This window comes from Pecten maximus, chromosome 2 (assembly GCF_902652985.1).
Source record: "Pecten maximus chromosome 2, xPecMax1.1, whole genome shotgun sequence".
In the NCBI taxonomy this organism is placed as follows: domain Eukaryota; kingdom Metazoa; phylum Mollusca; class Bivalvia; order Pectinida; family Pectinidae; genus Pecten; species Pecten maximus.
The window spans coordinates 33,673,114-33,726,481 of NC_047016.1; the positions used below are offsets into that span (position 1 = coordinate 33,673,114).

The window sequence follows — 53,368 nt, forward strand, 5'->3', positions numbered from 1 at the left end:
ATTTTTATATTTTGTTTCGCTTAGCTACAGAGCGATGATTATCGTTGTTTTTCCCAGTAGAGCGGCATATTTTGGATTATCGTTATTTCGCCCAATAAAGCGACAGAACGAGGATCATCGGGGCGAATGTGTCAGGCCATTAAACGGCGACTTTGCTTTCCAGGTTATATTTCATTATTTCCATTTGTGTCTATGTTCAGCAGAGTAAAAAGACGATAAAAATATTTCCTGATCGATAGTTGTAAGGTACAATGTTTTTGAAATGTCACGCAGAATTTCTTTTATCTGCACCGAAATATTTGCGACACCAGACCAGTTTCGGGAGATTTTCACATTTTTATAAAGTAGTACACTATATTTCCTCTCCCGAATTTGATCGTCATATAGTCTAACAGCTGGTGTAGGAGCAAGAGGAAACTCTGACTAGACACTTTCCTTGAAAAGGAATGTCAACTTTTTTCATAATGCTGATATAAAATGGCATATTCATACACAGACTGCAATGTGAACCTTTCTCATCGGTGTCTAGTTCACGGAGACATTAGATCTAATGGACGACAAGTCAACAGCAGTGACATCATGATCGGGCTGATAATTCCCGCGGAAAGTCGAGTCAGTCTCGATTTTGCGAGATGATGTAATTTTAGGAATGAGTGCGCATTCATATAGAACATCAAAGTATTCCATTTTGATAATTTTTATTGATATCACAAGCGTTTTTGACGAATTTCTAGTTGATTCTTATACTTTCTGAAAGCCGGTGATTTCGGAGGCCATACAATCAGATAAATCGTCAGGAATAGAAAACTTTTCAAACAAAAACTTTTATAATAGGAGCGGTTATCGATGAAATGTATCAAAATAAACAAGTTTGATAAATAAGCGTTGCCCAGTTTGTAAACAAATTGATACATTATATCACATACTTTTCTGGCCGTTGATTTGACCATGTAATTTTTGGCTTAAAAAAATTCAGGTGAGTGCATTTTAATAGATTTACTCAACATGGGAATGCCTTTGTTTTATCGGTCGGGTCATAATCAACCTATACCATTTTGATCACAGTATGAGACAAAAGAATTATTAAAATGACATATTTTTGCAGGATTTAAAGCATTTAAAACAAACATAAAAAGAACTGATCGCTCAAATCACATACCTGTCCATAGACCTGCACAACAGCATACCATTACAACGACAGGGAAACAGGGGTACATCGTTCCTGGTCTCCGGGTGTACTGTCCGCTAGGCTGTGTTACATGTACAGGTATGTGCATTTACGTAACACATCTGTGGTAGGATGCACGTGACATACACCAGCACGTGTATATAGCTCGGTTAGGAATGTGACGTCACTAATGTATTGTGAAAAGCCACACGTATGACCGGTTTGGATAAAATTCAAGACAAGCACATGTCCATCGGAAATTGATCTCTTGTGCTCTGTTTCTCTCTCATGAAATTCCACAAATCGATTCTCCGATAAAATTCCTAATCTCGGAACACTTGCCTGTCCTTTGTTAAACTTAACTAGTTAGTAAATCCGAGCTGTGAGCGCCTTTCAAGGGTTCTAAGCCCAAATATAGTAATATACCCCCAAAACCAACACTCCTCCTGTTTGGTATCCTCGTTTTGTACGTTTTGTAGTTACATTGCAGCTATTTCATTTTTTAATATTATTTTTACCCAAATTTTACACTGTGACTATACATTACAAAAAAACCTAACAGTTTTTGAACGAGAATTTCAAGTATTTTATTACACTTTCTGCATCCATATTTGGTATACTCTATTAGAAATCTACAAGGGTACTAATCTACACATGAACATTAACTCAACAACCGTTTATTGTGCACTGCATGTTTTTTTGTTTTTTTTTGGGGGGGGGGGGGGGGGGGGGGGGGGGGGAGGGCTGGTTGGGTGGTTGGGGGTGGGGGTGGGGGGTGGTTGGACGCAACAATTTTGTACTCATATGTCGCGATGTTGGAAAGACGGACCTCACGGGACCCAGACAAAACAAGACTGTTATTCTCCATTTTCTTTAACACAACGATTGGTTTGAGTAGAAGGATAACACAACCAAATGTGTTCTTTGATTTATAATGAAGTACTGGTTACACTACTTATTCATGCATACTGATACTGCATCTATATTGACGAAAAATCTATATACGCGAATAATAGAACCACAATACGAAAGACGAATACCTGTGTTAATAGTTTGACAATGATTTCCATAACAAAAATATTTCAGGATGTATATCGTTAGTTCTTTCACTACCTGTATCTTCATTGAATTTCTTCAAAATACATTCAATGCATGATCATACAAGAATTGAATGCGTCTTGATAAAGAGATATTGTTTGCAGGTATGTTCAAATACATATGTATGTGAATATGGAATTACACGGATTTTGGAGCTATAACAACCAACAATACCTACTCCGCGTCGATACATTTTGCCCAGTTCTGTATCAAAACTATGAACAGAACGTGAAAATATCTGGGGTTTTTTTAACTTTAAAAATCGTCATATACAGACTTATACATAAATTATAAGCGATAGATTTCAGTGTTTATAGATAATGCTTTCACTCTAGTGAACCATCTCGTAATAGTGACGGGTCGATATCACCCTATTAACTTTATTGTACGATAATCTATCCTCACGATCATGTGCATTATTCACAGTGTCAATTAAACGCTTGCTTTAACACAGGGAAACTAAACGGAATGATGACATAGAATGTAATATGTTTGCGTCCTTAGTGATAGTACATGTACTGGTTTACCCCTCTGTTCACGGTTTAAGTTAATGTCCAAACTGTTTTCTTACCCTACCCGTATCATTTTTCTTAACAATGTCAGTAAATATTGTCCCAGATTTTAAATTACAGTATTCCCATTGGAAAGTATATACGACTTAGTAACGAATGATCATGAAAATTGGCTTTACTTCTGTATCCTATGGTATCCCGAATCTGTTAGATAGTCTATTCAGCCTATATACAGAAGTACACATACAGGGTAAATTACTTATTATGATCTCCGCTGTTTACAATGATATATACCTGATATATACCAATCCAAGACCGAATATCTATTTCTATATTTTCCTTGTTTTTATAGCCTCTAACCTCTTGAGTTACAGACAGATAATTTGATATTAATTGTTTTAGATTATATATTTTGAATAGATATATAATGTCAATCAATTATACTCAATTTAAGTTAGTAATAGGTACAATTAAACACACATTTCCTGTAGCAATGTCGATCTTAACTTAGAGGTAGAAACAGTTTGTTTTGATTCATAACTACATACAGGTATGTCATTGGTAAGTCTTGGTTAAGTATGGTTTGATACCAACACGCTAAGAAGTTTACACACCAGGGTCTTGGTTGTATGGAAAACGAATATACACGTACATTGTATATGTCTACTGATACAGTTATGTAATTTGTGATATTCAGCATTTAATTTTGACTGACTGTGAAAGGTTAACCTTTGACCTTTGGACAAGACTGTTAACAATCAAGATGCAGAACGTTATGGTGTGATATTATGGTGTGAGTAACGAATCAATCAATATAGCGGTTTTTGTGACATCTTATACATATTTTTGTTTTATTTTTTAAGTGATCAAGCGCCACTTTTATCTTTAACACTATGTGAGAATGGACTGATCAGTCACTTTATGTCTGACTTACTGATTGATCATCGGACTTCAAAACATTTACGTCATGTAGACATCCTAGTATTTCTACCAGTTACAAAACATTTACTACATGTAGAAATCCTATTATAGATCTCTACCATTTACAAAACATTTACTACATGTAGAGATCCTAGTATTTCTACCAGTTACAAAACATTTACTACATGTAGAAATCCTATTATAGATCTCTACCATTTACAAAACATTTACTACATGTAGAGATCCTAGTATTTCTACCAGTTACAATCATTTACTTCATGTAGAGATCCTAGTATGTTAACCAGTTACAAAACATTAACTACATGTAGAGGTTCTAGTATGTTAACCAGTTACAAAACATTTACGTCATGTATATATTCTAGTATTTTAACCAGTTACAAATCATTTACGTCATGTAGAGATTCTAGTATGTTAACCAGTTACAAAACATTTACGTTATGTATATATTCTAGTATTTTAACCAGTTACAAATCATTTACGTCATGTAGAGATTCTAGTATGTTAACCAGTTACAAAACATTTACTACATGTAGAGATCCTAGTATGTTAACCAGTTACAAAACATTTACTACACGTAGAGATCCTAGTATGTTACCCAGTTACAAAACATTTACTACATGTAGAGGTTCTAGTATCTCTACCAGTTACAAAACAATAGACATTCGGTGTGTTTAAGAATGCGACCATCAACTTTGTTGATTCTACCTCTTTGTCTGTGATAAATCAATTTGATCACTCATCCATGATAAAATATCAGGAAATCTCGCGTGGTTTAGCATGACTTTGTAATAATGAATTAGTGACGCCAACAAAACAAACAAACTGGATTCCAGACCAATTAATACATACTGCTGTATTTTGTCTCTAACCAATCAAATTTAAGGACGCACAACCACATATAGAACAGATACGCCTGCGTGCCATAGAAGGAAAGTCATCCTCTCCGTGTACACATCTCACACCTATCCAGCTGGAATATTGAAGATTTATTGTGATTATTTGTTTACTTATTGACATTGGTATATGAGATATATGGACACAGTACGTCTAAGACAATCCTACTGTTAAAAGTAACGTTAACAAAATCATATTGTTTATCAGTTCACAAAGTGTCGCAAAAGAGAAATTTTGAAAGGAAGATCGCCACTTGCTGTAGCAGCAATTTTTACTTTAATATTTCCATGGATTCCATTGTTGCCATCAGAATGAGCCAGTGGATAACACTCGGATGTTTTATTGTAATTACAATGTTCCAATCTGCATCATGTTCCGTCTTCAACAACACTCGTTTAATAGCAGACCTCCTAAGGGATTACCAAAGGCTTTCTCGCCCTGGTAACAACTACTCCGATCCGGTAAAAGTCAATGTCGAATTCGATCTCCTAGCAATTCGGGATTTTGTTCAGTTAACAAACGAATTTGCAATCACTGGTGTTTTTGAACTGTCGTGGATGGATGAAAGAATGTCTTGGAATCCAACTGATTATGGCGGAATAGAGAAAATAAACATACCTCAAAACATGGTTTGGAAACCGGAACTCATTAATACAAAACCATTCACAGCCGTGCAGCCCATTGGTATACCTACATTTGGTATCACATACTATTACAACGGCCTGGCGTTTTGGACACCGGGCGACAACTATGATACCCCCTGCGAAGCGGACGTCACATACTACCCGTTTGACTCTCAAATTTGTACGTTTAGATTCTCGGACTGGTCTCAAATACCAGGAACTATCGAGCTAGTGTCAACCTCGTCTGAGCTAGGACTGGGACTTTATGTCATTAATCCTATGTGGGACATCACAAACACTGTTCTGCGAATAAGTCACGACGAATTTGGACATTTCGTTTATTTTGGTATTAATTTTAAACGTCTATACGGATTTTATGTATTAAACATAATTTTGCCTATTTGTTTGATTAGCGTCGTGAACATATTTGTTTTCTTTTTACCTCCCGAATCGGGAGAACGGATCGGATTTTCAATCACAGTGTTTTTGGCACTGTCTGTTCTCCTGACCATCCTGTCTGAACATTTACCGAAAGCCTCACGCCCACGTATTTCCTTTATTTGCTACCTTATATTCTTCCAAACAACCGTTAGCATATTTGTTCTGCTTGCAACCATCCTAAGTCTGCGCGTCTATTTTACTTCGGACTCTGAGAATGTTCCAAGTCACTGGCAAAGATTTCTACAAATAGCGAATCGATTTGGGAATTGGTCCTGTAGAAGAGGAAAGAAACGACAGATTTCTAGTGCAAAAACAGTAGCAAAATCGACAGCTTTGAGCAGAAAACTAGGCGTCGTGGACGTGGAGGACACTTTAAAATCCAACAGCAAGACAGATATTAAACAAGAAACCGAACAATCGACAGAAAGCCAAACCGTGACTATGTCGCATACAATCACATGGACACAGGTTGGAATTACATTCGATAAAGTATGTGCAGTTTTGTTTTTAGTATTGAACATTTTCAGTATCACAATCTATTTTCTCATTATGCAAGCGAATGATAAAATGTAGAGGATATTCATTTTAAAGGCAAGTATATTTGTAACCATTTCATATCTTGAGCTAATGTAAGTCTTATTTCATTGTTTACTTATAATGAATACATAAATCTCCAGTTATATGTTATCAGTGTTTATATAATATGTTGGTAAATATGGCTGTCTTGTCATTTCTTGTATCCAGCTTAACAGTGATTTTCAGGTATTTCGAAGTATATCCGTTTTTTTTAAAGTGTTTCGAAGACGTTTGTTTTTATGACGTTTTGCATATTTAGATATTTCTGAGATACTAGAAAATGCATTCGCCCTTATATATTAAAGGATGATTTACTATCATTGTAACGGATTCCTTAATATGACAGCTAATATCCTGAGAGGGAAAAACTGTAGAAAATAAAAGGTTTATATGCCAACCAGAAAAAAACCCAACAGACAAAGTAAAATAAGCCAATAATCTTAAACAAAAATACTTCCTAAAAGGAAAATTTATAATAGGTATATCATTTATCTGGTTAGTTGTTTAACGTCTCATTTTATTGCCACCGGCGAGGGGATTACTGGTTTGCCCTTTGGTTAGGCAGATGTACTATCCGTCAGGTACATTTAATTAGCTCACAGGGAATGGCAGCTCCCTAGACCGGGTATTGGCGCAGCGCGATATTCCTGTCAAGTATCCAATAAGGTTTATCAATATGTGTAATGTGCTGTAAACATAAAATTCTCGGTGTAATAAATATCCTCCGCGGTTAATTGTCTAAACGTGAACATGTTTATTCCGTGTGATACCTTTATCACTCCAAAGAGTGTTATCTCGCCACCCTTTATATTTTTGTAAATTGACTCCTTTTCCTGTCACATCTCAGTAATTGAACATAAAAGCATGAAATACCTACACGTAACTCGCTTAATACATGCAAAGAGTGTAGAATGGTTACTCAATCACTATTCCATACCAGCTGCGTATTGATATACTTTATGCGTTTATATTTATAGGTGATTCATAAATTAGTGCTATCCTTTTAAAAAAATGGTGATAGGTAAATTAAAGCTTAATTACGATATCATGTTTTTCTTTTTGGTTTTTAAACTGCTCATTTAAATAATGATCAATAACTGCATATTAATCACTACAGATATATATCCGTGTAATTCTGACGTATAAAGCAACTTAGTTACACGTGCTTGTGGATGATTGGCTTTTGTTTATCATGTATTATGATTTGTCTTTTCCCTAGACATATTAGACTGTACACGAGGCGGGGGCCGCAGTGGCCGTGTGGTTAAGGTGTCCCGACACTTTATCACTAGCCCTTCACCTCTGGGTTGCGAGTTCGAAACCTATGTGGGGCAGTTACCAGGTACTGACCGTAGACCGGTGGTTTTTCTCCGGGTACTCCGGCTTTCCTCCACCTCCAAAACCTGGCACGTCCTTAAATGGTCCTGGCCGTTAATAGGACGTTAAACAAATAAACGCTAAAATTCGATCTCCGCTAATTAATCTTTTGTTACAGTGTTTCATGTGGAATACACAATAGTTAATACATGCTATTGTTTGTGTTACATTCAGTAATTTTTGTTAGCGATGGCGATATTGATATTGCCCGCATGCATCTTTTCTAGCTTCCAACTAAGGCTGGTCCTAGCCATTGTTTAGTAAATATGTTAAACAGGACGATGTAAAAGCGTGTTATGCTGTTGAATAAAAGTATTTTTGGAAACTGTTTTATTCACATTTAGAATATTCGTTTATAAACCAATCTCTATACAGCCTGTTACTGTACACGGACTTGTTCTGGAAGACAAAAATATTAACACATAAACGAATTTGAACAGACTAGCACAATGATGAATTAGCGCTATGGTGAAGTAGCGCTATGTTGAGTTAGCGAACAAAAGATGCTTGACGAAGAAATATATATATGTGTCATCAGTACTGTCATAAATCAGTGGAAAAGCACTAGAATATGTCAACCACTATAATACGTACGTTTAATGGTTTGGTTTATTTTGTTTAACGTCCTTTTAACAGCTAAGGTCATTTAAGGACGGCCTCCCGTGCGTGCGACATGCATGCGTGTGGTGAGTGCGTATGTGTGTGTTTTGGGAGGCTGCGGTATGAACGTTTAAAGTATTCAATATAGTTTTATTGGGTGCTTTTAAAAACACTGTAATACGTTTCTATGTACATGACTTCCCTTGTGATGGTTAGCATAAAATGTCATTTTTGAAAGAGGATAAAAACATATTGTATGTTTTTAAAAATGTAGCATCATGTAGAAATTTAAAGGTAGCTTTCCTGAGTAGCTATATATAGATATGCGTTTATTTGTTTCATGTTATACATTGACGTCATTAATTTGTTTGTTGACGAGTCCTTGGTGGACGAAATGTTCATTTGGTACATTAAACGTTTACGTGGTCAATCTGCATTAATCTGTTATTCTTGATTTGTACTGCTTTAGCTCAAACGGTATTCATTCGCCGTTCATTGTTCCTATTTACGATCTTCGGAGGCTACTTAGGATTTCGTCCTCCTTTAACTTATCTTCCTTTCAGCCTCCTTGGCATCTCAGCATTTGTTCATGCCCATTTCTCTACAAAAATTTTGCTATGGATCACTTATATTTGGAAAACAAAGACTTATTCGAATGTTTGTAAGTGTATTATCGTTTCTTGGTTGGCGTTTAAACCTGTGTCAGTAAATGTAATTTATGTCATCTGTGTCAAGAGACAGCAGCTGTGTTTGCTGTTAGAAATACACAAATGATAATTGAGACCGATATGTGTTGGTAATGACATTTATTAATGACGTATCAAATTTCAACTTGAATATCAATTACATAATAAAGCTAATGGTATACGTCAACAAATTATAAGATAGGAGGAATAAACATTTTCAATCTATAACAGCAAAGATGGGGTAACAAATTGGCATTGATGACCCTGTTCAAAATTTGAACAAGGTCATCGCCCCATCCAAGGTATCGAGGCTCATTTACAGTTTTGAAAAGATCGTAAAGTAGAGGAAGGAAGTAGAAACGTTTTTGAGATTACCCAAACGGCAGTTACGTTAAAATTCCTAATTTATACCCTTGAAGTATGGAGCTTCACTATTCGATTCTCACTCAGAGTAACCTAAATTCCATACAAATATAGTTCAAATGCATGGACGATGGCGAAGTACTTATCTCTCCTGAAATCTACGTGTACCTATACATTTAAGGTACTTTAGAAGGTGCTCTTCTTCCAATTGAGAAAATTATAAACTTGTAATAATACAAGAGTGTACCAAAATGGGATCCTACATAAACATAGCGCAAGATCAAACATTGATGAACACCTAGCTGACTAGTGGTAGTGGCTGCTCCAATTATGAAAGAATGACCTTTATAATCTTTGGTGTCAAGTTGCAAACATTTCAAAACTGACTTCAGAGATTTGAAGAAAAAAGAATATGTCACTGGGGAACTATCTACGAATTGAATCAAAGGACCAGTGGTGTTTTTACTAGTTTGTAAGTAACTCAATAAAGCTAACACAGGACAGTAGTTCTTATCAGCCTTGACTGGAATTTCGAGCCTAATTGGGCGATTTTCAGTGTTTGAAATTCGCTATTCTCATTGTCATAGCTCTAACAGAGGAGTTAGTGTTGTTTCCCAAGAATGTTATATCAGACGTCTATAAAATCTTCGAGACAGAGTTGTTGTAATTCAGAGTAATTTCACCAATACGTAAAAATGCATGAAAAACAGGAGAAACATTGCTCTACATAGACATACTTAATAAAATGGGGTTGAATTACACTACTTGTTGCATCGATGATATTTTTCAATATATCGAGTGTAATCTGCAATCAGATGTGTTTCTACTGTTTTGGACACCCTTGAGCAACTTCGTTGTGAGATTGTAATTATGCTTACGGGATTTCAAGTTTAATCATGATATTGCTTGTCACTAGGTGTATCATGATTTTTGCTTTTCGATTATTAGTTCCATAGGAGATATAATCAATGTGAGATCAATAAGTTACTCGACCACACAGAGATGTACAATTGGATAGGTAAACATCACAGTCTCAGAGGTCAACGTTTCAACAATTTATTTAATTGATGATATGACAATGTCTACAGCTAAGCCGGAAGTAATTTATTTAATTGTGGTGTGAATACGGGATTATCAGGGGACAGGTAAACATACATTGTTTGAGTTTAGACGCATTATTTAAACCAGGGTTAAAATAAGGTTGTGATATCGATTTTGATACCAGTAGAGCGTTAAGTAAAATTATCATTGTTTTGTTGTGTACAGAAATCTGTTAGAGGTGGGGTTTCAAAATGGCCTTAGAAACAAATACGATAACTTGTATGTGATACTGGAAGCCTCCTTAGTCCTACGTTTATAAATAGACACTTAAGTCCAAACATGTACATGCACAAGAACTTAACGCCCTTTTTGTGCCAAAATGAAGAAAATATGGTTTTCGGGGAAAAGTTACAATATAAATTCTTTAATTTTTTTTTTATTTGAGAAAAGTAAACATGAAAATAACAAGATAGGTACATACATGTAAAGCAAGAAGAATACGTTAGGAACAGGAGATAAAAATGTGATGGGTTTTAAGTAAGAACATGCTCATTTAACATAAAGTGAAATGTTCTGATGGTCAAAAATACAACATCCAATAGCAGTCCATTCGTAATTATTTGCTTAAAACATCTCCAAGCAATACAAAATAAATTGCCCAAAAACAGTATTAAGGAGTTTTGTGCGAAGTAATTAAAATTGTTGGACACTATTGCTTTATTTAAAAAAACGAGTGTTTGACATTGAATATTGTAAAGTGAACTGAAATAAAATGTTTATACTTGGTTTTATTAGTACAAAAGGACTGACAACTACAATAATAACCAACTATAGGGAAATTTCCACTTTCACTGCTGAATCAGTTTTTGGACAAGTACGCTACATGATAGATTTGTGGTGGTTTTCACATTTAACCACATAATCTGGAATCCACTATGGCGTCCTCGTCCTGGAATCTGATTGCCATGTCAGTGTTGGTCTACATCGTAGTTCTAAATGTCCAAGTCGACCATACCTACTATAAGGAAGATGACGGTTGGTAGCGAAATAAACATTACTTGAGGTTTGAATGCGAAGGCTTACTGGTTTCTAAACGCATGAAGTATCCGAATTAGTATAGGATACTGGCTACGAGGGCACATATCCCCATGGTTCTCTGTTCAGTAGGACACTGGCAATAACAATTCTTTATGGGATTGATAGTGTCGAAGGTGTCATGCTTAATCCAAACATTGTACCTTGCACTGCTCATATGAACCCAGGTGGATCTGCCATCGCCCATGTCCGGTGAGTGCCGATAGATCTAGATCTCGTAGTCACCATCACCACTAAATTGCTCACTGATGTAGCCTGCTGCCAGTGATATTTTGCACAAAACGCTTAAAAATCTATATTATCGGCGGTGTACTTACCGTTTTAATAGGTTTCGTGATATCTAGTTTTTGATTCAAACTTTCCAATTTCGTTAAAATTCGTTCTTGTTTAGTGATTAAGTTACGTAATTAGTTAATTGGACAAGTGCATGATCGATTAATTTGGGTTAAATGAACCAACTTTGATAGCAGAAAGCAATGTATCGGTAAGTGGTCTCTAAGTGTAAAAAAATCATTAGGCCGACCCCTATGGTAAGTGAAACCCCACCTTTCTGAATGTAAGACCTCCAGTGTTCGGATGTGGTTGGTTCTCTTTTCTTTACACAAAAATGTTGAAATACTTGCATGGTTTCGAGACATATCTATTTAACAGTCTTATTCTGCATCGTTAGTGTCAAACATTTGAAGTAAAACATCGGATGGGTATTTGAAAAAGGGATCTTTGTTTACAACGAATATTTTGGTCCTTTATCGCCGGCCTGACTACAGCTGGAGCATGAATCGGAGCCCTTATAAAGTTTGTATTCCCATCTTTTAGGTTAGTTAAATGTCTCACAAAGTGGGAATTTCATACTACTTACTAAAAACACCCTCGAAAAACAATAAATAAATAGCAATTTTAATTAAAACAGACGATTTGTGAGAAAATAAATGCAAATAGATAATAAATAAATTATTAAACAATATATAGATACAGACAATTCTATCAGTAGCGTGATGTTTTTATTACAAATCTGGTGAATCACAATATTACAAAGTTAATGTATAGTTATGAAAATACTAATTTATGATCACCTCCCTATATTCGGGAAGGATATGGATATGTATGATAAACAACAATTTGATAAAACAAATACAACATATAATATACATGTATATCTTTATCCAACGTCCCAGGTTGCACTCGTTCATACCACAAAAGGAACTTCATCCGAAGTTAAAACTGCCGCCAGGAGGTTAAATGAGCATGTAGGAACCATAGCAAGGCACTGGTATTTATCAATTTCCCTCCCGTTTTAAAATGGTTTTGGTTTGGTTTTATTTGTTTAACGTCCTATCAAAAGATAAAGGTCATTAACGATTGATTTCATTCGAGAGAACTACGTTGGGAATACAATAAATAACCTCATGACTTATTGATTCAGTAAAAAGTAAAATATGCGTCGCACAAATGTGATATTGAACACGCATTCATATATGTACAAATATCATATACTTGATACAGAGACAGAAGATGTATACATTTGAGTTTACGACGTGCGTGTCACGTTTAAAGTCTTGTGAATATTGGCATCGGTTTAGAATATACCAGGTAATTCATCTTTGTTTGCCATTTGCATAATAATAAAAAAAATCATTAAATAAATCAATAATGTGGCTTTACCCTCCCCCTGTTGTATAAACGCACTTGGCCTAGTCCGATTAGATTCGTCAGACTTGCCTTCAAGATCTCCACACGTGTTGACTCTAGCACCACTGACTAATTGAAACGTGTTGATAATCTGTTACATAAGTATTTTTGGTACATATTAGGAACATTCTAATTGAATATTGAGCACGATGCTTTCATAATGGAAAACTACTTAGTTATGCCACGATGTTTTTTTGATCAAGGAATATTTAGAAGAAACAGTTTGTTCAATTTACGAGTAAAATATAAGCTGGGCTGACATTTATATAAAAAAAACCAAACAATTGTTTAATAATGCCAACGTACTTATTTTAACACAATTTTAGCGCATCTGAATTTAGATAAATTAGCGTCATGATAAAATGGGCGCACGGACAATATTATCAGCGAAGAAAATACTGAACTAAGATAACCGCTAAAATATCTATTTACAATATACTGGAATGTAAGAAAAAATCACAACTGTTTCTGCATGCTGTTCCTTACCGACCACACACACACTTTGTACCATATCTTTATAATAGAGGAGATACAATATTCTCCCATTGTTCACAGATTTATCTCCCATTTGACATGTTCTGCATTATCCCATAGGATGGGATATTTCTGTTCGCACGTGTCTGCAACAGTAAAATCACGTCTCGGTAGCAATACAATGACGTCATGGCGACAATGCAACCTCATCACGTCAACATGGTGTAGGATTGCGATATTTATATTTAAACACATGGGAGAAAAATAATCATCCGCTACATTTGGATGTGACAAGGAAATCCCCGTTCATGGGATGATTTTCTTCATTGTCTTACCCTCGACAGAGTCTCGGGCCAAATAACTTTGAATGTCATCACCTCGGGTTGGAGATTTTTTCTATCACACACTCAAGGTAAGGGAAGGTTCTATCAGTCGAAAATAAATATGATTAAAATTTGGATTAAATATTCAATGAAGTATTAAGTGTATTTCTATTGCTTGGCAAGTTTTTCGTCTACAAATAATATGCTCGGTTTCAATTATGTTTGTGTATCGGTGTCAAATAATCTGAATCCTCTTTCATCACGGAGACGGTCGACGTATCCGATCTCGCTGAAGGACCATGACGGATTATTGGTTCCTCGTATGGGGGAGCAGGGTCGTCAAGATTGATGGTATCGTAAGTGTGATCTGACCTAACTGAGTACGCTGGGGTACGGATATCTGAAGTGGGTAGAATTTTTCCAGGAAGTGGGGCAGCTAGATCACTCGTGCTATTGTTAACCACTTCAACAGCGATAATTCCTTCCTGGTTAGGATGGTTGGCTGTATAGTATACGTTTGGAACACTCCTTGTTGCCGAGCGACCCTGTGAATCTTGTCTGTAAGTAAAGACTTATTTAATTAAATGAAGAATTATATTTGTTGTATCTTTTATCTTGTATTTAAAGGGTAGTGTATGTGTGTGTTAGGGTTTGTGTCAATGTGTGTGTTTTACAGTTTATTAAGTTCGAAATATTCACGAAAAACATATACATTGATACCCCATGCATGATATTATGTCTGCCAACTGTAGAAACCCTTTTGTTGCCCACCAGTACGCACGCACAAAATGTCCAATATATAGGAAACAAAGTCGGTATCAATAGCAGACATATGATTATATAAATAATAAGATTTAGAGGTTCGTATTTAGTGTAACATGTCATTTTATATTTTGACATTTGTATTTAAATTTCATAAATCTGCATCAAATGTTTTTAAAAAAGTTTGTTGTCTCGAAGACTTTTTCCTCATGTATATATTTATATGATGATATTAGATAGCTTAATACTCTTACCTCCTTCTCGCTACGACACATACTATCGCTACTATTGTGACCGATATGATTACCAGTCCAGCAAGTCCTGCTCCTATGTATATCATTATCTGGTGACTGTCAGGACTTTCCATGGGGTTATTTTCAACTACAATAAATACAAGTTATCGGGATATAAATTTTCACTCAACTTACATAGAACAAGAGGCACAGAGGGCCTGTATCGCTCACCTGGATTTCATGATATATGAAACAAGAATGATGATTAAGTATATTTGTCACTGGTATTGCTATGTCAATATATCATAGGCATTTTATATGGGTACGTGAGGTATGCTAAAAAATGCATTAATTCATGAAATGAAATCGACTTTTGGCGCAACCCCTTAGCCTTAGGGATGATACCACACAATTGTGAGTGATATCCATTGCTTAGTTTCAGAGAAGAAGTTGTTTAAACCAACTGACCCCTTTTGACCCCGCCCTCTGCACCCGGGAGGTCAGTTCCTTCCTTTATAAAATTTTGAATCCTTACCCAACAGAATGCAACCAGTCAAATATGAGCTGTTTCAGAGAAGAAGTTGTTCATATCAATTTAGCCAAATAGACCCCTTTTGGCCCCACCCCTTCAGCCCCTTGGTGGGGTCAACCCTAAAATTTGTACAATTTTGAATTCCAACCCCATGACCATGCTACCATACAAATGTGAGTGATATCCATTGATTAGTTTCAGAGAAGTTGTTTATATCAATTTAACTAAATTGACCCCTTTTGGCCCCGCCTCTCAGCCCCGAGGGAGGTCGGCCCCACTATTTGTACAATTTTGAATCCCGACTCCAAAGGGATGCTCACAGTCAAATATGAGCAATATCAATTGATGGTTTCAGAAGAGAAGTTGTTCATATCAATTTAGCCAAATTGACCCCTCTTGGCCCCACCCCTCAGGCCCCCTTGGGGTCAGCCTCACCATTTGTACAATTTTGAATCCCCACCCTATAGTGATGCTACCAGGCAAATATGAGCAATATCCATTGCTCGGTTTCAGTGAAGAAGTCGTTTATATCAATATAGCCCAATTGACCACATTTGGCCCCGCCCATCAGGCCCCAAGGGGGTCAGCCCCATCATTTGTACAATTTTGAATCCCCACCCCATAGTGATGCTACCAGGCAAATAGGAGCGATATCCATTGCTTGGTTTCAGAGAAGAAGTCGTTAATATCAATATAGGTATATTGACCCATTTTGGCCCCGCCCCTCAGGCCCCCAGGGGGTCAGCCCCACCATTTGTACAATTTTGAATCCTCACCCCATAGTGATGCTACCAGGCAAATAGGAGCGATATCCTTTGCTTGGTTTCAGAGAAGAGGTCGTTTATATTAATAGAGCCAAATTGACCCCTTTTGGCCTCGCCCCTCAGACCCCTGGGGGATCAGCCCCACTATTTGTACAATTTTGAGTCCACACCCCTTAGGGATACTTCTGACAAAATTTGGTCAAATTCTGATCAGTGGTTATGAAGAAGAAGTCAATTGTTGACGGACGGACGGACGACGGACGCAACGGTATGGCATAAGCTCAACCTTGGTCCTTCGGACCAGGTGAGCTAAAAATGTTCACGAGTTTCTATATCAGTCCGAATGAAATAACACGTCAGAAAATATATAACGTCGTTTTTTTAATCCTGTTTATGATAATTGTTTTGAAATTTATAATTTTAGAGAAAATTCGGTGAAAGTAATATCAATATAAAGTTATGCTATAGCTTGTTCCAAATTATTACATACTTACGTTGACAGAGCAGTTGTATATTTTCATTCCAATTCCTGTCCTGTCCACACGTCACTGTGTTGGATGATACCGTACTTGTATACCCCTGATGACAATGGAAAGTACACACGTCAGCGGCGTTACGTGTGCACGTGCTATCAAACTCTCCATTCGGTATGTCCGATGGACAAAACAAAGTTTTATCTGTGAATGGAATATTGTCCGTGATAAAAATGCATAGTAGGATACCAAGTATACTAGAAATCAAGAAAAATTAAAATTGTCATTCTTGTGACACTCTGCACTTACGTTGACAGAACAGTTGTGCATTGCCATTCCACTGTCCATCCTGTCCACAAGTCACTGTGTTTGACGCTGCTTTCCTGGTATAACCCAATTCACATTGGAACGTACACACATCCGCTGGGTAACGTGTACACGAGTCTTCAAACTTTCCATTTGGTATATCTAATGGGCAGCGTGTTACTGTAAATTAGATTTTATGTACTACGACATTATAAAAATATAATAAAAGTATACTATCCATAAAATGAAAGCTGTAAACATATACATATATACTCTAATTCTCAAATATACTAGTATACGCTTCAAAGAAAATTGTATTTACCTCCTTCGCACGTATGAGGATCGTCTGACTTGAGATCTGTACCATCCTGACATGCGCAGTATGATGAAGAAGGAGATGATTTGGGCAGACAGAAGGTACTACATCCGCCATTGTTGTTTGCACATACGGAACTCACTAGTCATTAAAAAAGTATTTTGTTTACATTTTGATAATTTGAAAGACATTGTTAAGTATTCATATATACTACATTAGTACGTTATGTAATCATCCATTTTATACATGCCTGTTATGTATAATGCTAATTGCACAAACCAGATAAGTCATGTGACGTCATCTCATCTTCCAATCAGTTGTGGATTCATATCAGGCATATTTTGTTCTTAAGTGGGATATTTACAGAAATTATAAACGAACTACACCATAATGATTGAAAAATATTAATATCTTCATCACGCAGCTTTGTTCTTATGTTATTTAACTGCCAATATGCCTAAATATGGATTAAAATATACGTTTTTCATACACATACATATTATAATTTCGCATCTCATTTTGCAGCCTCAAACCTTAAGCCGATCCATGCATATGGGGTCATAGTTTACCAGATAAAAGCCGAATTACATTACGGATTAATCGCATCATGATTAAAGCATATTTATAGATATAAACTCAAGAACACATGGCAGGCAAACATTACAGATATAGGTTGACAACAATAGCTTACCTGGTTGCACTTGTCCCGGATACACAAATACGTTGATCAAAAACCCCAATTCGGTGTTGTCTGCCATAAAAGTAACTTCTGTTTCAGTCCTCAGATTCATTTTAACTACTTTACTGAAAACAATGTAAATTTAAAGTAGATCTATTTGAAATACTTTGAAACGCAATTCTTAAATTAGAAAAAACAATCACATTTTGAAGTTAACATGATCTTATGGACTAAAATAATTGATTGTAAGTTATTTTACATATGGGTATGAGTACAAGTATCCTCATAAAATATCCCGTTGTTATGAAATACATGCAAGTCACTCACTGTTTCTTTTCAGACGTAATATACATAGAACCTCCAGCTATAGCTATAGACCGTATCCGTGTAAAAGGGGTGTTGAAGGTAGTCCGAGAAGTACCAGAAAGACTACTGGACTCAATATCTCCCCTTAGTGATGACCAGTACAGTCTGTCAGCTGTCAAAATAATCATATCTTAAATAACAAAGGAAGATAAGAGAAATAAAATACTTCCTTATAACATTAATCCAATGACAATTAGATGTTTTTGTATCGGTTTATTTGTCTTACCATTTACGTAAACATGTACGTTTTTATAGTTACACATTTCATATGTATGAACTTTTGGTTAATATGACATAAGGCATGTTCTAAATCATGAAATTTACTTGCCTGCGTAGTCAATAGCAAGGTTTGTGAGGAAGTCGTCGGGATCCAGGGCGATTACGACTCTTGGAGACATCCCGTTCATAGAAGCTCGGACAATGTTTAAGAATGAATCGTCTTTATCATGATCCGTGTAGAACATAAACCTGAGGGGATGATACACAAATTATCAAGGGTAAGTTTACAGTTAATGTACGCTTATTGTCTGTATATGATATAATGCGTCATATTTCAAAACAAATTTCATAACTACGAAGAACTCAGGGGGGTGGGGTGAAGGTAGGTGTGTGTGTGTGTGTGTGTGTGTGTGTGTGTGTGTGTGTGGGGGGGCATGTTAGGTTGTCGGGTGCCGTAGTGGGCTCGAACGACATCTTAGCGAGCGGGGTTCTAATCTCCGATCGTGAGAGGGGACATACAAAATGTATTAGGTAACCTGCCCCGTCACCTCCCGGGCAAACTGTTTTTTATCATTAGTGTAACTTCTTTCATAATTGTTGTAATTCCCTATAGTCAGGACATAGATATCATAATGTTGTCGTTGAAGATTTGCTTTATTTTTTATTTTTTTCGAAAGCCAAATAAAAACAACTGGTTTTTACATCATAGAAATGAGACATTTGTTAGATAGAATCTTACACTCGTATCAATTCGTTAAATCCCTTTAATCGATTTTAATTTATATTGACACTCACAACAGGTTCCCGTCGAAGATTATATATACAATAAATGTACTATGATCTATCCTGTATTGAATATATCATCCGTAGGCATAATGATGTAATAATATACAAAGTATTTGATATTAGTAATGTGCTTGATTCGGGGCTTATGAGCAATATAATACCTACATTAAAACCAAAGATGCCATGCCAATGGAAAGAATCATGCCTCAAAAATTACGCAGACAACATCGTACTTATACTTGAAATGTAAGCAGGGTCTCGAAGGCATCGCTTCAATATCGATTATATATTTTCAGTTATATAATTGATTTTCAGGAAACGCTCGACAGTTTCTGGAGAGTGTGACTGTGGAGCAAATCAATATCATGAATTATAGTTGTAAATGTTTTGAAATCGTAATCAATATGTAAAAATGGATTTTTGTCATTAAAGGTAGTAACTTGGTGTCGAATATTTTAACTGTGTTAACTGGAGTTAAGAAAGAGGAACATTCATCCCCATTTTATATATTTCTAAAATAATGTGAAAGACTGTGAAATCATGTGACTGCAAAGGTTATTTCCAAATTGGCGGGTAAATTGGAGACAGAACTGCAACTTTGTTACATTAAGTTTGCTTTATACTGATATTATTTTATAGCATTATTATGTGATATATATAATAATGTAGGTATCTAATGACTACTACTTACCCCTTTGATGGATGCAGAACTAAGCCGTATACAATGTTTAAGTTTTCCACCAAAGTTTTAGCCAATCCTGTAGAAGGTTGCAATACACCAACACTACCAGGGGATGTCGTGCCGGCTTCACCTTGTACGGCATAGTAAAGAATACCGCTTGAATGATCCATGGCTAGGACAGTTGGAAACGAATCACCACCTGAGAAAAATATATAAGTAGAAATAAATAATTAGCTCTTGAGATATCATGCAATGTAATTCTACAGAAAGGAAACTATAAATGAAACATTGGAAGATACAAAAATAAAAGTAAATAAGTTTAAAACCAATCAGATCAACAGAGAGTATTGAACATTTCAAAATTTCGACATACAAATTTTGGTTTACTCGGCAATAGCTGTACATGTTGACTAATCAAAGTGAGCTCTAATGACCATGTCAATGGGCATTTGTAGCTTTACCTCTGTGTATTTTTTCATAAGCCATTCCCCACTCTATTTACAAATACAGTTTGAAAGGAAAGGAATGATTTATACAAAGCAAATATTAATTATGCATACTAGCGTTTATGTAATTGACCTAATAGTTTAGAAGTGTTCCGACAAAATTTTGCGGGTTCTGTCATATTTTAACCAATTAGAGTTTTAGATTGCACGGTCACATCAATGTTAAGGCCCAGTGCAGTTTTATTCGCAATCCCCAATTACAGGTAAAATAAACAGTTTATTTTAAAATGAATTAAACCAAGATCCATGACAACAATATAGGAGAAAGTGACAAGATAGTATTTGCTTTGAAATGGACATGACTCCATGATAAGGTTCGAACAATGTCTACATGCCTAGCATTAGGGAGTATTTAAGATGGCATATTTAGGACGATTACTCAAGTCAAGATATTCCGGACTCTGATAAATAGATGGAAAACAATAGCGTAATTCCCAAACGTTGTTAGGGGTTATAATTATATCAATCGAAATGAACCTAAATTGTCTTCATTAGTCTAGAATTATACCGATATGAATATATATTTTAACAAAACAACAAATGAAGGAATATTCGATCCTTTGTTAAAAACTGGCATTTTAAATTTTACTGTCAACTTCTCAATTTCGTTAAGCGTTCAAAAAAAAAAAAAAAGGAAAGCATAACTTATAAACCTAAGCAAAGTATCAAAATGAATTGCGAGATAATGTTTACCTGTTGCTGTGAAAAGCGTGTCGACATCAGTTCCATTTAGTGTAGACTTCATAATGCTTCCTTCACTCAAATCAGTCCAAAACAAAAACGATGTTTTGGGGTCGTACATCATATCAACTGGTTGTCTAATAGGACTTATGTCCAAGACTGTTATTTGTGCATTCGTTGTAGATATTTGAAATAATTTGCCATGGCTGAAGTCGGACACTAGCAGGAAGTTAGTGGATAATGGTACTGAAAAAGATATACAAATATATATAATAGTGTTGTGTATACTTTTAAATATCATACAGAGTTAGTAGTTGAAGTAAATTTATCATTCCTTCAATCGAAGTTTAACATTAAATTATGCAATTAGCTATCAAATTACCACTGCCACAACTTTTCCCATCGGTTTGAAGAGTCAATCCATATGTGCATGCGCAAACAACACTTCCGCCAATACCAGTCATGCAAAGTTGTTTACATCCACCATTCAGATGAGAACATGGACCTATACATAACACCACAGTACAGAATCAGCACAGAAATCAAATGTCAGATATGTGTGTGCATTTGTTTAGGAAGAAGTTATTTAAAACTTTCTTTTATTTTTCATTTCAAGCATATTGAATATACATTCAATAAAGAAGACGATGGCGGAAATAGGAACAAGTGTCACAGACACTTATGTCAATATATCACCATATACTTTTCTATTTTTGTTTAACTTGTTTTCAACCGATTTCAAACGTTCAAATGATTTAGAATTTGTAAGATATTTAGGTTAAGATTGATTTCTGCTATGTCATCTTGACCATGATATTTAATAGGAACAAAATAACGTTGTTAGAAAACTGATTTTTCTATCATCTGTGGAAATCAAAGTAAGGTACCTTTTGAGAGTCTTTGCAGTGTTTCATCATACACTGCTAATCCAGTGATCACTCCGATGTTGTTTGTTAAACTGGTGGTTCGTAGAGAGTTGTGTATCAGAGAAATTGAATACACAATTGAACTTGTAGTTGTAGACCAGATGGCATATTTCTGAAAACCAATCTCACGTTTTTCTTCGTGTACTAATATTGTACAAAACACACATTTGGTGAAGGAATTCATATTGTTAGTTATCAGGCACTATAAGGTTTTATTTGAAAAAGAAAGGAGACAAGAACTGATTGAATCTTGTCTGAATGTAATATATGTAATATATTCTTGTTACTGCCATACTTTCATATTGCATCCCTCAGCAAAACCAACAATTAAAATGGGGATAAACTAATATCATCTATTATTGGATTTGGATTCATTTCATACTGAATCATTCAAAATGGATTAGTGTGAGCTTAAACCGATTCCATCATTAGTTCAAATCCACTATCAATAGGAGGCAGAGTAACACGTTTCATATCTTTGACATACAGTGGGTCTATCAAAATGTAGTAGGTCATTTTTGTTTTGGTTCGGGTCTAAAAGGACTTCAGTTAAGCCGATGGAAAAAAAAAATCCTGTAAGTTGCCAAGATTATGCTTACAAATAATGCTTTTTTTTCAATAATTTTTATAGATTTCTTTATCAACGATACTTAAAGTTGGGAAGAAACCATTTCATTAAAGGCAAAGACATGCCACTTTTTGTATATTTCTTCAATCCTATTTTGAATGTTAAATGAAATGCTAATGATTAGCATGTTTTCACTTATAATTGAATGGTAACATTAGACAAAATCTATTCCTTTTGTTTTAAAAAAAAAAGCTTTCACAAATCTATCACGATGAACGTACCTTGTACATCACAAATTTCTCCACAGACTGAAGACCCGTGTAGTAGTTATGTGAATCACTTCCATTACGTGTAATGCTTAAGAGCTTGTCGGAATGGACGAAGTACACCCTGTAAAATAAAATGAGAGAAAACAATAGGAACGTCAATACCCAAAGATAAAACTGACAATGAAGAGTAAAAATAATGGAACATATTTTATTGAATTTCAGAAATAAAGAATCATTTGATTAATTTCCTTGAAAATACCATTTCTATTTTATTGTTTAACCATATACAGTACCTTTATTTCACTAATAATATGTAATATGCATTTTCCACTTACTTAGAATACTCTATTGAAAGGACAATTTATTTCAATCTTCAACTTTTCATGAATCAATCATTTAAATTGCATTATATAATAGATGGAACAGTTAAACAGTACAAGGCATTTCTCAGATACCGACTGAAATAGTTTTTACATCATCACTTAATTAAAGCTGAAATCATGTGACTTTATTATTGAGAAATAGAAATATTCTAATTAAATAAAACATCTTTTTAATAAATACCTGTCGCTTGAAACATCAAAGAATATGTCCTTTATATAAGCAGGTGATGGATGGCTCATTATCACGGATTGCTCTTTGCTGAGCAGTGACATGGAAACAATCCTCATTATATATCCACTCGTTCCTTCCACCCAGAAAAGTGTCCTATAGAGGAAGAGGAAACAAAGGCTTTCATAACAAATGTCCAAAGAACATCATTTCCGGCACCCACAATATAATTTCTGTATTATATTCAATTGTCTTGGGATATTCCGCACACCTTAGGATTGCACATAATCCTACGTGAATATACATTATGCAAAAAATGCACCAAAATCTCCACTTAAAGTGTATGTTCTTATGAAAACCGTACTCTAGAATCTAATTTGTATACAAACATGATATTAAGGCAGAAATTAAAAGTGGAGGCCTTACACTCCCGTGTATTTACCCAATTATTCGCATAAAATCAGTGATCGCGTGGGGCTTCAGTTTCGGATTGACTAAAGTGCTTTATTTATGTGGTCTAATTTGTATCTGCCGGGGTTATTCTCACAAGTTTCGCTTGTACAGATTGACCACATGGAAATATTTTAATGCTATCAACATATTTCATGTCAATAGAAAGAGTTCTTAAAAGGTGCAGAACAGACAGAAATTTTAGCAACTTGTGCCAATCAATATAGCATACCTGGTGTGTGGATCTATAGTTAGGTGAGAAGGAGGTGAAGAGACTTGTACTAGCTCCTTGGCAAAATCAGTTGCTATGGTAACGTATTTCACCTTGCCTGTGGTAGATTCCGACCAATACAGATTTCCATCTGTCCAGTCAAACACCATCCCTATAAAATTAATTGAAGGATAACCGACACCGGATATAGTACTTATGACTATTTACATGTAAATATTCAATATATCAAGTATTTTATCTTTCTTTCAGTTTTTCTATTCAAATTATTGTAAAAAAAATAAAATAAAATTCTCAGAGACTGCAGGGGAAAATGTAAACATTAATCCGCATTCAATTCCATAAGCAACCCTTCATCATGTACTGTTTATTAATCATGGTAGGGCGTAAGAATTGAACCTGCTGCCCCCATTGCATGATCGTAAGAGGCGACTAAATCTGCGATCTTATCTTTTCTCTTCTTTCTTAACAACTTTCTTCTTCCCAATGTCTCCCTTGACAACGCCTCCCTTTTGGCCTTGAGTTGAGCGTTCGCCCATGTGAGGAAGGCTTTTGGTTCTGTCCCCTGGCTGAGACATACCAGAGTCTTTAAAAATGGTAGTTGCTGCTCCTGCTTAGCGCTAAGCACATTAGGAGTGGGACGACTGGTTTGCTCGTTCTCAGTATAATGTGACCGGGTGGGGTGTCCTGCTGGGTGTCTTCGGCAGTATGCTTCAGTGAGGTAGTACTTTAAATCGGCAACAGTTCCGGCCTATAACAAGGAGACTTAACACGAACACACCGCAGCCTCCCAAAAAACACATACGCACTCACCACACGCAAGCATGTCGCACGCACGGGAGGCCGTCCTTTAGACATTAAATGACCTTAGCTATCAATAGGACGTTAAATTAATAAAACCAAAACCAAAACCGAAGTATTCGTAAATATCTTAAATATTTATACATTTGTTGTACTTACCCGACACTGTCCCCACTGTTGTAATTTGTCGGTTTCCGTCTGTAGCTGTGTTGTATTCTCTGATGAAGTTTGATGTCGTGTCCACGTAGTAGATAAGTTTGTTACTGGTGTCGACAGTCAGAAGCTGACAACCTTGTACAACGTTACCAACACAACGAAGAGGATCACTGTGGCTAGTAACTGTGCGGAAACTCAGCATACATATGTTGGTGGCATTGGAAACTACAATTGCTTTACTGTAAAGTAGGTGATTTTCTGGAACAAGTACAGATTAAACAAAGGGTTTTTGTGACAGAAGAACAGTTTTAGCCAAGACACAATTGCAATAATGACTAGATTTAGTTTACGTCTCTATATATATACTAGTACTGTATATAAAAGTTCACTATGTGTATAACCGTAACATATTTCGTTTTATGTACCTCATTCATTTTTCGTAATGTCCCTTTTCCAATAGGGTTCGATTTAGCCCGACAGCAGCATTATTTATGACATTGTCATTGGTCATTTTGGGCCAAAAGTGTGAAAGAGAAAACATGCATGAGTAACAAAGATAAAGAGATTGGAATCTGTTTTAAAATGTTAAAATGTAACATTCATTTGTACCAACAAACTAAACGTAAGGAATCTTGGTTATGATTTTCACTATAACAGTCATGAATGGGGTATCTACACTATATATCATGTATCATAACTGAGTTGTTACTATACCTGAACAGTGTAATCCGTCTGTATCCAGCGTATATCCCTCTTTACACATGCATTTACCACTGGGTTGGATATTTACACAGAAGTGTTCACATGCCAATGTCATGCAACTATCTACATTGTATACATATAAAAATAACATGTTTATTCTATCAAAACTGTATTCTCATTTGTGATTAGAAAATGTAAAGGTGCAAAGATAATTTGGTATGTCTCATGCATAAACATAATGTCTCTCAAGGACATATTGTGTAGCAGAATTATGCTGAATAATCTGACTGGTTTTCAAAAATTTTGATACAATGTAGCCATAGCCGAAAAAAATATGAAAAGTCATCATTATAAGGATTATACGATATAAACTGTACATATCGTATTTGTCGAAACATCAAGATATTTCATGTCTTTATCTAAATCTTCGAAGAATAAGAGCAAAAAAAAGTCCCTTTGAAATGAATAAATCTTTTGAAATGAATGAATCTTTTAAAGGAGGATAAAAGGAACCTATATTATCTAATTCACGTGCAAATTCCAACTGATACTTTCTTGAATCAACATTAACGATCCATATGATGGATCATTAGAACAGTAAAATCTAAAAAAGAAAGAAATAAAATATGAAAATGACCAGCCAATGTATTTACAGACATTCGTATAACGAAACAGAATTGAAATATAGGCCACAAAAGACCTTTGATATATTCGAGATATATTTTTTTATAGTAATTTCGGAAAAGTCATTGGAGCTACTTACGAATTGAATCATCTTTATCAATAAATCATACATGGATATGGAGACAAATAATGTCTGCATCCATTAACAAGAGGCCCATGGGCCTTAACGGTCACCTGATTTTTGAAATATTTCAGTAAATTTGATTGACACTTTTTGGCCTGACCCATCAGTCTAAGGGATCAGTCAGGGCCAATATGTGCATACCGTTAAACATGCAATCATCCCATGCTGATAATGTTAACAAATTTAGAATGAATTTCAAAACAAATAAAACAAATGATAGTCAAAAATGTGATTTCCCTACTACTATAGTAAAGTTTATCCCCTCCCATGGGGCAAACATGAGACCCCAGGGCTAGGAAATTCACAATTATGGTAAAGCACCTTAAGACCCTTCCATCTATGAAGAGTATTTGATTCTACCTGATTTGGGTTGTAAGAAGAGGATCTTTAAAATTTCAGTTAATTTGACCCTTTTTGCCCCCCCCCCCCATCAGCCCCTGGGGGTCAGTCAGGGCAAACATGTACATACCATCAAACTGTCATCCCAAGCTGATAATTTGAACCAAGTTAGAATGAATTCCAATTGAAATCCAACAAATAATAGTCAAAAATGTGATTTCCCTATATAAAATATAGTAAAGTTTACTTCATCCCCAGGGGCAAACGTGAGACCCCAGGGTCATGAAATTCACAATTTTTGTAAAGCACATTAAGAACCTTCCATCTATGAAGAGTATTTGATTCTACCATATCTGAGAGTAAAGAAGAAGATTTTTGAAATTTCAGTCAATTTGACCCTTTTTTTGCCCCGCCCACCAGCCCCTGGGGGTCAACCAGGGCCAACATGTACATACCATCAAACTGTCATCCCAAGCTGATAATTTGAACCAAGCTGATAATTTGAACCAAGTAAGAATGAATTCCAATTGAAATCCAACAAATATTAGTCAAAAATGTGATTTCCCTATATAAACTATAGTAAAGTTTACCCCCTCCCCTGGTGCAAACGTGAGACCCCAGGGTCATGAAATTCACAATTTTCGTAAGGCACATTAAGAACCTTCCATCTATGAAGAGTATTTGATTCTAACATATCTGATAGTAGAGAAGAAGATTTTTGAAATTTCAGTCAATTTGACCCTTTTTGGCCCCGCCCACCAGCCCCTGGGGGTCAACCAGGGCCAACATGTACATACCATCAAACTGTCATCCTATGCTGATAATTTGAACCAAGTTAGAATGAATTCCAACACAAATCCAACAAATAATAGTCAAAAATGTGACTTCCCTATATAAACTATATTAAAGTTTACCCACTCCCAAGGGGCAAAGATGATACCCCAGGGTCATGAAATTCACAATTTTGGTAAAGCACCTTAAGACCCTTTCATCTATGAAGAGTGTTTGATTCCACCTTACCTGAGAGTAGAGAAGAAGATTTTTGAAGTTTTAGTCAATTTGACACTTTTTGGCCCCGCCCCTCAGGCCCCTGGGGGATGGGGACCATATAATTCACAATTTTGGTTGACCTTTAGCCAAATTTCATTGAATTTAGTTCAGTGGATTTGGAGAAGAAGTTGAAAATGTAAATTGTTTACGGACGGACGACGCACGACGGACGACAGACGACGGACGACGGACGACAACGGACAAATGGCGATAAGAATAGGTCACTTGAGACTTTATCTCAGGTGACCTAAAAACATCAACAAAATAAAAATTACCCCGTAGAACGCCTCCCAAAACACACAGACGCACTCACCACACGCATACATGTCGCATGCACGGGAGGCCGTCCTTAAATGACCTTAGATGTTAATAGGACGTTAAATAAAATAAACCAAACCAAACCCCGAAGAACAGGCTGTAGTTCTTTTTTAAACATGGTAATAACGACTGGATTTGAGGAAGGAACTTCTACGGAGCGATACAGAGCAACCAGGCCTGTTGACTTGACAATGCAAATCCAACCATTTTCATCATGTATGGTTGCACAAACATGTCCCTGAAACCAAAGTAATTTGTAAGGACAAAGCATGTACATTAAGGTTGTTTTAAATATATATCTTTGTCGACATTGAACTATAGTTTACAGAAAAAAGTAGTTCACTTTCATTTATGCATTTGGAACTGTAATGTGTTATGCTTATGTCGTTTAATTAAAAATAAGAATATTATTCTAGTAAGGATTTAAATAATATGAAAGCTTGAATTACCGTGTCTACTGCAATGTAACGGAACTCGAAATTCAACTGTTTAAAGACAATTTTTCGGTCCGTTCCATCATACATTGAGGATTCTATAGAGTTTCTCCAGCGGTCTGTCCAATATAGTCTTCGTTCGACAGTGTCTGTTTCAATATCTTCTAAAATTAACAAACTGGTGGTGACAATTGGAATTCGGCTTGTTCCATCCATTTGCGCTCGTTCAATTCGGTGGCCAGATGTTGGTGTATCAAACCAAAATATATATCTGAAAGGTTTAGCCAAAATGCCTTGTACTTGATTTACATCAAGTACACAAGTATTTACTGTCATGCTTACTGACATTTTTGTTAAAGCGTTATCCAACGGGGGTATTCTATATAAGTTTTTTTCTTAAGTGTATATAACACTTAATTAAATAAAAGACAACAATAACAAAATACTTTATAATTTCAAACATATCAAATTCCGAGAACACACTATAATTTTTATATTTTTTTCTTATATTCATTATCCACTCGCAACAGTATTCAACTGAGGTGTGTTTACCTGTGTTTGGACTTTCAATCAGAGGGAGCCTTATATAATTTAATTACAACTCAAGAGTAGTCTTCTTAAAATCTCTCCAAATCAATTGGTGCAGTGGCACCTATTAGTATCATGTAGCATAATCCTACAGATCTTACCCTGCTTGCGAATCCAACGCCATTGCTCTGGGTGTTTCTATATCGTCCTGGATTATGACCCTGTACATGCTCCGATCCGTAGTATCAACAGGCTGAACCGCGATCCAGTTAAAGAAGCCGTCCGTCCAGTACATGTTCCCACTTACCCAATCATATGCTATTGAGGTGAAAACTGAGCTGGAAATCCCACAGTTGACATTATCGATGTTTCCAGATTGAAAACGGTCTATACATAGAGAAGTAATATCAAAGAAATAAATGGATCCATCAGCTGCATTAACATCCATACTTCTGATTTGGACGTTGGTCAATGCAAGTGAGGTGAAATTGTATGGTGATGTCGCCGTGGCACTGTTGCCATCGCCCTTGTAAAAATATATACCGCCTCCATTGTTGGTATCCTGATCATACTGGTCCACGGAAACAAGGATAGACGCATCTAAAACAAGTTTATATACGTATTATTTGATACCAGTTTTGGGTCAGGTACATATAACATTGAGGCAAAGGAGAACAAGTTTACATTCAGGTTTTTGATTGACGATATCATTGAAAAGTATAAATTATACACTGCTTGTCCAAATAAAAACTACATAAAATGACAAGTATGTTATCGCAATATGGTTTTTGTTAATTTTGAAAACCGCTATGGAACGAAAGTGTAACGCCAGGTATCAAAATATCAAGATGCATTTTCGTTCATATAAATCACTATTGCTGCATGGAAGGTTGATTTTTTTCTACTCATTCTTCCTAGGAAGAACGGTCTCGATACTCCTTTGAAATAAAACTCAACAATATATAAAACAAAATGACGACGACGACGACGACGACGACAAGGTCACGCATTTAATAGCAATGTTTGGTTTGGTTTGGTTTATTTTGCTTAACGTCCTATTAACAGCTAAGGTCATTTAAGGACGGCCTCCCGTGCGTGCAACATGCGTGTGTGTGGTGAGTGCGTATGTGTGTTTTGGGAGGCTGCAGTATGTTCGTGTTAAGTCTCCTTGTGATAGGCCGGAACTTTTGCCGATTTATAGTGCTACCTCACTGGAGCATACTGCTGTCTTACCTAAATTCCATAAAAGAACAATGAGTCACCCTTAGTGGGTAATAGTTCAAACAGTCTACCCAACATCGAAAAACTGATCTCGTATATATTCTACGCCGAAATCCAGAAGCGGGACTACCCAATACCATTAATTGTGAATGACACGGGTTCCATTGCGTAGAATGTATCTACTGGCTGGCTGATATACTTGGGTTATTGATTGTGAAAGCAGAAATTGAAAGCCTTGTTAAGAATTTCGCTTGATGCCGTGTTCCTTATCACTACCTCATCAGACGACGAGGCTGAATTTTTAGGATTTATTTTTTACATAAACTACTTTTAGGGTTGTCATTTTCAAACAAATAAGCAATGAGAAGCCCTTTATCACCAATTGCTAAACTGTTTATGAACCATTTGGAACAGGAATCAATCTGATTGTGTGTTGTCACAGAGTATGGAGAAAGTATGTTAATGATATCTTGGAAATAGTAACGAGGTATAGAACCTTATTTTCCACCTGAGTTTGTTGGTGACATAGGCCGAATCTTACTAATATTAGCAAAAGAGTAAAGTAGACAGAAGTTTTTCCCGACTCTGACTACAATTCGGTCGAATTGGACCATAAATCGTAGATTTTCAGGCAAAAAATCAGACACACACCAGTACCTCAACTTGAAATCACATGTAATTATATAAGTACTTCACATTGTGTTTAAATTGGCAAACAGTTTATTAGTACTACTTGCAGGTTACATCTCTGCTATCTCCACTTCCCCAACTTACCAAGTCTCTCCGATATTGTTCTTCTTTCTCATCCAAGATAGTAATCTACATACCCCATCCAGGGGAGCTATCAAACTAGGTTTTCGTCGTCTACTTCTGGGACATTCATGTTGTAACTGGCAGAACATATCTTATCTGTCCTTCCCTTATTAATCAAGCATTGATTATGTCCTGTCTAGCCACAATTGTAGCACTTCCAAGCAGCTCTAGTATTGTCAACATCCCTTACTGCTTGCCCTTGACTTTTTTATTCAGTTTTACTCTGCTGCCAGTATCCCTACCCGATATATTAGACCTAAGATGGATGTCGCTCCGCCATAGCGATGTCTACAGCGTTCCCAAAAGTCTGAGGATTTCTTCCATTACATTAAGCTTTAGGTTGTGGTGACACAGCCTACCAACAAACAATCCCACCGGTTACCGCTTGAGTTGGGTTGCATTGTGTATCGACCTTCATGTTAACGTAGGCCTCTGCGACCAAAGCCAGTCGATCCGCCAAACAAGAGGCCCAATGGGCCTGTTTCGCTCACCTGGTTCTACAGCAAATTTGCAGTTGATTGAGGTCATTTCTACAGATACTATGCTGATAACCAATTTATTCAATGCATATTATTGGCCTAATATCGGGTCTTGGTGACTCTTGGCTATCACAAGATTTGAAAATATTTCACCCCTGGGACCTTGAATGCAGATCAAAGTCATTCATTTGAATACACTCGATAGCCCTACACCCCAGCATGCTACAGACAGGCCCAACCTCAAGTGCCTGAGCCTCTTGGTGTTTGAGAAGAAGTTGCTTGAAGATATTAGCCGATTTGACGCATGTGACCTTGAATGAAGGTCAAGGTCATTCATTTGAACAAACTTGGTAGCCCTTTACCCCAGCATGCTACAGGCCCAATATCAAGTCTCTGGGCCTCATGGTTATTGGGAAGAAGTCGTTTGAAGATTATAGCCTATTTGACCCATGTGACCTTGAATGAAGGTCAAGGTCATTTATTTGAACAAACTTGATAGCCCTTTACCCCAGCATACTACAGGCCTAATATCAAGTCCCTGGGCCTCTTGGTTATTGAGAAGAAGTTGTTTGAAGATTATAGCCTATTTGACCCCTGCGACCTTGAATGAAGGTCAAGGTCATTCACTTGAACGAACTTGGTAGCCCTTCACCCCACTATGCTACAGGCCCAATATCAAGTCCCTGGGCCTCTTGGTTATCGAGAAGAAGTTGTTTGAATGAAAAAGTTGAAGCCGGACGGCCGGACGGACGACGGACGACGGCATAAGCTGACTTGCCCTTCGGGCAGGTGAGCTAAAAATAACATCGTGCGGTTTTTGTTTTACTTTGTGTAACAACGCAAACACGTGTTGCGGGCCGATAATCTCCGCAAATCATATCCCATCATAGTTCTCTGCTAACGGACCTTTCCTTCTTTGAGGATTAATACACGTTAGTGTGATATATTTCTTGACCAACACGATCCTCTCTTTAAATTGTTCTGTCTCATCCTCATAACTATTCATGTTACACGTTACGCACTCACGATACGCATGCATGTCGCACGCACGGGAGGCCGTCCTTAAATGACCTTAGCTGTTAATAGGACGTTAAACAAAATAAACCAAACCAATCATAAATATTCAAAGAACAAACTTACTATTCCTTCAGTGTTTATTGCCGATTCGAGTCCTTGAAATTGGACTGTCAGGTTCTGTTTTAATACGCCAACGTTTTATTTAGCTATATTTGCTTTAATTCAGACTCAATCACTCACCTTGAAATATATTGCCGAAAACCTTAAGAGGGCACCAAATATATACACAAAGTGTAACATAACACCACTCGTGTGCATTAGGTTGACAGTAAAGTTTATTCAAACTTTGTGTTGTGTTTACATTGGCTGACAGTTCATCAGTACACAACATGTACACTGATCACATATCTTCTTTCCCCACTCCCCTAAATATCCGTCTCTCCAGTTATTGTTCTCCATCCTCTTATCCTTCGTTCTCTCCCTTAATTCTGCAATATCTTTCATACCTCAATCTAATTAAAATCTAGATGGTCATTCTCACTACGTTACATGAACATCTAACAACATCCCATAAGGGGTCACGTTCTGATGACCGTTGAGATGTGTGTATTTCACTTTCAGTGCGAATTGTCAATTTGTCGATGTCATAGAAGAAAACCATTTTGTCACAGCATGCATATGAAGTAAACCATTTCGGCACAACATGTATATAGCTATATGTATGTCGGACAAAATGACTTTAAACAAATTGACAGATAAGGCACGTTATGCACTCCAGTCTTGCTAATTCGGACATATACAATTCACTTCCAAGATTCCGGAAGTAGTCATTTGATTTGCTAATCCAAAAGGTCATCAGAACGTGACCCCTTATTGAATGTTGTTAGATGTTCATGTAACGCAGTGAGAACGACCATCTAGATTTTTAATAAGATTGTGCATACTTAAGTTTGATATCTTTCTTTCCATCAAGCCCATTGTGTATGAAATTGTAAAGGTGTGTATATAAAAGCCCTGTCTATCAGGTGATTTTGCATCAGCAGTGGCCCAGTGAAATGCGATCACATCTAGGCTAATCATATCCCCTTTATCAAGCCTTAAACACCAACTTTTCCTGCAACGTTTACTCAAGGTGACTTTTGACCATAGTACTGCTCTCTCTGATACTTACAATTAAGTTACACACAACATCCATTTTATCAGACGTAGGGAGTTGTACGCACGTATGCAGTTTCACCATCAATAGGGCTTTTGACAACTGACTTTACATTTTTGTCCGTTTGCCGTCTAGTGAACGGGCGTCATTTCATGGGAAAGGCAGAAAGCAGACGTCTCAAAAGCAAAGCCCTGATGTTTTTATTAATTTCTGTGTTTAAGATGAACGTTTTCCAAAACATTATCTTCCTATAGCGCAGTACTAAACAGGATATGTTTACATTGTATATAATTTGTTTCACATATCATGCGTAACAAATATGTACGTCAATATGCATTGAGACACGCCTATCGCTCATAATAGTTCGAATAATTATAAGAATGTTCAGAACTAATTAAATACTTAGCCACAATGGAGAATAGCATGCGAAACCATTCATTCATGTCTTGAGAACAACAAGTATTTTGAAACAAAACAAGCTAAGATTACTTAACGTCCGCCAATTGTTTTTTTAATGACCGGTTACAACGTTACTCAATGTATTACAAAACCAACACAGTGTTTTTAAATGAGGTTAACTGAATAAACTTATTGGGTTAAAAGGCATTATTAATAAGAGTTAAACATAATATCCCTACTAACCTGTTTTATGAGTTCATTCATTTTCATGTTTTCAAGAAAAAGTCAGGCGATTATTTCGAGACTACGACTTAAATTTATGTATACTGTCCGTACATGGAGGTTATTATAAGGTAAACATATAAATGTTACCAGCCAATTACACAACGGTATAACATTGGAAATCTCATATTGGTGGAGTGAGGGAATAACAGACACCATTTATAAATGTAATTATTTGTAATAAGTACATAGATTGAAAGTGTTTTCCAAAATTCTTATTATGCCTTGAATTTTCTTAATGCTTTTGGGCAAACATAAACATGGATAGCTTACACATACCACTTCCGTAAAACCAATTAATTTCAGTGCAATAAAGGTATAATACAGAATTAGTTCTTACCTGATGAAATGGATAATGATACCCATAACAACATAGAAAATATCCATAAATGGAAAACAACAAGTTGGAGAATAAATAACGCCATATTCTCCAATATTCTGATATGTAGACACACTATTGGCATGTCCCTATGCCGAATTAAAAAAGGTCACGTGACACATTATGATGATCAAATAACACATACAACGAGGAGGTATGCACTGTCTGTGTAAATATGTATACTTGTGTGTATAGGCGTCTCTCAAATGTCAATAATAATGAGTAATCAATGAAATAAAGGGGTAGGGGCACGAAGGGTCAAAATGGGTCTTTTCACAAAATGTGGACGTTTAAATGCACTTAAAAACAACAAAAAAAATACAGGGAAATCGTTCATTTGATATACAATGCATATAACCATATAATGGAATTTAGAGGCAAACCCATAGAATAATAGAGAAAACTGGTAATTTCTTTAATGTCATCACCAATTCAAAGCAAACCCTCAAAATAAAATTAGTTCAATTAAAGAGTCGTCTGTGTATACAAAAAATATTATAATTTCTCGTTTATACATTTTGTTGGTATTCAGATATTTCAAAGAATTACAATTAGGTGAAGAAAATTTGAAAATAATGGAAATATTGCTTATTTCTATAATTTGATATTGTTGTTTATCGGTAACTCTAAATACAACATTTTACACCACTCTTTGAAAAAAAAACCCAAGAAATTTGGGAATATTTCGATTAGATGTGCTGTTCCATTCATGGTTCAAGAATTGAGGGTTTAAGAATTGTACCTGCTGCCCCATTGCATGATCGTAAGAGGCGACTAAAGGGGTCTTATCTTCTATTCTTTCTGAACAGCTTTCTTCTTCCTAATGTCTCCCTTGACACTGCCTCACTTTTGGCCTTTAGTTGAGCGTTCGCCCCTGTGAGGAAGGCTTTGGGTTGTGTCCCCCTGCCGAGACATACCAGAGTCTTTAAAAATGGTAGTTGCTACTCCTGCTTAGCGCTCAGCATATTAAGAGTGGGACGACTGGTTGGCCCGTTGTCAGTATAATGTGACCGGGTGGGGTGTGCTGATGGGTGTCTTCGGCAGTATGCTTCAGTGAGGTAGCACTATAAATCGGCAAAAGTTCCGGCCTATCACAAGGAGACTTAACACGAACATACCGCAGCCTCTCAAAACACACATACGCACTCACCTCACGCATGCATGTCGCACGCACTAGAGGCCGTCCTTAAATGACCTTAGCTGTTAATATGACGTTAAACAAAATAAACCAAACCAAACCAAAATACTTATAAAATATAGGAATTGCGTTGAACAGTGCGTTCTTATCTTATTATTTACAATATAAAGCATAAGAATGAACTATGTCCAGGTAATTACGGACATACAGTATTTCGGTAAGTATCAACAATGAATACTAAATACTATACAGGTGTACAATTATCTATATACATAGTAAACATACATTTAAGACAGGTTACCTGTGTATGTCACATAGTCCCCTGGTAGAAACGTGTCTGGTAACATGTACATTGTGACGGACGGGCAAACCTTTGAAATTACAAATTAAAGACACTAGATAGAATGACATTTGTACACAAGAATCCAAACATTCAAGACAATAAATAATGTCAGCGGATTCTTTGAGACGATAGAGATATTGAGAGCCAATGACAATAAGCTACCAACCTATCATTGTTTCAAAAGTAAGTTACATATTTGTCCTTTAAATACAACAACTGTGTGGCAGCAATGCAAACAGAACTTTACCTTTAGTACTATTTCTCTCCCCTTAGTCGTTCAAACGGGAATACACTGTACATGGCTTATTAGGACTGACAATGAATTTCATTTTGTGATGGTGTACACAGAGTAGTGTGTATGCTAATAAAACAGTTGAATTGAATTGTTTTTCTGGTGAAAACTTCAGTTTAACAGCCAAACACCAATGAAAAGCAAGCACAGAACAACACATCAGAACATGGGCCATATCAATGTCGCGTATGTTTTAAAAAATCAGATATTTGTTCAAGAAATTGAAGGCAAAGAAAATAACAAAAACTTTATCTTATTGCGCATTAAGTGATACCACATACTTTGAATGATTTAGGATTAAACCTACGGTCCTTTTTCTGCTTGTTTCGAGCACAAAGTAGCCAATGCACGAATATTTATTCCCCCGCCATATTTACAGTCATATTATATAAGACATTAGATAGCTCAATAGCCTCGAATGCCGGCTGCGTAACATCAGATGAAGATCCGAGATACGTATTTCGATGCTCCCTACCCGTGTCGGTTTGTGTTTCTCGGGAAGCTGATAAACGGGCCTGTTCATGCTGTCCTGGTTGTGTTTTCTTGAACGAGACATTTTATCCTAACTATTGTGCGTGGTATGCAACGGGCCTCCGTATGTTGTTCAGTGAGGTAGGTAACCACCAGCTACTACAAATAAACCCTGCTTCAAAATGACCCTGGCTGCCGATTGCCTGATAAAACCAAGGAAATAAACAAAGAAACTTAAAGATAGCGAGTCAGTTTGTTTTTTCTGAATGTGCAGGTATAAGAAATATGTATCTCAGCATGCATTCATAACTATACGATACCCATGATTACCATAGCCTCGGGTAATGCCTACCCATGCAACACGCATATACAAAATTTGATGACCCACATCTAAAGCTCATATTCAGCTCACTTTCACATCCAACAGCTGATGGAAATATCTATTGCAACAATCAAACAGTCGACAGGCTGAAAGGTTCAATAACATATCCAGTATCAGCTTAATATATTATATACAATTACCACTCTTTGGCATTTGCTCTGTATGAACTTACCAATGGTAGGCGTTGCCAACTCGAAACAGCTACATTGTAACTGGAGTATGGATATTATAGTTAAACATTCGTGGCAAAACAAAAAAAAATAAAATAAAAAAGTAAAAATAAAAATAAACCTGCTGTTGTTCTAAATAAACAACGATGGCGAAGAAATCTAATTAAAAAAGGATACAGGACAAATAACAAAAGAAATAAAAACACAGCATAAGATAATAAAGCAGTATTACGGAAAGCTGTGAACACTGGACTTTTTGACAAAATATCTACGAAAGTCCTATCGGCTACAGTGACCACTTCGTTCTGAAATTTGAATTGATCGGCCTCCTATAAGCTGGAATCTGACGGGTGTAACGCCAGGATTACAACCAATTAAATTATGGAAGACTTAACGCGGAATTAAACACCTTAGGAATAAATAATGAAAAGAGACACAGATAAAATAAACTGTAAGTTTAAGGATTAGATAGTGAAAGCATGCAATAGCGTACTATAAGATATTTCCTACTTACAAAAGTAACACAAAAATCAACTTGAAACGCCGATATTGGCAAAGATATGTATATGTATTTTGGTTCATTAAAAAATAACCTAGATCTCAAACCTGTTGACCCAATAACCTTGACCTTTAACCTTGACTCCTGGTAAATTGAAGCATGGATTTATTTAAGGCAAGTTTTTCTTTGTTAAGTCATTGTAAGATAAAATTGTTGAATTTCCACCAGATTTGCTTCATAATGTCACCAAAAATATTCATCAGTGAAACATTTTAAAACTAGATCGTTGACAGAGTGACCTTGAACTTTAATAAGATGACTATTTCTTTATCTCTCACCAACTTTGCCTCATAATTTCATAGCAAAATCTTCCTCAGCGCAAAGATATAAAATTGGATCCTTTGACCCAGTGACCTTGATATTTGGTCAGTTCAAACGTATGATTCTCAAAAATGTTATATCATAATTTCAGAACACATTCTTCATCAGTGATGATAGAGTAAATTTGACCTTGACTTTGACCACTTACCCAGTGACATTCAGCTTTGGCAAGTTGATTCGATGTTTAATTCTGACCTACTTTGTTTCATAATTTCACAACAAGATGTTCCTCAGTGAAATGACACATAGCGTGACCTTGACTTTTAACACATATACCTTAACCTGTGGACAGTTGACTCCATGCCTAATTCAGCATCACTGGTACTGGTGCCCTATATTATGTAAACACCTTATATACAACACTAAATTATTTTCCCCATTTACAATGTTGCGTGTGTTCAATGCACCTTTAAAGTGAATTTACACATCGCCTTTTGTATCGTACGGTCACTAATTAACACAGTCATATGTCACGAAGTCACTCAAAGCATGCGCAGTATCAATCTTAACATTAAAGATTTAAGATTTTTTTTTCATACGTCACCACATCTCATGAAAGATAATTCCGATCATACTTTTGTACATAAAATACAACGATTTAGTCTTTAAAGATATCAATGACAAAGGATGATGTAACAGGTGTGGGACAGGGATTCATATTAGGTCCGAGTTCATTCACAATAATTGATACCAGAGACTTTTCACGATACACGCAAGTGTTGTCTATATCCTATATATTTATCGGGATAGTGATATGTTAGTATGTTATTTAAGTTTCTTGTTGAAAAAGGCAAAATTTGACGGTTTGATTCCTGGTTAGTAATTAACATACAGCAGATTATCATTACATGTCAGGTTCACAGCTGTGACGTATATAATTAATTTAATTGTTATCAGGCATGCAGTTTATAAATACAAATACATACCAATATATCTCATCTATCTTATTAAACAAATGCTTTTGTTGGAAATTTGGGATATTTTAAAGAATTGGATTGTAACTATAAAGCCTTTATCTTTAGTCTATGCCTATGAACTGCACTCCACACACGGTATTGCATTTGAAATTCAAGTATCAAAGAACATAGAAATGTTTGAAGTAAAGGTGTAATGTGTTAAATAAATCTCCGTATTTACAATTATAATGATACTCATGATAATACTCATATGATGACGCGTGCATGCTAATAAACTGTAAAGGATATGTGAAATCTGATAAGGCTAGTTTGATATAATTAGGGGTAACATAACGTGCGTGACCATGCATTACAGTTTAAATCCTATAGCTAACAGCAAATCAATATATGAAAATGTAACAGTTATATCAACACCATCGTATTTTTCAGACAGCTCTGAACTGACAAGAGCAGGTGATTATATCTGATAAAAGTCCTTGTTTGCTGGTATAGGGAGACGATCATGCCGGCGAATTCAGTGGAACTCACTTCTCTCAACATAACTGATTCACACGAAACCTGCCATAATGGTTTCGATTATTCGTCATGTGAAAAAACCTTTAAATCAGATGCAAATATTAGCAGTGAGGATAAGGAGACGAAAGGCGAGGATACGTTAACGTAAGTTATTTGGTACTAAGAATATGTTTGTATACAGAAGAATGAAAAAATCATGCCATGCAACTTGATCTCTTTTGCTTTTTTTCAACATAAAAAATATATGTAAATATGCGTATGAGTCGCACATTATTTTTTAATTTTTTTTTCATTTATTTTTTCGTAATGAATAACAATGATTTACCGTAACATTCCTGAATTGCGAGGGAAAAAGGTAACAATTCTAACAAACTCAGGAGTTGCTCATGGAAACTAAAATACGTAATAACCGCGTGGATTATCTTCACTGCCCTCCAACTGGTAGTTAGTTAGTTAAAATGCTTAACGGCCCATCAACACTATAAAGGTCATAAGGGCCCTCCACAAGTCCTGTTACAATTATTATGTACATTGTAAAATACAGCGAAGTTAATCTCGAAGTCTTCATTACAATTTGTTAGAATCATAACTTATTAGGATGTTTTTGTTCATGATTTCAAATGTGCATGCTCATTTTTCAATAATGCATATGTTTTTTTACAATGGAAATCCTCAAAATGCAACATTATGTGAATTTCCCTCTTTGTTTTTAAATTTCAAAAAAGCATTTCTTACATTTTCTTATTGTTAATCTGTCAAACAATTCCTTTTATTTGTGTCAGTAAAAAAACCCCCATATTTTTCTTCATTTTTGAACATTATGGAAAATAGGACCCTTCATTCCCTCTCCCTGTAACTTCAAAGTGAGCTTTTTTTTAATAATTTGCAATCGTCACTTACATATGGATTATCTTACGGATATAATAACACTTTTTCTCAACTTTTGTTGGCTAGCCATTCGATTTAAACGTTCCAAGTGTAACAGAACTTTGTGTATTTTATGCCCCTTACCATGCCCTGCAGGTAGGGCGTAAGAATTGTACCTGCTGCCCCCATTGAATGATCGTAAGAGGCGACTAAATTTGGGATCTTATCTTTTCTCTTCTTTCTGAACAACTTTCTTCTTCCTAATGTCTCCCTTGACAATGCCTCACTTTTGGCCTTTTGTTGAGCGTTCGCCCCTGTGAGGAAGGCTTTGAGCTCTATCCCCTGGCCGAGACATACATGAGTCTTAAAAAATGGTAGTTGCTGCTCCTGCTTAGCGCTAAGCAAATTAGGAGTGGGACGACTGGTTCGCCCGTTCTCAGTATAATGTGACCGGGTGGGGTGTCCTGCTGGGTGTCTTCGGCAGTATGCTCCAGTGAGGTAGCACTATGAATCGGCAAAAGTTCCGGCCTATCACAAGGAGACTTAACATGAAAATACCGCAGCCTCCCACAACACACATACGCACTCAACACACGCATGCATGTCGCACGCACGGGAGGCCGTCCTTAAATGACCTTAGCTGTTAATAGGACGTTAAACAAAATAAACCAAACCAAACAAAAACCATCTAATAAAGAGGGCAGATTATGTGAAAATTACTTCGCCTCTAATCCTTGTGTGCTTCTGTCAGAAGCGTGTACAGGATATCTGGTGGATCCCAGATCTAGTTCATATTCACACCATATCACCACTCTATATCAATTAACCCTGATTAAAGTTTTGTAATCATCGGTCATGGTTAAAGTCACGAGTGACTACCATCGGTCATGGTTAAAGTCACGAGTGACTACCTTTTAAAGAAAAGCAAATTTTGTGTACAAGATGCCCCATTAACCCATATGCAGGTTAGATTGCTGATAGGGGATTGCGTATATTTGTGCGAGTCCCCGTTCACTTTGCTTTCATGGGACCCACCAATGTCCTAGATCACTTTCTTTTCAAAAAATGTCATGTCAAAATGATTAGATTTCTGATCGAAACATCTTTGTTGAGTTTGGCGACCAGATCTTCCAGCAGACCACCGTGGGAACAAAATTTTAGTTTTGTTTTCATATGAGGCTGATAATGTTGAAGAGCTTACCAGACATGTTTTAGCTCGGAGTCTGTTCTCGGTTTATCGATTTTCAATTACGGTTTCGTTATCATACATATCTATATTCTCTATTATTTCTGTACATAGTGCTTTATTCTTTAAAACACATACGTTTGTTTATGTAGGTCATACATCATTTTGATGTTTCAATAACAAACATGGGAAACATTTCAACTACTTGTAGATGTTATATTGTATATATAGGATGATCTAAATTGTTTTCTAGGATATAACATAGACTTGCTTTCTTTCTATTTTTAGAGATTTTCAAGGATTCATGCTCCTCATACCATCGTACATCGGTGTTGGTTTCCTTGGGCTTCCTTACATTGTTAAGATATTGGGTCTGTGGGTAAGTATGTTGTATCACAGGAATATGGTTGCAGCCAAGTGTTGTTTTGTTATATATTTTTCTGTGGTAGCAAGTAAAGTCATCATCAATATCCAAAGGTTAAGTTCACTGTAAATCTCTATCTTTGTATTCCTGTAACATGTCATGACGGGTTCGAAGGCACAGGAACAAGAAGGAATTATAAGTCTTTTATGTATATCAACAAATTGCAAGGTTCAATTGAGTGAACTTGATTGTCGCTCAACTGTAATCACACATTTTGTTCTTGTCACCAATCGAGTAGCTAGGGCTTCGCAAGAAAAAAAATTCAATCAGATGTTGAAAAGGTAGCCATAAGACATTTGATAGGCTAGATCAGATAACATGATGATTCACTCGTTTTTTCGTGAAATATCCTAGTTGTAATACTGGAGTTTATGTTCATAATATATTTTCAAAATGGCTGCCGTTTCGGTCATCTTTGACATCTGGCGGACCCAAAACACAAACACGTGTCTGCCGATCATTCCATAAAAAAGCTTGTAGAACAGGGTTCGAGTTTGAAATTGAGTTTCAAGGTTGCTGCTGTAGCTGTCACAGTAGCTATCTCTTGGATTCCAAAAGCAGCATTTAGTCAGAACCATTTGCTTATCAGTTCTAGGTTTCTATGTTTTATTTAAACTACAAAAAGTAGTTTATATATATATTTTCAAGATGATTCGAGGGGAGCATCTTCAATATATACTTATACTTACAAATGTAGCTAAAAATATACTTATGAGTTGGAAATAAAACAAAAACGATGTCAATACCAAACCATTCGTGTGTACGCTTATTTAAACTATGCTTTTCGATTCTGTAACTTTGTTGTTATCATTTTAGGGTGGGAGTACTGGACTTTTTTTCTATGGAATGTTGAACGAAGTGGCATCTTTGATTCTAGTAGAATGCACCAAGCGTCTGTCAGAAAGGTAACATTAAGTTTTCTTTTTTAGTGATGTTCAAACCTTCCATCGTACAGAGCATTTGATATTTAATAATATATAAGTGCCCTTGTAACTAACATAAACGTTTTTTTAGAGTTACAGATTTACGCAGATTATGAAAAATATCACGTTTGAATTCATAAAACATTCCAATTAACTTAATTAACTTAAATAAATTTGAATAAGACGATGGATATTTCTGATTATACATAAAAGTGTACCTTCTTTGAACAGGACTTCAATAAAGTGTGACATATATACATATATATAGCAGGAGGTGATGATGAAGTAGAATACACCTGGCCGTCTAATATTATTATTTATGAGGGTGCCAATGGGAACATTCCATTTCATCATATTTTACACTGTTTACTGATTTTTTGTTCGAACCATGACGTTGTTAACTCTTTCTTCACATAATAAAATGGATGGTATATTGTATTTGTTTTACTGTTCAACATATGATTATACTATGTTGTTTTTTTTCAGAATTTTTTGTTCAACGTATATCTATAAACATGTATCCCTAAAAATCTTTCTTGTCAAATAATTTACTACAGAACTGGTGAAAGGTTTAGCGACATGGGAAGGGTCGCGGAAATAAGTATGAAGATGGGGCCTCCATGTTTACAACCTCACGCGGGAAAATTAAGGTAAGAGTTTGTTTTGAGGAAAAAATAATGAGCTAGTAACTTCTATTACTAAATTTTCAACAAGTATCGCGGAATGCTTACATCCGATCATGTGTTAGTCAATTAAACATCTAATTGCACAACATTTCTGGTGTCTAACGACACATAGATTAATTGTTTTCATTTTTACTTTTTTCAGATTTTTTATTGACTTTAGTATATTCATGACTTATGCTCTGGTTATGCCTGATTTGATATCACTCATGAATCTATTTGGGAAAGATGTAAGTACTAGGGTATTTTGTGAACTCGTTTCTATTCACAAAACCTTTTCTCATTATTATACAGTTTAAATCAACAAATATTACATTCGTGTACTTGTATTTATTTACCCTGTAGCGGTAATATCAATGATTTCAATCAAAGAATATATATTTTTTCTTTTCAAATACAATAGTAACTTGACCAATTCTGTGTCCTGCTGAAGCTCATAGTATACTAACTATAAAATATATCAAAATCTGAATCATGTAAAAAATAATGATACCGATTCCAAAAGAAATGACTGCATGTATCGAATGTTTATCACTTGTACCTTACCTGCTCATTATTCGACATGGTTTTTTTTGTATATAATCAAACTAAATCCTATCTGTATTGAAAGGCAATTTAAAAGCACAGAAGACCTGCGTGACTATGTTAATACTCTCGGCAAAACTTGATCGGTGTATATGTTTTTTTTCTGATATCATTGTTACATATGATGATCATGTGAATCATAATGTCAATGTGTTGACTATAATGTTAGCCGTTTGGCTGCATCTGAATTGAATGAGATTCGATATATTGTGGTAATTTGAAAATACTAAGTAATAGCCACTTAATAGATGATTGCATGCATGCTTCTTATTACACGGAATTGGATGGTCGGAAAATTTACCTGGGTTATAAAGCTTTGTATATTCTTGTATGGCATCAGTGTTACTAACGTTGTGATAGTAACAGTAAACTATCGACTAAAGGTATATTTTTTAACTAAACAGCTTTATTATCTCCTTTTTCATTCCAGATTCTTCGTCAGTACGTCGATATTAATGACAATGTTTCTATCGTAGCCATTTCGGTGCTGCTATTGCCTATCTACCTGACACGACGGATGAAACTTCTTTCATTTGTGGCGACAGCTGGCAATATTGTGCTCGTTGGTTTATTTGTAATATCCTTCCAGTATATATGTCAGGACCTTCCGGATGTTCGCACGAGACCGGCAATAAAACTCATCGATTATATAACAATCACATCATATACAAATGACGTGATGTTTTCTTGCTGTGGAATTGCTATGGTAAATTCTAAATTATAAACATGATATATACCATTTACTGGTAATATTTGCTTGGAAAAATATCGCCTAGTGTTGACTGTTGAAACCATTTTAAAACAAAAGGAGTGTGACAGTCAAATTAAACCATATTTTGATCCTTATGAGTCATTTTTCAATATCTGGAAATAGAAGCAGAAATACTTTAATCATTGAAGTAATCCAAGAGATGTTTTGTTTCACATACCATATAAAATGACAACAACTATATAAAATAAGTACATGTATGTTCATGATACTAAACATACTGTGCATGATATGTAAATGTCCATTCATCTAATACCAGATAGACGTGTTTGACGTCATTAACAGCCGGCGCGTTTTGTAAATTTATTCATAAATTTAAATGTGTGTGAAATATATGAGTCCAAAAACAAACTCAAAGAGATGAAATCAATCGCTGATTAATAATATTAAATGTGAAGATAAATATAATCATGAGCAATGATCGGAATGATTTTATCTGGGTACAAAAAGAGAATTACCACATAAAATCTTAACCATTATTCTAAATCAAAACGAGCTATATGTTATAGATAAATGCTCTCGTAGCTTGTCTACATTAAAATGTAATGACTATACTTGTATTGAGAAGAATAATATGAACATGTTGAAGCGGTAGTTCGCTTGGTCAGACGTACGGTTGGTACGATGTCTTTAAAGAACGACACATCAAACTGTCTCGTTGTAGATTTTGCCAGTAAGAGACAAAATGAAGACTAAGAAAAACTTTGACGGCTGGAATGGTGTTTTAGGACTTGTACTGGTGATTGTGACCTGTTTCCATGCTTTTTGTGGTTTTTACGGATATCTGAAATTCGGAGAGATGACCAAAGTTAATTATCTGTTGAACCTTCCAGGAGACAAATGGTAAGTGTTAAAAGTTAATAACTATGATGTTAGTAACTATGAGGAAAAATGTATACTGATAAACAAGTGTTAATGTAATCAAATGTCATTTTAAAAGGTACTAGGTGTTATGAATTCAAATCTATAAAAGATTTAAACCGGTTTATCATGTGAAGGACCACCTTATATGTTAAACAGGGTAAATATTTCATTAGTACACGTGGCATCCCTGTAATGGTCTAGTTAATTTCTTTGATGAAATTGACTATAGTCGCGGTATTTTGATTTAGAATTTTGTACTTTGATAACGCACATATAGTATGTATTGCTCTAAATTCTTCTTTAAATGTATTTTTTTTTCAATAATTCTAAAATGTAACGAAGTCTTAGCTATTTTAATTGATTTGTTTAATTTCAATATCAGTAATACTAAAGTTATGCGTTGTTGCCAATTTTATTAGATTTTAAATATGTGTGTACTGGTAAACAATATCGGCTCAGTATACTTTCAAGAATAAATGTGTTTTGCTGTCGGTTCTGTAATGTTATAAATGGATGCTACATGTAGTTGACGTTTTTGAATTCCCTCGAAGAGGTGCTATAAGTAGTCTATATCAGAAAAAAACAATGCTACAATCACTAGTTTCTAAAGCGCATGATATCATTCAACAAACTTGGTTTTCAGGCTATACAAGTCTTTGAAGATTCTTTCTTTCCTAACCTTGTACTCAATCCACGGGATAACTGTTTCTGTGGTAGTGAAAATCATCTGGACGCCTTTGAAGGGGAAATTCAGTAGAGAAATAGTTCAGAACTACGGTGAAAACGTCTGTCGTGTTGTGTTGCTAGTGCTCTCGTGTAAGTATATCAAATATATAAAAAGACATACATCTGCATGACTTAAATAGCATTATAACGGGATAACTGTTTTTGTGGTAGTGGAAATCATATGGACACCTTTGAAGGGAAAATTCAGTAGAGAAATAGTTCAGAACTACGGTGAATACGTCTGTCGTGTTGTGTTGCTAGTTCTCTCGTGTAAGTATATCAAATATATAAAAAGACATACATCTGCATGACTTAAACAGCATTATTGTAAATAAGTTTTGTAATGAAATGTTATAAATACATAGTGATTTTTCCCCAACAACATATATCACAAATTAATCATAACATGTCTTCGTTTTCTTGTTTGTCATTGAATCTATACAGATTGTCATTTTAGACTGATTGCATAGAGATACATAGAGAAAATAGGTCACCTCGACGCTGATCTACTTAACAAAATCATTAAATCCAGAAATTGCATGATATCTGAAGTTATTAAATTCTTGTTGATATTATTTTTGCAGTTTCTTTAAAGAACTATGGATTTGATACCAAAAGTGTTTTCGTGTACTGGGGATGATAATTTTAGTTTGATTTTTAGTTAGTTTGTTACATTAATTCAACATGAAAGAATGGAAATTAAGCACTGTGTTTGTTACTGAACATGTATCTTTTTTATTAATTTAATCTGCCCACATTTATTGGAATGATGTATAAGCATTCTCTTTAAAATACATCTTGTTATCAGTTTGCTTGTTTGTGTTTTGCAAGGTATATTTACAATTTTGGTGCCAGAGTTTGAGCTGCTGATGTCCTTGACCGGATGTATTGGAGTATTATTTACAACACTTGCTGTTCCGTATATTGTTGCATTATTAACAATGTATGGCGATTTGGAACCATCGAATCTTGTGGAGAAAGTCAAGAGAAAATTGACATTCACGTTTTGTGTTTTAGCACTTGGTTTTGGGATATACTCTACAATTGCTGGGATCGGAGTTGCAGTATATATGATTCTTTTTCATATTGTATTGTAAATTGACTGTGGGTATGTGCGTATGTTTTCAAACACTGTAGGCTTTTCCGTAGGGAAATATTTTAAAATGTTTATCAAGTAAGAGAACCAAACTTTTGAACTAAACTAGCTTGGGTATAAGTTTATACGCCTGTTTGAACAATCTCGTCTGAACGTACTACGAGGAAAGCACACGTGTATGATCAAACCCTTCATTTTGTAGAGGAACCCAGCGGTGAATTTAAGACAACAATGTGACTCAATACTGGTAGTAATCCTTAGTAAGTTAAAAATTCCCTCCTTCGAGTAAATTAACATGTGCATTGGAAACATGTCATGAACACAATTACTGCCGTACTAATGCATTATCAACACATACGACGATATGTGTGTAACTTGTATTTAAAGTGACAACTTATGAAGTAAATACACATTATAAGGCATTAAGTGGTGTTACCTATTAATGAAAACGAATGAACATGTGTTAATCGACAATAAAATAATAATTTGAGGTTATGACTACATGTAGTATTATCAATTTAAAAGATGGTGTATCTTTAGATATTTCAACATTTTGAACATATATGTACGTAAGAAATTCTTACTTGTCCTAAATTGGCAACGGAAGTATGCTGTGTGCCATTTACAAATGTGAATTAGGCTAATTTCTCATACAATTGAAGTGTGTATTTTTAATTAGTACAGTAGTCGGATTGATTTTGACCGTAACAAAAACACACCAAGAAATAATATATATATTTTTCATTACCAAAATAAAATGCACGTACATGTATTAAATCAAATGTTTCAGACATTATAATAAAACTTTCCACAACAAAACTATGATAATTACTTATGTCCTGACCTTACGCTCATCCACACGTTCAATATCATGTATCATATTTATGTATTATATGAATATTGAAAATCAATAAAGAAATGTTCTGAAAGAGTATTCCCATTTGTACCATTTGTTCAATAATGTACTTGTCTTTAGAATACACTGTTTAAGTGTTTAAGTTTTATTCAGGACACAGTATGAAATAAAAAAACAACAACAAAAACCAAGAACAAGTCACAATCCTGGCTGAATAACAATGTATTGTTGCTACAAATGTTGAATACATAAACAGATAATTAAAATGAAAAATATGATAAAAAAAATCAATAAATAGTACAATAAAAGAAAACATGTTCTTCATGCGGTACAGTTGATTTTTTTTGTTTCCATACTGTTAACACATATATGGGTTAAATGTTCATTTGTGATGCAAAAGTAATTAAATTGAATTGGATATTGTATAGATTGAATGAAATTACAACATCACTGACATAATTACAATGAAAAACAATTGCAATATTATATACTAAGTGAGACTTACTAGAGTGGTGCAGCCATGTTTACTCCACGAATTGTTCACAGGGCTCGATATTGGCGGTAGGCAATAAGAAAACACCAAATATATCCTAGGTATACCAACATTCCGTCTGTGATCCCGGGAATTTGAGTACCTGATCGTTTTTAATATAAGAAGTATTTGATATACAAGGAGTCCATTAACCCCAACCCTCAAAATACACAGCAAAACCAAAGTTAAGGCACGACTTATGGATAGTCTGCCTGAAGCTGATGTATCACATTTTGGCCGTATACATTTAAGGCCTAGCATATCATGGCAAAGCTCAATAAAGGGTATATATTTGCAAAGTCTGGTGACACATTGATAAAATACCCAGGTGTCAATTAAAAGACCTCTTTACTGTGACAAACTTTCTTCCACTAGGGGCACAGGCGTTAAACTGTGAAAAGGCGCCAGTCTAGTCTACTGTACCTCCAGTTTACTTAAACAGATAATATTCAAAAGATGATTTTTCTAAAATTTAATCATTGTAACACACTTAGAGACAATTTATAGTTCATAATAATAACTTACAGATAATTAAAATGGTTTTAACGCATCTGATGTTTAATAAGAATATTTTGCATGCAATCTTCCCTTGTTTAATACTTCCGAAATCTGTATTTCTATGACATAGGTTGTATGATAAGCTGGTCAGTAAAATGCTTGATATTTTGGTTAACTCTCAAATAATTGTATCATTGTAATATATTTACATACGAAGTCTATATTAGTAAAGCTAATAAAATGAAGTTTGATGATATTTATTTGAGTCAGGGAGACTGAAGTTACGTAACCTTTACAGTTTGAATTTCAATAAATAACATATAAGCCTATAAATACATGAAAATTGTATCTTATTGCTGCGTTTTTCTTCTATGCCTCTTCAAAGATGCTAAGAAGTTGTCAAAATATCAACAACAAAACATAAAAAATAATGTATGTACCACATTCATCGAAGTAAAACATATCACAATCAACTAACACATATGACCCGAAGGCACTCAAAGCATGTACGCTATCACCATAAAAACAAATAATATTTTATTCGTCATCTCATCTGTCGAGAGAGTAATTAAGTGAAAGATGTTTCAAATTATACTTCAATAAAATGCAACAATTTAGTTCTAAAAGATATCAATGACAAACGATGGTGTAACAGGTGCGCGACAGGGGCTCATATTATGTCTGATTTCATTTACTGTTATGATACCCTGTGACGACACGATGCATGGAACAAGCAAGTATTGCCTATACTGTATATTTATCGTGATAGTGATATTTTCGTATGTTAGTGGAGTATCTTGTAAAGATAGGTAAAATTTCAGCGTTTGATTCATGGTTAGTAATATACGTACGATAGATTATCATCTTTACATGTAAGATTCATACTGTTAGCTCTGACGTATATTATTCAATTAATTTTTATCAAGCATGCAGTTTATCAATGCAAATACATGGTAATGTATTTCATCTATCTAATTAGATTGTTTTTTGGTTGGAAATGTATATTTGAGTGCAATAGTGTTTCGAAACCCTTAATTTGATATCTATGTAAATTACTTGTACACCACTTACGTTTTTTCCCTTTGAAATTCAAGTATTAAATAACATAGAATGTTTGAAGTAACCGTGAAATTCAAACACTGTATTCAGAAAACAAATGTTATTCACTTTTAGAAATGATGGCCTACGTATGCTAACAAACGTAAGAGAATATGTGAAACATATATGAAAAGGATATTTTGATATTATTAGGAGTAATATTACGCAAGTAGTGGGTAACCACACGCAGCAGTGTTAATCGCCAACAGAAACTTAATATATGAAAACATAACAACAGTCATACCAGCACCATTGTATTTCTGAATTGACATGAGCAGGTGATTATTTCTGATAAAAGTCCTTGTTTAGTAGTGTGGGGAGACGATCATGCCGGTGAATTCAGTGGAACTTACTTCTCTCAACATAGCTGATTCACACGAGACCTGTCATTATGGTTTCAATTATTCGTCATGTGACAAAAACTTTAAATCAGATGCACATAAATGTAGCAGCAGCGAGGATGAGGAGACTAAAGGCGAGGATACTTTGACGTAAGTTAGTTGGTATATAGAAGAGTGAACTGGTATAAAATGTTATTCATTGTTCAATATTTATATTTCCACTCAATTCAGACTCAATGAACCTACCACAGTTAACTCAAGTCATTTTTCAATGAACTATATCAAGTCCGGCGTAGGAATACATTTGTTGAGCTTGGACTGTATTTTTTTAATTCCTTTTCAAAAGTGATCATATTTATATGAAATAAATTCCTTTAAAACTAATATTTGTTTTAATTCGCTATTAAGTTTGTTCATGAAAGAAATCCTAAAAGTATTAACCATATGTAGACGACGAGTGATGACGCACAATTCGGTAAGTTCTGTGGTAGACTTGCACAAGTCCCTATTTGTCAAAGACAAAATATTGTACAAAATATCAAAAAAATATGAACATAAGGATTGAATAAAGTTATGTTGAGGTGTATGGGGGTATAAACCTCAATAGGTCTTGAGACAAATTTAGCAGTTCATAATAAATTTGTCTCAATAGTTCAGTTCATAATAAATTTGTCTCAAGACCTATTGAGGTTTATACCCCCATACACCTCAGCATAACATTATTCAATCCTTAATTATACGTTCCATGTCAGCATGACATTAATGCTATTCATCCTTTAACTCTTACTTTTTCCAATGTAAAAATATGTATATATGCATTTGAATTGCACATTATTTACAATTGCTTATAAATTATGATAATTTATACGTATTATGCATCAGTGGCTTGGAAAACGTCAATATCTTTAACGAATTCATGACTTGTTCAAGAAGACTAAAGAATGTAATAACCGCATATACATGTATTTATCTATTTGATGTCCCTCCCCACTTAATAAAGGTGGCGTATATGATAATCACTTGATCTCTCATCGGTCCGTTCCGTCAGAAGCTTGTGTACAAGATATATCATTCATCCCAGATTTAAATCATAATCAAAACATAACATTACACTATCAAGTTCATCGGTCAATGTTAAAGTAGCACCACGTTTGAAAGAAAAGAAAATCATGCGTAAAAGATCTATTATTTATCTATCATTTAACCATGTGCAGATAACCGTGCTAATGTCATTGTCCCTTCTATCAAAGGCCAATGGCCAATGTTTCATCCATACATACAAGTTAACTATCACACCATTGATTTTTTCCATTTTTCACAGTACCATTCTCTAGAACGACTTCGTTCTCTTGGTTCTCTTGTGATGACATTTCCCCCCCAATAATGCGAAAGGCGTTAAAGGCACAATGAAGCATTCGTCGATAAACAAACGACTAGGGCCTATAGGAAATAAACCCAAGATGAAATCGTGCGAATGAATTCATTTTTGATCGACATCTTTGTTGAGTTTGGCGACCGGATCTTCCAACAATAGTTATATGCCTGCTTGGCATACCCATGGGAGAAAACTGTACCACTGTGTTGATCGACTGGTTTTTTTTGTTTTCATACAGGCTGATGATATTAAATAGCACACCTGAAAATTTCACCTATAGGCCTATTGACCATGTATATTATCATTAAATAACAACACTTTTATTGACATGTCGATAGGATTGGAACTTAAAA

General features: G+C 35.4%; 3 protein-coding genes across 3 annotated transcripts in view; 1 reads left to right on the top strand and 2 right to left on the bottom strand.

The window, feature by feature from the left end:
- LOC117321863 overlaps positions 1–1,312 on the bottom strand; it is a 15,546-nt gene extending 14,234 nt beyond the window's left edge. The window contains exon 1 of the mRNA XM_033876461.1: positions 1,160–1,312. Coding sequence (XP_033732352.1) covers positions 1,160–1,277 — 118 coding nt within the window. The 5' untranslated portion in view covers positions 1,278–1,312. The remainder of the gene's footprint in view (positions 1–1,159) is intronic.
- Positions 1,313–14,114: 12,802 nt separating this feature from the next.
- On the bottom strand, positions 14,115–29,785 carry LOC117342593 (low-density lipoprotein receptor-related protein 4-like). The gene is made up of 16 exons (XM_033904791.1): positions 29,499–29,785; positions 28,825–29,080; positions 28,460–28,613; positions 25,873–25,983; positions 25,162–25,416; positions 24,205–24,355; positions 23,535–23,678; positions 22,983–23,091; positions 20,030–20,229; positions 18,662–18,801; positions 18,295–18,445; positions 17,980–18,092; positions 17,295–17,429; positions 16,976–17,152; positions 14,919–15,045; positions 14,115–14,460 (listed from the first exon to the last, which is right to left on the bottom strand). The coding sequence occupies exons 1-16, from the start codon at positions 29,783–29,785 to the stop codon at positions 14,115–14,117; spliced, it is 2,856 nt and encodes a 951-aa protein (XP_033760682.1).
- Positions 29,786–40,178: 10,393 nt separating this feature from the next.
- On the top strand, positions 40,179–47,828 carry LOC117342602 (amino acid transporter ANT1-like). The gene is made up of 7 exons (XM_033904802.1): positions 40,179–40,336; positions 42,534–42,624; positions 43,486–43,574; positions 44,421–44,505; positions 45,291–45,422; positions 46,294–46,472; positions 47,804–47,828. The coding sequence occupies exons 1-7, from the start codon at positions 40,179–40,181 to the stop codon at positions 47,826–47,828; spliced, it is 759 nt and encodes a 252-aa protein (XP_033760693.1).
- Positions 47,829–53,368: the final 5,540 nt, after the last annotated feature.

What these genes read in the sequence shown, in the direction of transcription:
- LOC117342593 (XM_033904791.1), bottom strand. Translation starts at nt 29,785, where the DNA reads ATGGATGTTAATGCAGCTGATGGATCCATTTATTTCTTTGATATTACT. An exon ending in TTTGATGTTTCAAGCGACAG is followed by an intron (nt 23,092 to 23,534) that starts GTATTTATTAAA and finishes TTTATTTTACAG; the next exon opens with GGTGTACTTCGTCCATTCCG. An exon ending in ATTACGTCTGAAAAGAAACA is followed by an intron (nt 18,093 to 18,294) that starts GTGAGTGACTTG and finishes CATTGTTTTCAG; the next exon opens with TAAAGTAGTTAAAATGAATC.
- LOC117342602 (XM_033904802.1), top strand. Translation starts at nt 40,179, where the DNA reads ATGCCGGCGAATTCAGTGGAACTCACTTCTCTCAACATAACTGATTCA. An exon ending in AAAGGCGAGGATACGTTAAC is followed by an intron (nt 40,337 to 42,533) that starts GTAAGTTATTTG and finishes TTCTATTTTTAG; the next exon opens with AGATTTTCAAGGATTCATGC. An exon ending in TGAATCTATTTGGGAAAGAT is followed by an intron (nt 44,506 to 45,290) that starts GTAAGTACTAGG and finishes TTTTCATTCCAG; the next exon opens with ATTCTTCGTCAGTACGTCGA.